At 39.7% G+C, this 51,209-nt stretch overlaps 4 protein-coding genes across 5 annotated transcripts in view; 2 read left to right on the plus strand and 2 right to left on the minus strand.

The window, feature by feature from the left end:
• Positions 1–5,144, plus strand: part of col28a1b (collagen, type XXVIII, alpha 1b) — a gene marked incomplete at its 5' end in the record, with an annotated part of 15,654 nt that extends 10,510 nt beyond the window's left edge. Inside the window, 15 exons of the mRNA XM_080039640.1 lie at positions 12–80; positions 178–246; positions 332–400; positions 513–581; positions 1,158–1,226; positions 1,319–1,387; positions 1,638–1,706; positions 1,816–1,896; positions 2,021–2,056; positions 2,281–2,317; positions 2,422–2,720; positions 3,151–3,406; positions 3,699–3,883; positions 4,486–4,741; positions 4,829–5,144. Of these exons, the coding sequence (XP_079895766.1) occupies positions 12–80; positions 178–246; positions 332–400; positions 513–581; positions 1,158–1,226; positions 1,319–1,387; positions 1,638–1,706; positions 1,816–1,896; positions 2,021–2,056; positions 2,281–2,317; positions 2,422–2,720; positions 3,151–3,406; positions 3,699–3,883; positions 4,486–4,741; positions 4,829–5,001 (1,806 nt within the window). The 3' untranslated portion in view covers positions 5,002–5,144. The remainder of the gene's footprint in view (positions 1–11; positions 81–177; positions 247–331; positions 401–512; positions 582–1,157; positions 1,227–1,318; positions 1,388–1,637; positions 1,707–1,815; positions 1,897–2,020; positions 2,057–2,280; positions 2,318–2,421; positions 2,721–3,150; positions 3,407–3,698; positions 3,884–4,485; positions 4,742–4,828) is intronic.
• Positions 5,145–6,015: 871 nt separating this feature from the next.
• Positions 6,016–14,447, minus strand: LOC307259080 (uncharacterized protein). The gene is made up of 12 exons (XM_080038814.1): positions 13,883–14,447; positions 12,882–13,024; positions 11,880–12,058; positions 11,269–11,429; positions 10,585–10,725; positions 10,295–10,416; positions 9,948–10,116; positions 9,518–9,663; positions 8,103–8,239; positions 7,829–7,955; positions 7,217–7,350; positions 6,016–6,195 (listed from the first exon to the last, which is right to left on the minus strand). The coding sequence occupies exons 1-12, from the start codon at positions 14,314–14,316 to the stop codon at positions 6,073–6,075; spliced, it is 2,016 nt and encodes a 671-aa protein (XP_079894940.1). The 5' UTR covers positions 14,317–14,447; the 3' UTR covers positions 6,016–6,072.
• Positions 14,448–17,285: 2,838 nt separating this feature from the next.
• On the minus strand, positions 17,286–32,616 carry septin7b (septin 7b). Of its 2 annotated transcripts, XM_080040275.1 has the most exons (13): positions 32,520–32,616; positions 29,858–29,964; positions 28,051–28,151; positions 27,523–27,657; positions 22,982–23,099; positions 22,390–22,482; positions 22,174–22,270; positions 21,944–21,995; positions 21,678–21,806; positions 20,879–20,899; positions 19,579–19,714; positions 19,004–19,146; positions 17,286–18,451 (listed from the first exon to the last, which is right to left on the minus strand). In XM_080040275.1, exons 1-13 carry the CDS (start codon positions 32,527–32,529, stop codon positions 18,412–18,414), a joined length of 1,182 nt encoding a protein of 393 aa, XP_079896401.1. In that variant the 5' UTR covers positions 32,530–32,616; the 3' UTR covers positions 17,286–18,411. The 2 variants fall into 2 exon arrangements, with proteins under 2 accessions (XP_079896401.1, XP_079896402.1); XM_080040276.1 differs by lacking the exon at positions 20,879–20,899.
• A 3,785-nt stretch (positions 32,617–36,401) lies between these two features.
• On the plus strand, positions 36,402–49,006 carry nek10 (NIMA-related kinase 10; the record flags this gene model as incomplete). The annotated part of the gene is given in 34 exon segments (XM_080039641.1): positions 36,402–36,415; positions 37,121–37,175; positions 37,296–37,304; positions 37,306–37,448; positions 37,878–37,973; positions 38,058–38,142; positions 38,240–38,281; positions 38,399–38,477; positions 38,573–38,640; positions 38,979–39,058; positions 39,139–39,225; positions 39,701–39,925; positions 41,055–41,194; positions 41,943–42,004; positions 42,144–42,215; positions 42,307–42,371; positions 42,532–42,634; positions 43,134–43,262; positions 43,602–43,739; positions 43,857–43,902; positions 43,985–44,106; positions 44,281–44,383; positions 44,472–44,547; positions 44,799–44,928; positions 45,019–45,089; positions 46,238–46,436; positions 46,601–46,682; positions 46,793–46,867; positions 47,631–47,731; positions 47,915–48,025; positions 48,127–48,235; positions 48,389–48,432; positions 48,619–48,674; positions 48,880–49,006. Coding segments are annotated over 34 exon segments (3,054 nt in total). The 3' UTR covers positions 48,917–49,006.
• Positions 49,007–51,209: the final 2,203 nt, after the last annotated feature.

Raw genomic sequence — 51,209 nt, forward strand, 5'->3', positions numbered from 1 at the left:
TTCTCTTCCAGGGGGAACCAGGGACTATAGGGCCGCCAGGTGTAACTGGACCCGTGGGGAGGGGAATGCAAGGGGACAAGGTGAATCCAAACATCTGCCGTTCTGTCCACAGCAGAAAGGTTTGTTCATTGACCTACTTACTTACGTCACGTGTTGTTGTTTTTTTAATGTTATTAGGGAGAAGCCGGTCCAACAGGTGCATCTGGAGCTGTAGGAGAGCCGGGGAGGGGTTTAGCTGGTCCCAAGGTGAGTCCAGATCAGGTTTTTACTTTTCACTGAGCCTTTAAACCATTAAGAGTCCAGACAGCAGTGACATGTTTTGGTTTTGTAGGGTGACAGAGGCTCACCAGGACCTGCTGGGAGGCCTGGACTGAAGGGGGAAGGTTACCAGGGCCCTCCAGTGAGTATCAACCAACTTTACAGTCTATTTTATCACCTCCCACTTCATTAGAACCAAACTTGGTTCCTCCTACACTAAATATATTTATATATTTTTTTCCCCTGTGTCTTAGGGACTCACGGGGCCTCCTGGTCTAATGGGAGAGACCGGAGCAGATGGCGTCGGATTACCTGGACCAAAGGTAAATGTTGAGGCAGGAAATAAAAAAACAAAACAAGGACAGTGTCATCAACATAAATAACAGTATTCTCCATCTTTGTTGTGGAACTTACCACTTTGCTTCTCCAGAGTTTTTATTCTTAAAATGGTTACTGTTCTTTAGTTTTTCCCTGGGTTTATGGAGATCTTGTTGTTTTACAGTATATATATCCAACATGTTATGATCTGATTTGAAGAGGAATAATAAAAAGGAAAATTCTTAGTTTTACCCTGACATTTCTCTAAAACATCCATTTTCTTTGGAGATAAAGAAACACTAATACATGATAGATATGATAATGGATGATACAAAAAATCCTTGAAATTCATGAAATGGAAAATGCTTTTTTATGAAACTTCCAGCACTACCTGAAAAAAAACATTATTCTTCACTGTACTGTTTCTTAGGATATTTGTGTGTCTTCTTCATCCATTTGTAACTGGCAAGATGTTTTGAGAGCCTGATACTTTCTGCCCTTTTTTTTAAAGATATTGTTACAGTGAATATTGATGGAGATAATACAGATGTTTTCTAACTCACAAGTTGTTTCCTGTTCAGGGAGACCGAGGTTTGCCTGGACCAACTGGACCCGCTGGGCTGCCAGGGATCGGACTCACTGGTCCTAAGGTAATCGCTTGGATGGGATTTTTTTTGAAAGTCTAATTTTATTGAATGCCTTTTTATGTTGGTATCTAGAGAGAGTTTTCTGTGTCCTGCAGGGTTCACTCGGCCGAATTGGACCAACTGGTGCACAGGGGTTACCTGGAGAGGGAATACAAGGACAGAAGGTAATATACTGTAGTTCTTGAGGAACAAACTTGAAGAGATAAGATAAAATATAATATTATAATACTTTTTGATCTCCAGATCTCTTACAGCAGCCCACAGACAGAAATATGTACAAATAGATGGGTGAAAAAAGTATATAAAATGTGTAATAAAAATAAAGTCTTCAAACGCAACTTTCTCGTTTAGCTGTAGGAAGCTAAGTCTCAGGCTGTAAAAGTCAGACTATGGATCTGTGCTCTGTGTTTCCAGGGGGAACCTGGGTTTCAGGGGATCTCCGGCCCCAGAGGTCCACCAGGACAAGGTCTGCAAGGGGACAAGGTAACCATATAAGATACAGCTGTGTGCATATCTACATGGGGAGAGATAGGATACCCCTTTCTTTGCATTTCAGGCAGTTTGTTAAAATGCTGTATTGTTCCTTTCGCAGGGGGATCGAGGGTTCAGAGGTGAAAAGGGCTTAAGGGGAGACAGAGGAAAAGCTGGAGAGATCGGACCCACTGGACCATTGGTACTGGATTTTATTTTGTTTTTTATGTTTTAAAGTACAAAAGATGAACCTTGAACCTAGTTGTGAGAGTTACTCTATGAAATCTGACAACAGATCATAACTGAGAATCTCTTTCACATCACAGGGCAAAGGTGGACAAAAGGGAGAGCCTGGACTTACAGTAGGTTTTCACTCATACTGTGCAGCCAACACAATATCATAACTTATAAAATGCATTTACTTTATAAGGATCTGTAGGAACCCTGAGAAGAGAAACCTACCATATTGTCAAAATGGAGAAACTAATACAACATAGTTTATAAGTCACAACTTTAACCTTTTATTTCTACTTTAGAGTAAGTCTTACAAATCAGGTTTAAAATTATTTCACTTTCTGTCTTTCAGAGGGAAGAAATCATCAAAATAGTGCGATCCATATGCAGTAAGTAATCATAAAGCCACTATCTCAAAAAATAAATAAAAAAAGGAAGATTTTGAATTTGTAAATTGATGGTATACAACTCATCTCTGTCTCTGTCCCTTGAGGTTGTGGAGTGTCCTGCCGTCAAACGCCCCTGGAGCTGGTGTTTGTGATTGACAGCTCCGAGAGCGTCGGCCCCGACAACTTCAACGTGATCAAAGACTTTGTGAACGCGCTGATCGACCGCGCCTCCGTCTCCAGGGAAACCACGCGGGTGGGCGTGGTGCTGTACAGCCACATCAACACGGTGGTGGTTAACTTAAGACAGGAGGCCTCACGAGATGACATCAAGTCTGCTGTGAGGTCTATGGTTTACATGGGAGAGGGCACGTTCACGGGCAGCGCCATCCATCAGGCCAACAAGGTGTGTAAGCAACGGATTATGTATTAACGATCATGTAGTAACATTCTGAAATGTAATACAGTTTCACTTCATTGTGTAATAATAATCTGCCACATTTTGAGATAAAAAACCTGAATTAATTTGTAATACATTTCAATGCATTTTGCAATTAACTATTAGGCCTACGTTATGCAATAGTTATTACAAAATTTGAATGAAAATGTAGCCTAATATTCTGCATTATGTAACCTATTCCTAATATTTTCTTACAAAATGCGTTGAAATGTAGGCTATTACATAATGTGTTCAGGCTGTTTATGACAAAATGCGGCAGATTATCACATAATGCACAGGGTGTTTTGACATAATGAAATGAAAATGTATTACATTTCGACATTTCATTAGGCTGCATTATGCGTCGTTACATGATCTGTTGCTGTGTTGCTACAAGGTGTTTGAGTCTGCTCGCCCAGGTGTGAGGAAGGTGGCCATCATCATCACGGACGGACAGGCGGACAAGAGGGACGTGGTGAGCCTGCAGAGCGCCGTGTCAGAGGCTCAGAGGAGCAACATCGAGATGTTTGTGATCGGAGTGGTGAACGAGAGCGACGCGCTGTACCAAGAGTTCAAGAAGGAGCTCAACCTCATGGCCTCAGACCCCGACAGCGAACACGTTTACCTGATAGAGGACTTCAAAACACTGCCAGGTGAGCCCCATGGTCACATGACTATGCTATAGTGCATAGTTTTTCATATAAATTGTCGGTTACATTCAAGCCATCACCAAATGAGTTGACAGTGGCATAAAGTTGATTACGCCTATCAGCTCCACAAAACTCTCTGTATTTAGAGGTTTTGTTCACTCAAAGTACAAAACGCATTATCAGATTTAACAATCAAGAGCAGTAGCCTATATACCTGCTCTAAAAAGTATATGCTGTATTATATAGTATTATATAGTATACTATATTTACTGTTATGGTCTTCTGGTCTTTGCAGCTCTGGAGAGGGAACTGCTGAGTCGTATCTGTGAGGACGGAGACAGTCATCTGTTCAGCTCCGTCCCGAGCTCTGGACTTCCTCCAGGAATCCCTGACGTCTCCAGTAACGTCAGAGAGCCTCCTTATAGGACGGACACAGACACGCCCACATTCACAGGAGACTACAGGAGGGTTCAGACTGTGGTGAGGAAAACAAATCATTAACAGCATTTTTCTTCAATAAAATAACATATTTGGAAAACTTTTTTGTATTTTAAAAGAGGCTACGAGGAACTCTAAAATGTTTATGAAACAGTCAAATTTTTAATCTGATGATTATAAATGACCTGTAACAAAAAATGAGACCATCTTTGCTTCACCATCATCATATCACCATTATTAATCTGACAGTCACATATAAATACATTACCTCAGCGCGATGCATCCTGCAGTCTCGCTTTAACTCGCTTCCAAAACAAGTGCAATCACTGCCAGCTCGCACTAGCAAAGATCTTTAGAACAGCAGGGGCTGGTGTCGTAAAAACACCACCGCTTTTTTCCAAGGGGGGCGCTAGAAACAACAAAAACTGAAAGTTCCTTGCAGTCACTTTAAATTCAGTACCCCTACTAAAATGGTGTGTGTTAGTTTAGGGAGCAGAAATATAATAAAGTAATCTAGGTTTACTTACTTGCTTTCTTAGCTAGACCAAGCCAGATCAGGTGTTTTAACATGACCTGTGTTTGCCTATGTCTGGATAAATACTGTATATGTATAATGGATTAAATGATTCTCTGCTCTGTCACAGCCTGGCCCTCCAGGCTCAGCCCCCGACAGAGAACCAGTCACTCCACACAGACCAAAGACAGAAGACTCCACAGACAGTCAGAGGTTTCCGCTCTTCGACCGAGAGCCCTTCAGACCTGTACCAGACCTTCTCTCTAAACTCAACATGGTGATGACGGGGGGCTTAGGGCCGGTGGGACCCACACTGAGAGCCCCGTCTGAGGGGAAGACACCTTCACCCTCAGCCCCTACTTCTCCAATGCTGCCTCCTGACACAGGTACGTATCAAGTACTATTTGTTCAAACTAATGACATTTGTCTTTTGTGCCAAAGTTTGACACTTTGTTTTTCCTCGTTGCCTCCAGCAGAGCGCTGCGGCCACGTCTTAGATCCCGGTCCTTGTCGTGACTACGTGGTGAAGTGGTACTACGACCCAGCAGCTAACTCCTGCGCTCAGTTCTGGTTCGGAGGTTGCCAAGGAAACAGAAACCAGTTTGAGACGGAAAACAGCTGCAAAGAAACGTGCGTCAAGGTCTAATGAGCATGCAACTGCATTCACGAACGTTACAACGTTTTGGAAAAAAGCTCCTTAAACATTTTTGCTGTGACCTCACTTCACACATGACGTTTCCATGAAGTCCACTTTAGCTTCAGCGCCTTAGTATTTTACTTGTAGCTACTGTAAAATGGATTTGGAAAGTAGGCTACACAGCAAATGTTATACCAGAGGCACCATTCAAATAGCCTTAAAAAAGGCTAAAATATAGTTAACAATTGTTTAATTGTTCGGTGGGATGAAATTCTGAATACAAGTAAATGTGTTCATGTTTTTTTTCGTGTTTGGATTTGTCCTTCAATTGTGAGAATCAACCAATCCAAGTCTATGATGTAACAACTTTATAACCACTAACCTTTCTATTCACAACTGTTTTGTATGATGTATTTTTCTACTAAATGTCATAAAAAAAATGTGTTCATGTTTTTTTAATATTGTAAAAAGTCATTAAAGAAAACCAGTTAACTTATGACTCCATGCATGAGGTTGAATGGCCATATTATTAATGATGTGTTTTAACACAAATAAAGACAAGTGTTTTGGTTGCATCTGGCCTTGTTTTTAAAGGATAAAATACCTTTCAATAAAGGAAAAAGCTGGTATTTTAGTTTGGAATGGCACATTAAACTTCCACATCTATAGCTGTCCTTTTGTAACTTATTTCAGCTGTATTCATGTATAAAATTCCAGATCTTCGGTTGAAGAACATGGAAATGACTCACTGAGAAACACTTATTTCACCCTAAAAGGTTCAAGTTGATTACGTGTAATTTGCTCTCAGAACACTGGATCTTAAGTGTTTTGAGAGGTTCTTCAGCTACAGTATATAAGGCTTCTTCACAGAAACATTTTGCGAAGAATGCAAATGGCCGCTCGAGCTGGTTGTGCAAGGAAGGTGATATTTTGCGTCAGGGCTGCCATTGTCGGCGTTATATCAGCTACAAACAGCACTGTTAACCTTGAGAATTAGATGAAGTCAAAAGGAATGGAAACAGTAGAAATTAGCAATAAGAAAAATAAAAAAATTTAATAAGCTTTGGCTTGTTAGTGCATTCAGTATAAGACGAGGAAAGAGGACATTATGATGTAGCCGGGATCTTTGGATGGATTTGGGTCCTGACCGGCGAACAGGCCGAAGTAGACCACTGTGTTGGACTCAGAGCCGCTCGTGTCCAGCTGAAAAAGGAAAGAAACACAAAGGGACCAAAATACTGGATTAAGAAAAGGCAGTTAATAAAAGCACATTACTAGGTTTTTGGTCATGATGTTGATCATGCATTTCCTACGAAATAATGCATTTGTATCGCAGATGTTTTGTTTACGTTACGATCATGCTTTGTAAAGAATCCATATTTTTCTTGTCTGGTGTATTGAATTTACTAACTTTATTTAAACCACACTAAAAGAGACACAGACTACCAGCTGTTTTCATCACAATTGTCTCATTTTCTTTCAATTAAAAATACTAAACATTATTAAAAATCCACTTCTACACATGACAACATTACATTTTAAAATGCTTGCAGCTATTCTACCTCACACATGCTAAAGTATATTTTCATCATTCAAATATTTGTAGGTCTAATTTTTTGTATCTGTCATAAACTGATAGAGTAAATCTGGCCAGGTTTTCTTAAATCTCCACAGATTCCCCAGGTAGAATGAAGTTTTCAAACCACTGAGATATAGATTTTGCGTACTGTGGCATTTCTGTCAATATGTTAAACATGTTGCCGTGTGTATTTTAACAGTTCAATCCTGGAGGAAATCTGATCTCAGGTCTGTGCTGCACATGAGAACACGAGATGGAGTTTACATGATTAGATCAAGAGCCTTTATCGTCGATAACTCACTTCAGAATAATGAAGCACTCCTTATTTCTAATGATGCTTTACTTCGGTACGACCTTGATTTAATTGCAGTGGTTCCAGTTAATCTACCAGAGAAAGAGAGGCTTACTGGGCTTCAGACATATCCTTAGTAACCCTGAATGTGTGTGTGTGTGGTTAATAAAAGTGTATTTGCACAGAATGTCCAAAGAAAATATTTTCATGGACCACTTTTTTCTAGAGTTTGGCCATTTTTGAGTTTAATTCGAAATTACGATATTGATTGATAAAAAACAGCTACTGTAATCAAAATAAAAAATGTGTTAGAACCATAAGCCAATAAAGATAGATTGCTAAAGAAGAAGTACCTGTTGTGTGATATCGATCCTCCAGGGGTTGACCTGCAGTCCGTCACACCAGCCTCCTCGTCCGTACAGCCACGTGCCGTGTTCATTTGGCACCGCGCCCTCTTTCACACGCAGGGTGCAGCCCAGAGGGGATCCTGATGGTTCATTAAACATGAATATGAAAATATGAAATTCAGTGAAGAAATAAATGTTGTTTTAGTGGCTCAATCTCCAGTCTCCATGCCAATGTATTTATAATATGTCAAAAACTTCAGCCATTTAACAATCATAAATTTAGCTTTTAAAATGTAAGGATTTCTCTCGCATTGACTGATCATGTAAGACACTGACATTGCGACATTTGGCTATTGGTGGGACAAAAATATCATCAAGAGTTGACTGACGCAAATACATTTTACTGAGACATCTAATGATTAAATTCAATGTTACACACTTAAGAGGGCAAAATTCACCTTTACTGTATCTGAAGTCAGTGGACGTGATCCTTCACATTAAAATTGCACATGGATGAATGCCTTTTAAAAGGACTCAGCCAATTGGAAATATCAACATCTATTATTGTGTCAATTTCCTACAGTAAATATTCCCTAAAAATGTAGACTCTTTCCTGACCTGCATCATCGAACTTGAGTGTGTTGTTGAAGACGGCGTTGAACAGGAAGTGGTGGGAGGTGACGCAGAACTCTGCACAGTGGTTTTCATCGTCACCGTGGCCTGTGATGACAGCATACAATTCCACCTGCAGAGACACACACACACACACACACATACACACACGCACACGCACACACACGCACACACACGCACACACACGCACACACACTGCTTAGACCCTCCACAGACAGACAAGACACTCGGTGAACCTTTCAGCGATCAGATCAGTTACCTTTCTAGTCGACGGCGGGATGGCGAATTTCATTGGCCGATATCTCTTGTTGTAGTTTTTGTCGAAGGTTCCCCCGCTGTACAGAGGCATTAGTCTGAAGGGGTGCAGCTTCTCCTCAACGTCTTCTGTGAAGTTATCTGTAAGCAAAGGTACAGTTTATTTAAAGGTGCACTGTGTAACTTTGGGTGTGTCAGAAAAAGTGAACATTTTCTATGGTATATTCTCATAACTGAATAGACAACCTCTCCTCACAGGAAAATTGGATCCCTAGAACACTGCTTGAAGTTAAAACGCTACGTGAAACGTTTCTGTTTCACTGTCGCTGTTTACAGCAGCAGGGCCCACAGTTTAGTTACGTTTGGTTGCAGGTGATTTTTAATTAATTTCTCATAATGGTTGAATTATTCATTACTAAGAATTACATGTCAAATTTGTTTTGTAAACTAACGTCAGGCTCTGGAGATGAAACTGCATAGTGCACCTTTAAAAAGAGCAAGAGAAGATGTTTCAAGAGTGAATAAAAGAAAGGGCAAAATACATGAAATCTAACTATTGAGTAGAATGTATCTGTCTCTCTCCAACCACTCATATGATCTACTTCAGTCTTTGTGGGTGTGATGCAGAGCACCCTAGGGAGTCCTCAGCATCACACCCACCAGTACAGAGTGTGAAGTTGTTTTGGATCAGCGGCTCCCTATGAAAACTGCAAAAACTTGGTCCAGCCAGATGGACTTTAGTGCAAGACTATCCATACTGTTACAATTAAGTTCAAATGTTTACCCTATTCACCTGTAGTGTTTAAGATGACATCATTATGATATCCTTGGAAAGGGAAGTAGCCTCCATGAGCTGTGTCTCTCAGCCTACTGCTTACTGTGTTGATAAGTGAGCCAAATCAGTTGGTCGAAATAACCAATATCCCACTGTTTTCAGGGCACAGCTTACAGTTTTAAAACAGCATATTCTTATGTCGCCGCAACCTGCTCTGTACACCCACAAACACCATGACAGGTTTCACAATATTCCAGCTGCAAACTGAATGTAACTTCAATTTGATTGATTGTTTAAAGGGGTAGTCAGCGATTCTGGAGGATGCTTGTTGTCAAAATCACTTGTTGTCAAAGTCAGTCGCTATATCCTCACGATCCGCTACCTGTCCGTATTGTGTGTGATCTGAAAAGAAATTCCAGTGTTAATACACAGCCTAGGCTCTGTAAACAGGCAATTTGCTAGCTATGTGGCCCCTTTGTTTACATGCCAGTTTACAGAGCCTAGGCTGTATAACACGATTGATTGTCTTAAAGCACACACAATACGGAGAGGTAGCGGATTGTGAGGAGATATTCACTGATTTCAACAAAAAAGTGATTTTGACAACATTCATTCTCCAGAATCTCTGACTGCACCTGTATTACCTGTCTGGTTGCTGACGCTGAACCTGAGGTTGAGGGAGGCGATCCAGGGCATGGCCCAGGCCGGATGCTTCATGGTGAAGGTGCATCTGCTGCTGTCCAGCAGGGGCAGCAGAGGGGTCACCTCCGTCAGCCAGCGGCCTGTCCCCCTGCAAGAACAACACACAGTCAGGAAATGACTCAATACTAGATTCACAAACTGTTTCTTTCCAAATCTAATTATTTCACTCAACAAACAAAAATAACTCCTAGTGCGATTGGCATTCATTTTCAATCTCCACGTTATGATGTAGCAGGGTATCTGCAAAATAAAATGTCTTCAAAAGCTTTGACTCTGCCTGGAATAAGAGGCTGAGTGATATATAAGAAATTCATCTTTGTATTTAATAAGAATACTGCGAGAGTGTTTGAGTGTTGTACATCAGCCTTTGACCTGCGGAAGGCGGTGATCCATCGTCCCAGCTCTGTGTTACAGTACGGTCCACTAGGATCACAGCAGACGAACAGCTGCACCGTGTGATCCCAGTGAGCACAGGAAGAGTCTCTAGGGCCGGGACACGACAGAGACACATCCAGCTCCATCATGTCGTAGTGCCACAAGTCTGAAGAGAGGCAGAATGGATGAATGTTTAGTTTTTATTGTATTTTAAGATACACATTTACAAAGTCTACAAAACAACAATTTACACCTTTTGAAAAAAAAATGTTTAAATAATTTTTTTTTTCGTGTCAGCCATACTTCCTCTGCTCATCACACACACACACAGTCGATGAAGTTACCTATCGGCAGGTCGACAGTGGCCACCGCTCCTTTCTCCCCATGCATCAGGACTTTGTCTAAGACAGGAACAACCTTTGCAGGACTTTGAAGTTTGGTCTGAAGACCTGCATAGAAATCAAACCTGGAAACCGAAGTCACAGGTACAAAAAAAAATAACAAAATTTAAGTACAGTAGTTTTGACATATACAATACGTCTAAATTTCAAATTGTGAAGGAATAACCGGTGCAAAATATTATTATGAAATATGATTTTGAAGTATCGATCATGTTATAATTAATTGTTCTCACCACTGTGCCTGCCAGTTGATGAAGCTGAAGGAGGGGTAAAGGAACCAGCCCATCTCAGCCAGCGCCCCCTGCTGGTCTATGCTGAAGAAGTAGTTTGGGGACGGGGTGACCTGGAAGGTCACAAACACCGGCACTCCAAACCTACAGTATCAATTCAAAAGCGTCACATTGTAATGACAAAGGAAACGGGAAATACATCAAATGCTATCATCAGTACAGACATTTTAATCATTGAAAGAGATTTTCATGAGTGTTCGTTAATTGACCAAAACAACACTTTTTAAATGATATTCTCTGTTAATGTGAAATGAAAAACAAACGTAGACCTGGACAGCTTCTTGGAACTAGTTTTTGTAAAACTAAAATGGTGCTCTTTGGTAGAAACACACAAGGCATGAACAGTAACTTCATAAACAAGGCTGGAATTCCGAAACCCATAAAGAAGTGTTTTTAATCTTATTCTAGTACAAGCTGCCAGTTTTTATCTTTCATGGCTAGGATTCGAAAAAGAAGAAGACTTGATTTTAAATCTAAATGGCTATAGTCCCTGGTTAAATAAAGGTAAGTGAGTAAGATTAAAAATCAGAGAGGAAGCAAACAAACTTCCGAGACTAATCCCTTTAACCTTTATCTACGTTCGAGGATGATAAGAATGAAATACAGGAAGCTAAGATCAGATCTTACTGCAGCGCCTGAGCGACTGAAAACTCCACATGCACCATGGAAGCCGGGATGCCTAACGTTGTGTTGCACTCGTCACCAACACAGTTCATATCCTGGACGGGGTTACCATAGAGAGCGTAGACCAGCACTCCGGACGCGTTGGATTTAGCCATGGTCATTACCTGGAAGGAAGAACAATTTAATTACATTTGACGTCGGATGAAAGTCTATACTGCCGGTTTGCTTCAAAACAAAAGGGACATAAGGAATCATACAGTATGTCAACGTGCTACAACAGGAGAAAAGCCTATTCTGATTAACAGTGTAGTCTAGTAAATTAATGATTTCCCTACATCCAAACCCCCAAATATATTTAATTAACTGATATAAAAACTGTGAAAGGAGAGAAATGTTGGTATTTTTGTTTGATAAATAAGTTTAATGATTACTCCATTATCAAAAATTGGTGTTCCTTTGGAGTGTTCAAAAAATTTGCAAAAAGTGCTGACTAATAGGTCCGATAGTTCTTTTATAGGGCTGAAAGGGACCAAGTGTAAAAACAAAACACCCTTAATGTGGAGGGTTATCGTTCGGCTTTAGAAGTAATTATGTGAGTGCTGTTGTTAACAGACCTTGGTGTAGAAGGAGCAGTTTCCGGCCTCTGACACCCAGGCCACAGCACCATCCACCGCGGGGGACGGATCACACCCGTCGCCCCCGTCAACCAGCTGGAGAGACTTGGGACCCCAACGCGTAGACAGCCAATCATATCGGGCGTCAAGTCTTTTTATAACTATGGGCATGTTCCATCCTGAGGGGAGAGAAACAGTTATAAAAAATCTCACTTTCTATGTCTTTTGTGGTGTTTGATTTGTTTCCATAACAAGGATTTTGCTGTGAAAGCTTACACCTGGGAGAGAGAAACAATGACCCTGGAACACCAACACACCTCATATGGTGTTAAATACAATATTGGAAAGGAACATCACTTAAGAGGATACTCCTGCACAATTCTTGCTGATAAGTTTTCATTTCATTTTCATTTAACTTTTATTTATCCTCGAGAGACCAATTGAGGGGTGACCCTCATTTTCAATGACGTCGAGTTCAAACAAATTCCAAGGAAAAACAACAATGCATACACAATATTCAATGCAAATACATCAAATACACAACAACAGGTGAAGAGAAGAAAAAAAACAAAAAACAAAAAAACTATTGAAACATTTACATAGTGGTGAAGAGTGGCAGCAATTAAAATGAAATGAAATGGGTGAAAGTACAATAGAGCCTAATTAAAAACAGTTACAGGTAGAGTTTGGCAGATTTAAGATAGTTTGTTTAAATTGATTAAAGGATATGAAGGTATTTAGTTTAATTTGTTGCTGCAAGCTGTTCCAGGAGTCGGGGGCACTGAAGCTAAAAGCTGTCTTTCCCAGCTCAGACCGGGCTTGTGGGACATAAAGCATGAGCATGTCATAGCAATGTTGGAATTAATTGAGAAGTCTGGACTTTTCTTTATTACTGAAATTACATTTTTGTTGAGAGAATACAGTACAAACAATGGGTACCATTGGGTACCAGTACCAACGACAACAGTATCCATTGAGTATGGGACAGATGATGACTCTTACCCTTGGAGGTGAAGACGGCCTGGGTGAGGACACAGCTGCGGGACATGCAGCCCCAGTAGTAGAGCACCGTGGGTAACCAGTTTCCCAGAGCAAAGACCGGCATAGGGGAGAAATGCAGTCTGGACAGGACATCCTCCTTCTTACTGCAAAAACACAGACACATAAGCAAAGAATACATATTTAGCATCATGTTATGAATAATTTAGACTTACAAATGGTCAGTAAGCAAGTAAAGACTAAAAAAAATTATGTAAAAAGTAGATAATGAATGTACTGCTACCTGCATTTTAATTTTAAATACCCCTATAATTACAAAATACTGTATACTGAAAGGTTGAATTGGGAAATGTCAGGAACTGTATGTTATTGTATGACATTGATCTTGATCACCACAATACAACGCTGAAGCTATACATACTTTATATAAGAAAAGGAGACGGTCATGAGGAAAACTGTTTTCGTCACGTTGAACACTGATACATGGGATTTTTTATTAACATGAGACATAAAAGTCTCCACTTCCTGTTTTTAAGCATTTTTCTGTGTTTGGAAAAGGATACGCAACGGGTTATGTGGCCTCCAATCCAGTAATTGACTTGCATCCAACAAGACAGCCTCTCTTTTCTTAACTTGATTAAAAACATTTTTTTTCTTCCTGCATCTGTGTGCATCTGACATTCATTTGGGAGTCCTGTTAATTTCAGTCTGTTAGCCACATTTTTTATATGTTGTTAATTGTCTTTAAAAGAGACTGTAGGCCTAACCAAAATCTGTTCTGTAACATCTAGATTTTCGTTTTTTTAAAGGGATGCAAATGAACACATAATCCGTTGGAAATGGCCCAATTAGCATATTTATTTTAAAAAAAAATAATAAGGATATAAACTTATAGTTCTTGGAAATTGCTGTTGGCTGTTGCTACTGTCCTACTTTGCCTTAATAACATATGGACTCTCTGGACTACACTTTGCACCAAAAGCAGTGCCCCCTCCCCGGGTCACCTGTGCAGGGCGGCCCGGTGCATCTGCTCCCTCATCCACAGCGCGTCAGTGATGGAGGAATCATCCATAGACAGGAACAAGACCTCGGTGCTATCAGGCAGCTCCTGCACCAGGCTGGTGAGGGATGCCTCCGAGCTCCACAGACACTCCAGGAACGCAGACTTATTGGTGAAGGCGTGGATGATGATCGGCCCCCGCACATCACCGGGTCGGTACCTGAACTCCCCATCCAGAGTCTTGACCGTGAACGCGGCCGCTTGGTCTCCAGGCTCCGGGCCCATAGGCGAGGGGTCTTTACTGGACCTCAGACTGACCGCGTTGTGTTGGGACTCACAGTTCGATTCATCTAAAAGTAGTTTCGGTTTCGCTATTGCTTCAACAACAACAAGATGAAGGAACCAAAACACCCAGAAATTTGAAGGCAATAACGCCATGTTCCCGTTGATGGTGAGTGTCTGTGAACTCACCAGCCACCGCCAGGTCCGAGCATGAGTTTAGCTGGATGTCAAAGGTGTTAAAGTGCATTTAAACCCCCCTCAGAGGGGCGTCTGGTCTGTCTTCTTTAATCTCCGTAACAACAGATGTCAATGCACGTTGGACTCGGGGGGCGGGGCGTCCACGGAAGCCCTGTGGGGAACGAAAGGTTTCAAAAACGAGATTTCTATTGGCTCGCTGCATTGATCCGGATTATTCAAATAAACAACAGTGACCTTGAATAACAGCCAGTAAATATAGTGTGTTGAAATCACTATTATAAAAATATATATGACAATATCTGATTCAACGCAGAGAAAAAAAAGTTGCAGAACAGACAAAGGAAGAAGGCTATTGGCTCCAATACATAAATTAAACTGGAATACTGTATCATAGCCTACATGCAGCATTTACAACAAGCACGTGGTTTAAAATGTGAAATGCATTTTGTTATAATCCAATAGTTCAATGCTACATGATACTAACATTACTCAAATAAAAGGCTAAAAGGGGAATAAGAGTTCTTCTTCCATCACTGAATGAACGTACCTTGGATTATAGATTGCTCCAACTACACACCTCAAATCCCAATCTGTTCATTTGAATACATGAATACATCCGAGAGTGTTTCTCCTACTTGTCACTTAATTCTGAAAATATTCTTACGGCCAAGACTTTTTATATACTATCTATGACTTAAACTCATGATTTGGAAAGTTGACTGACTTTACGCATCGTGTCCTCCCAGTGACCTTTCAAAGTATTTCAGAACTGTAGTGTATTTTGTTATGACACATTCTAAGATTACTGTAGTGTATTATGTTACTATACATTTTATATTAAGGTCTACTGCTACAGAGGAGACAAAGACAGTTAGCCTCATCTGGCAGGGGGCAAAGTCAGGGATGTCAGCTGCTTGAGTGAGGAAACCCTCATGGCTGACCTGTAGATCATTCAAATTTCACACAAAGGTGACTGTCTCTTGAGTTAATCAAAGACAGTCTGGCTAAGAGTTAACAGTAGTTTATTGACCCTGGCCATCATCATCATCATCATCATCATCAGCATTGTCTTAAAAGTTGCTGAATCAGACTTCTTGGCCAACGTGACATATCGACTCTAGGTGATGACTAAACTCAGGATGTCCTCTGGGGGCCAGAGGTTGCCCTCTGACCATTAGGGTGGAGCTGGTTAGGGTTAAAAGCAGCCACAATTCTGGAAAAATCAGGTCTTTTAGTATACAGGAACTTTTCATAGCTTTTGGTTTTATGCATGTACCTCTATTAGTTTTTTGGCTACAAACACTTTAACTTTGTATTGGCTTCGTTTTGACTGCAGGATGAGTTTTGTTGTAAATAAAAGAATTGTTCCTGAAGACCTCCTCATCTGCCTCAAACTGCGTCTTCTTTCATCAACCCACTACCAACGCCGTTTTTCTGAGTAAAGGCCGGAAAATATACTGCAGAACACATAGAGTACAGTATTGTATTAGCATGGGCCAAATGCATGAATCACAGACTTCTCATAACATATATCAAAATGACTCACAGAATAATAGCAAGAGACGGCCGACAGCGTCAACTCCAGCTGTGCGTAAAATTCCCTGGAGAGCTGTTTGAGCTCTGCGGCGCGCAATGGCGCATCATCAGGGAAGACGTGTGTGTGTGTGTGTGTGTGTGCGTGTGTGCGTGCGTGTGTGTGTGTGTGTGTGTGTGTGTGTGTGTGTGTGTGTGTGTGTGTGTCAGCATTTAAACTAATCCAGTAACGAGGTGGAGGCTATTGTACCTGCATGAAAATATTGATCTTAAGCTGTAAAGGATTCAAGCTTTCATATTTCCAGGCGTTTGGGTGAAATTACGCACAGTTTGGTTTGGAAAGATGGAGCTCGATAAACTACTCGTTATGCTGCTTCTGACTAATGTTTTCTGTCAAGAAATGGACCCTGACAACAGGAGAGAAGGCGTCGGGGAGGTAATATTTACCAAACTGTGAATTTAATATAGGAATTTTCCTTTAATGAAGATATTCAGACATATTTCAATACCAGCGTTTCCCAAAAGATTTTGGGGATGACACAAATCTTAACTTAAACAGAAACAACTGAAGTTCTAATGATTGTCTTTTAAGGTTAAACGTTTCCGGTAATATTACTGAATTGTAGATAGAAATTATGTAAAAATATTTCTTTCTTTGCATTATGTGTCTGACACAAGAAGAAATGGCCAAACTCTGAAGGAATTCAAGAATTATTATTGAGAATGACCAGAAAACCAGAAACATACAAATATCTTGGACTCAAGGGGAAGAAAAATTCCGGTAGGTCGATTTCACATTTCGTTTCACACTCATTTAAAATGTATACTATCTTTAAGAGTGTTTTGCTCTGATCTGATATTTCCTTTCTACAAACAGCAAAAACGAAGACGCCACGTAAACGTAAGTATTTTTTGTTTTGCATGCTTTCAACATCAACGAGTCGAGTGACACTGTTGCATATTAAGGTTGTTTTTCATTCCCAGTGAACAAATCCCATACCTTTGTGGGTCTGATGGGTAAAAGGAGCTTTGAGGATCGAGGTATGATTCTTCCAATACTGTTAAATTCACTGAAGGACAATGTCAATGGAAAATCTGCCTCGTAACGGCCGATTCCATCCCTGCAGGAGCCATTTGAACTGCACAGAGAACGCATGCATGTTTCAAAAAAACGATTTTGTTTAGTCAGTCTAATAAAAAAAGTCTAACTCAGAGTTGTCGACTGTCGAGTTTTTCACTCTGTCAATGCTGAAGACCTTTAGGCAAACAGTGCCATCTGGTGGTGAAAATTGTGGCTTTTTAAAACGCATCACTAAAAGAAATATAAAGGATTATAAAAAAAATAAAAATAAAAAGTGTCCACACCAGTTTACATAATAAGCCCATCTCATTCCTCTATGTCATCACAGGTTTATTAAGTGACTTTGTACAATACAAATGAAAAATAAAATTAAAAATACAGAGATGGAGTACATAGCCAAAGCAAATTGCGGTGTTGACACTTCATTTCCCACTGATCCGTTTCCACAAGAGTGAGTGAAATATTGTTTTGTTTTTGTTGTTGTTGTTTTTCTCAAAGCGTGTCCAGAAAAATCACTTTAAAATGTGAAAGTGTGTTTCCTTTCTTCCCCTAACAGTGGACGCCGCGCTCAAGTCTTTCAAAGACGATTTTTTCTAAACATACAAAAAAGAAGTTATGATGACCTCGGCTGGCTCGGTATATATATATAAAAATAAACTAAAAGTGAAATATAACACTTATGACATTATAAATGGTGGTCCAGGCCAGGGCTAGTGGAAATAGCTAAAGACAGAGGAGAAAAGAAAGCGTTACATTTTTAGAAAAAAAGATTCTTTAGCCATTTTCTTTGTATCTATAAAAAAAAGGCCCAAGGTGCATTTTTATTGTTTTTCTTGATTATACGTTTTATATGTTTGACACCATTTTTTCTTTGACTGTTGCACTGATAGGAGAAGTATTAAAAGGTTTACCATGTACACCCTAAACAAAAAGGATTAGTCAATAATGCCTTGTCCTCTTCTTACTTTAATACACGACAGAAGATCCGGTTAATGTTCATAAAATGTTACTTTTTATCTTTCCTGTAAACAAATAAAATGCACCAGAATGATTGTACAACAGTCAAGACATGTCTCGTGGGTCTTTTTTTTTGTATGTTTTTTTTGTCTGCAGTGCTCTCCATACAAATGTTCACGTCAGTCTTTTAAAAGCAACCTTGGGAGGAATAACAAAAGAGAAAGAGAGAGAGCAGCAAGTAAGGAGGGCTGGGGGGCAGTATTCAGTTATAACACAATAATAATAATAACATCAATAATAATAATAATTAAAAATAACAGGGGGTTGGCCCTGCTAAAAGAGGGTTATGTATGTGTTATACATGATGAGAGAGAGAGGGGGTGATGTCAGTGCCACACACTGGTGTCCTGACCGGCAACGTTGGCGAACAATAATAACTCGAGTTGGGGGGGGGGGGGGGGGGTGGTCCTGCCGACTGTCCTTTAAAATATTTTGCCTTTCTTTTTGTTTTTCTCCAGAGTTCTGCAGAAGAGAAAAGACACACACAAAGAAAAATCAGTTATTTTATTTTAACCTTTTTTTTTTTTTTCACTTTTAGTGGTGAACACACATCAGTATGTTAGTTATGTCTGTAGGCAACAGGTTATTAAAAATAGGAATCAAGGATTTTGACAGCAGGTAACTTGAGTTATAAATTCAAGGCACAATGTTATGACTCAATAAATAACTAAAAGTATGTCCCAATTGTATACATACTGCATGCAAACTATGTATTTTCTATGGGCAGCTGCAGTATGTAGTGTATTAAAAATAAATAGTTATTGATTAGGAGCACAGGGACAGTCCAGTGCAATTTTTTAAAAATTCAACAAATCCTTCTGCAGATCAGTCAGGTGGCCACAAGATGGCACTATTCCATTACTGTCCACCTTTTACCCTCCACTGAAACTCACGGTGTAGGTCAACCCCATAGTGCATGAGTGTGTGCTTCATGATTCTAGGAGCTTGAATGCTTGTGTTGGTGCAGACAGTCGGCTGAGTGATGGACAGTGTGACAGTGAGAGTGGTTGGTACCTGGACGCCTCCATTTTCTGCTGCTCCAGGCGCTGCTGGGACTCCCAGTTGGCTCTCTCGTCTTCAAACACGCGTCTCTTCTCCTCCAGCTCCTTGTGCTGGGCCTCCAGGTTCTTCTTCATCTGCTCATGACGCCGCTGAAGCTACAGACAGACAGACAGACAGACAGACAGACAGACAATATTAAATATTTTCAAAGATTCATATTTTAAAGGTTTATTTCTTTTTAGTTTTGACTGCATATTTCATTTAATTAGCATCGTCAGAAAAGCGGATAAGGAGTGAGTTATCACTGAAACATACAACCATAAAATGCCCCAAAATTTGGAAATCAAACAAGGAAATCATTCAAGAAAGATGTCAGTTTCCCCATCATCAGTGTGTTTGTGTGAGTGAGTGAGTGAGTGAGTGAGTGAGTGAGTGAGTGAGTGAGTGAGTGAGTGAGTGAGTGAGTGAGTGAGTGAGTGAGTGAGTGAGTGAGTGAGTGAGTGAGTGAGTGAGTGAGTGAGTGAGTGAGTGAGTGAGTGAGAGTTAGACAGACAGAGAGAGTGAGAGTGTGTGTGTGTGTGTTTTACCTCTGCTTCTGAGTCTTTGAGCTTCTGCACTTTTTCCTTGACTTTCATGTCAAACACCTGCTCCATTTCCATCTCCATCTTTTTCATCTTGGTCACATGCTCTCGCCGTTCCTCCTCCATCTGGGCCAGAGGACTCCTACACACACACACACACACACACACACACACAGACGAAAACACACACACACACACAAAAAGATATTTAGAGCAGCACTACCGAGCGTCACCAGCAACGGCCTGATACATTGTGTATTGTACAGTATTGTCGCCCATTATAAGAGTTGTCACAATAACAAGGATTTCATGACAGTGTTACAACAGTTTGGCTGGTAAAAACTGGTTTAACAAATGTACTTTTCTGCAAACAGCATTATATATCATTTTTAAAAGGTGTTTCCATGCCGATTTGAAACAGAAAAAAAAAGATAATTCGTAAGTTGTACGATTTTCTGTGATAATGTTTATAGAACGACATCAAACTGTAACTCTGTACAAATCTGGCTGTATTGTGACAACATTGGGCCTCGTTCACCAGAGGAATACAACAACATGTCGGGATTCAAGGAGGGAAAGTTAGAGGAAAGACGGGATCCAACAGGAAACCAAACCCTGAGAATTCTCTGGGAGCAAGAGGAAGAAGAACGCAATATCTGATGCAAGGAAAGGCACCTGTAGCACTGACTGTTAGTGCAGGTGGTGGGTTACATGTTAGTCAAGCTCATCAGGAGGTTTGGCTGCAGTGTAAGTCTACAGAGACAAGTCATGATACATGTGGAGGGGTTATTGTGATTTCGAAGAATGTATATTCAGGAATGACGACAGCATTCGCAGCAGTCTAATAAAATGACATAACGTGCAAAAAAATATAGAATATTTTATATATTTTGAACCCCTCCATATGTCTCATGTACAGGTCTCTGTTAATAACCCAAGCAAAGCCAAGAGTAGCAGCAGCGGATGGAGGCAGCAATGAATGAATACACCAGTGGGACGAATGACAGGATTTGTTGTTGGGGGAAAAAAATTATTAATGCATCACATTCATAGCTGTCAAACTATATTCATAAGTTTGGAAGTTTTGCAATTCACGGTTTCTGTCCTGCTGTTCCTGGAAATATCTACTGACAGGGGGGAAGTAGGGAGGGAGGGAGAGGGTAGGGGGGGGCAGACCTAAATCGACAGGGAGGAAATAAATACCCAAAATGCAGCAAACGGGAGAGAGAGAGTAGGAAAGGGTGCAGAGAAGAGCGAACGTCATAAATAAGGGTCTAAAAAATAGGTGAAAAAAATGACCACTTACATTCCTTCAACAGGGTCAAGTCTAAAAACCAAAAAAACACATACAACCAAAAACACACACACACACACATTCACACAAAAGCACGTACACAAAAACACACGCACACACACACACACACACACACACACGCACACAGCATGCAATAATGAGCTCATGCACTACTGTAGAATAAAACTATAAGACCTGTTCTGTGATTTTTCACTGCAAACGGGGGGAAAAAACTAAGCTTGGAAAAAATATAACAAACAATGTGGGCTTTGTGTGCTGAGTGTAAAGTACATTTAGCGTAAACTTTGTCAAATGTTTAGCTGTGTGTTAGCGTTAGCAGTGTGAGGCCTCTATTCAGCTGTAGAGCCAGAGCTTGAGCCGAGTGAGTATTAGCCATTTATTTGTGTCTACACGAATGAGGAAGCAGCGTGGTGCTTTGAATGAAAACTTGTGGCATGATTTGTATGCAAAGTGGTTAGAGGCCAGTGGCCACGACTAAAAGCACAAATCATTTTAGAGTTTGTCAAACATGGAAAACAGAGAATAAAATGAACAATGATTGAGATCCCCCCCAAACTTCAAACTTTTCCATTTACCTGGAACCTAAATACATGAGGATAGAAGCAAAACAAGTTGACAACAACTCAGCTATCTGCAAATACCTTCTACCAAACGCCAGTCATGTTGCTTTATGAGTTAATTAACCCCTTAACCCTAAGACCCTTTAAGCCCTGTTTAAATGCCATGTACAGTAGGACGGAATTGAATAACTGTTCTACAAACATCTTGTGTATTTGGTTCTGGGACTTACTTGGTGCACTGTTGCCCTTTAACCCTGTTGTTGTCCACTCCGTTGTAGGTGACGGCTGCCAGTTTCCCACTGCGGTAGTTTTCATAGTGGACGTTGTTTGTCACGTCCTTCAAGTCCTGCATGTGAGTTCTGATGGACAAAGACAAGGAATTCAAATCATTTAAAACACTCTCTGAGTAAACTGCTCTTATAGCTACAACACTGTCTACAATCTAGATTGCTATGCAACAATATAAGTCCCAGATCCCCTCAGTTTTGTTCAGCACCTGATGAGCATATCCCTGAGGATGGTGAAGTCGCAGTGGTCACTGTTTTCAACTAGAAGGAAAAAAACATGAAGTCAGTTATCAAAGCAAAAAAAAGATGTAACCTCAGACATCGTACTGTTCGTATACGGTGCCTAAATTCATTTGGATGCACCATTTCTTTCCATTTGTTTAACTGAGTTCCAGCATCAAAAATTATTTCACTGTGAACAAGCTCAACATTCACGTACCTTCTGCAACCCCCCAGGGGTATTGTCTCCCTCTGACCCGCTTGCTGTTCACCTCGATGATGGTGTTGCTTCCTACTACAGCCAAAGGCAACTTGTCCTGGCAAGAAGAGAAAGAAAATAACAGAAAAAACGATATTTAGTATTTTTTAACAAAAGTGTTTGAATCTGGTGTATCAAACTAGAAGGCATATTTAAAATGTCATGTACATGCAGTACCTTTATCTTCTTCACCAGCCTGTTCTCTTCTTCGTCATCCGTCTCGGGGAACTCGTAGATCTTGATTTTGTGCTCTTGGATTTCCCGCATGATCTGGAAGGAAAAGAGAGGATCTGTGAGTGATTTCATGCAAAACTAAATGGAAGTGGCTACAAAACCGAGCAGGTACCACCTTAGTGTAATGTGGAGTTTAACTTAGATTTATAGATTTATCTAATACCAAATCCTTGTAAAAGGCTGCAGTACATAATGTTTTCTATTGATACAGTGTAATATGAATCTGGCTGACAAACTCAAAATGGTACATTCTTTGTGGTCACACATGCTCTCCATACCCTGCTGTTGAGAAATGTTGATGTTTTATTTTTTCGGTCTTTGTTGTATTTATATGCATATTCAATTGACAGAAAACCTTCCAAACAGTACAGTACTTAGTTGCTCAAATAGCTGCAACATCAAAGAGGGTCTACTTTGTTTGGCCTTGCTGCGTGATGCACATTTTCTACAACATACCAATGACCACAGTAAAAAGGAAGAAAGGCCCTCCCGGATAGCTTTTCTTCAGTAGTACGGAGTCGTGGAAACCACTGACCTGTTTCTTGAACTGTTGGCATTCCTCGGGGGTGAGGGTGTCTGCTTTGGCGATCAGCGGGATGACATTGACTTTCTCATGCAATCGCTTCATGAACTCAATGTCCAAGGGCTTCAGTCTGCAAGGAGAGGAAGATTTTTTACACGGAGTTCAATACGTTGTGTCACTTTGTACATTGTATTGATCATTTCAAATGCAAAATAATCTATCAAGCTGTTGGAGAATGTATTGCTTGGTCATTACAGCAGGAAATGGGATATTTTGGGGCCTGACTAGCTTTTTGGTTTTGCCTTTGATCACGGCTTGCTCGGTTAGCGCTTCATTAAACAAAACAAGGACAAGTGAAGCCGAACCAAATATAGAAAAAGCATCCGTGACCGATGTTTGTATGTCTAACAAGAAAGACCTTGTACTCGTGAGAGAGCGTTTATATTCTTGGCCCTTTTACGGCTGAATAAACAACGTTTGGCATCATTGAGTTATAGCTTTCACTTTGTATTTGTACATACAATATAATTAACTGTTTATTGATGATTTGAGAGCATTGTGGAAGAGTTGGAGTCGATCCGCCCTGAAGCCGAAGAGTGGGATGCATTTTGTTGTCACGACGCCAAGAGACATGTAGGTCAACTCAAAGCACAATGCTGCACAGATGTTCTGAAGAAAACCCAAACGCAACAGCTGACAACAACTGTTATTGACCGACAGAAGAGCAATTTAAATCTATTTACTGGTTCTATCCGTCCCATTAAAAAAAACTGTAAAGTGCGTTTTCATTGATTGCTTTCTTTGTAACTCAAAAGAAGAAAAAGTCAAGAGTTTTAACTGCTTTGACCCTACGCGAACTGACCATGAGAAAGAGCTTAGCCCAAAAACATCCCAGTCAGCATCCATCATCAGCCTACGCTAAACATGTCCCTTACTTAAGAGGGATCAAATATCTACCCAAAACAAGCACATTTCCCAAACTGTGCTATACAAATAGGGTAAAATAGTTTGTGAGCGAAAAAGACTGAAATATCATATACAATCATAATTTATATATTTGTTAAATTATTTATACAACAATGACTTCCTTAATTAATTGTTTGGTCGATTTAATGGCAGAAAGGAGTGAAAAAAGCCTGTCATCACAATGTGAAAATTGCAGAATACAATTTTTTTTTTAAAAGGTTCAAATTCTAAATGATCTGTAGCAGAGGTCGAAGATCTTACATCAGTCAATTCCTTATCAGTGGCACTGATCGATTGCTGCTCAGTGTTTCCCCTAGAATTTTTTTTAGGCCCGGTGGTAAGAGCTGATAAAGAGTATGCGTGCCGCGTGCGTACCAAATTTCTAGAAGAAATTGACCAAAACGAACCCCATTTGGGATGAGCCTCTTTTGACAGCCTGTTAAAAATGAGGGCATAGGGTTATGCTTTCACATTCAGTACGTTTGTACATGTGGTGTTTCTCACAGGATTTTTAGATCCTGCTGGGTGAGAATGGACATTCTAGGGGGGTCTGGGGGCATCCCCCTGCAGAAGAAAACCTTATCCTTTTTAAAGTTAAATGCATCAATCTGGTGCACTTTGAGAGGCGAAATCTGATTAATTCTGTGCTCTGTAAACAACATATGCCCTGCCTATAACTATTTTCTGTAATAATTTGGAGACACAAGCCACGTAAACTATTGAAGAAAAACACATGGATTTCAATAAAAAAACAATAAACACTAAGATCTAATATAGACAGGTCCTGTTTAGACTCATTTCTGGAATAATCTGAATCACCTCACCTTGAAGCTAGCCTATTGAAAAATGTTCTTTATTTTTTTTTAATGCAAATAGCCTTGTTGAAAATAAATGAATTAACATAGGCTACACATCATGATTAGCCTATCAACATGTGTGCTACATAAGGCAAATTCCCTATTCCGACCATTATATTTCATCTAGCCTATTTCTCAATTTAAAACATACAAATAAAGTAGCATTGAAAATACAAAAACATAAAGCTTGTAGGCCTACAATAGCCTGCTGTTTTCAAGATAACTTGACAGTTAAAACAATAAATAAATTAATATGTCCCTTGAAAATAAATGAATGCTTTTCTGAGAATGTCAAAGGCAGTAGCAGTGTGGCACTTCGGTAAACTTACTGAAACGAGTGCATGCCGTTTTTTTCAGCGCTGTCTCAGCTGTTGATACAGATTGGTTGTGTTGCCACGGCGACGTACCGATTTTAACTTTCTAAACTTTGCGCAGCACTTTTTCCTGTTCAACGTCCCTGTTACTGAGTCCTTAGTATCTCCATAGAGCAGGCGCTGGTTTTATTTTCGCCACTAGTTCAACGTTTGCTTGCTAGTCATGCTCCTGCTCATTGTCTTCCGTGTTTTAACAAGTGCGCACCCGCACCGAATACACACGCGCATCGCGCCGCGCGCAGACACACATACACACACGCAGACACACAGATCAGCTGATGGGATGATCAGACGAGAGGTTGTAAAGACAGGCGCACACGAGGGGTAGACCGACAGTGCCGCGCAGACGCTCGCATATTATTATTACGGAATCAATGAAAAATTGATAATCATTTTTTTTTTTTTATTATTATTTTTTTTTAAAGTTAGGCTGCTGTTGGCCTGGCGGGGGGTCCCGTTGGCCTGGCGGCCCCGCCAGGCCTGTACAATGGTAGGGGAAACACTGCTGCTACCTTGTTTTTTGTTTGTTTTTCAAAGTCTTTCCTATGATCATTTAATCAACCGACGTGGGTGTCACCGTCCTCAAAGCTTTCAGAAAAACTAAGGCGTCAGAGAGTCAATGTCCAGATTGTCTTTCAGTGTTGGAGGTCATTTTGCTTCAGTGAGGGCAGTCAGCTGGCGTTATGAGGGGATGCTGTGTGTGTGTGTGTGTGTGTGTGTGTGTGTGTGTGTGTGTGTGTGTGTGTGTGTGTGTGTGTGTGTGTGTGTTATAAAGCATATGCTGCCCATCCTCAAGGCTAGCGCCCTTCTTGTGTGGATACAGAGGACGAGCTTGTGCAAACACAATGTCTCACAGAGGACGGAGTAGAACGCGAGGAGAGAGCAGAGGACAGAGGCTTCTTCGTTGTTCACAGTAAGTCACGTCACGGTCAACAGCTTGAAGGGCATGTGAGCACACGGCCACTTGCATTTACACAGACTGGGTAGGTCACCACAACAGACACTAGCCTCCACTACACTGGCAAACACATGGAAGAGTATTAGCATGTTTTTTTTTAAAGTTATGCATGTAGAGAATACACCTCGACAAATGCATCGTTTGTGTTTAAATACAGTTGTTCTTATGAGTTATTGATACCGGAGGTTCAAATCTGTCAGAATTTTTCCAGCTATACTACAGTCTTTACAGGTCAAGTTGATACACAATGTTGTATGTGGTCTTTATTCCATCATATTCCATATAAGGGCATACTGAGAAAAAACAACCTCCTCTTGTAATTTGTTCCCCCCTGTTTGGTGGCCCTAATACTCTTTCATACAAACAGCATAAGCTCCTTTAGTATTTTTTTAAGACTAGGGGGCAAGCTTTTTTATTATCAGCCTTTCAAAAAAATCCTCCATGCAATTAAATTAGTTTTTGGCCAAATACCATTGTGTTTGTGAGTGCAGGAAATATTCTCTGCTGGTTCTCTATTCGAATACTCCCACACTTCTTCACTCTTTGACTCAATTGTGCACTAGACACGTACTACGCTCCTTTAAAAAGAAAGACAAGATCAGCACATCTGAGCTGTCAGCTGGCTAGGATCTGGCGGCTGCTGAATAATATACAGTACAATTTAAATTCCACACAGTCAGGTCTTTATGAGACATTTGGTGATCACTATCATCAACATCATCATCTGAATAGCTTCGGTCCCCCCATTTTTTTCTTTTACAAGCTTCAAATGTTAACCCTTATTTTGCAAGAAGACCTTACTCATAGTCTCACAGGAGCATTTATTGTATAGCAATGGCCCAAGGGGGAGAGCAGTGTAGTAGGACATAGAGTAAGACAAAACAAATCAGGAAGGAGCATGACTAGCATCACCACAGCTTCCAGCTGACGGCCAAAATACTTTTTTTTTTCCTTATCTATTACTATAATTGATGTATTTGTATGTATTTTTTTCACATTTTGTTTTTCCTTTAAGGCTTCTTATCAAAAGGTTGTGTTAGAAGGTATCTCTTGCAGGAAGCGTTTTATGGTGCTGTTGTTTTTTCCAATGACTGCACAGGGATCTGCAGCACCACGCATCACCACTTCCAGTCACAAACCTGCGTCTCTGACCTTTGGAACTCTCGCTTCCCTCCTCACAATATATTTTACTCATTTCCTCTCACTGTCTGCCTTTCCTCTTCAAAACCACTATCTCTCTGCAGTCCCCATTCTTTGTACTGAACCAGGAAGTGACAATCCAAGAGCTGGTCTCTCATTGGTTCTGCCCAAAACTAACAATATGGGTGGTGTAGGATGCTCTGGAACAACAGGGTCCACAAAACAGAACAGAAATAGGGCATTAGTTTGCAGACTCACCCGTGTCCCGACGGGGCGATGAAATACAGGCAGCAGTGGATTCGGCTGTCGGGCATCTGTCGTCTGTTCACCCGGGATTCTGAGTTCAGGTAATCCTCGAACTTGCTGTCTATGTGGTCGATGATCGGCTGCCAGCTGCACAACACAGATTAAAAAAACAAATCAAATCAAAAATCAACTTTATTTATAGAGCACATTTAAAAACAATCAAAGCTGGAAAAGGTGCTTAACATTTAAACATTGTGAGTAATAAAACAATCCACAAGCTAGAGAGATCGTAAAGCCTGAGTGGTAGGACATAAGTGAGGAAGAAGAACAGACGTATACAGCTAAAAGCATTAAAAGAAAAATATGGTCCAAGGAGTTGGCAGAATTAAACTGGGGCCTAAAAGTTCAAAGAGTAAAAGAATAACAAACAATTCCCCACGCAGACCCAGAATTGTTCCCTGAATTAAGGATAGCAGAGAGGGGCTTTGAGCGTTCAAAATGAAGACATATGATTTGTGGTGAACTGTGGTGATCCCTTACCAGTTGCTGTTGTCGACAGCATCTCCGAACCCTGGGGTGTCGACTATAGTGAGCAACAGCTGGACGCCGCCCTCCTTTATTAAAACTTTGGCCTGCTCCACCTGACACAGGAGGAAGAATGAAGGGCACGTCAATGTGTGGAACAAAACATTTTAATTATGGAGGTGCAACGATTGACCGAGCGGTCGATAGATCGGCGCAAAGAGGCTTCTGAATTTAATTTAGTCAGTTACAAAAACCATCAACAAAATGGAAGCAGGAGTGTGAAATCAGTATCATAGTGAGCTATGCATAGCATGACAGATCACATATTTCACATGGAAAACACTTAAACCCAGCAGCATGTCGCAACACGCCGTGTCACACTGTGCTATTAGCCAACTATGTTGACAAACCACAAGCGTCTGCAGATAGTGCTGATGATGCTGTCAGTCAGGAGCCAGACAGGTAAAGTGCAGCACTCCAGGCCCTCAGTCAACGTACAGGACGGGGTTGTGTAATTATGGCAGATGGCTTTTATGGCTGCAGCTGACAGCGAGACTGACTCCTCTAACCTTTGTGAGAACCTGCTCATCTCAAAGCGTCACTCAAACCCAGACGCAGAGAGTGCAGTCAAAATGACTTCATTACAAATCAAGTCGGCCGTTAACAGAACTGTATGTTATTCAAAAATGTTGTCTATATGAAATATGTCTAATGTTAGTTGGTTTTGCACTGTTGGACGGTAGAAAAGGTATTTTGTTTTTTTCATGTATGGAAGTACACAAAAAAAAATACTAAAAATAAACTAACCTACAATCTTTGTCCACCAGTTCGCCTGACATATGGTCAGAAAAGCAAAAATTATTATTTCCATTTAACAAAAGGAGACCACGATTATTAACGTTTTTGGGCACTGTAACACTGTAATACACAATGTCTTATATAAGCAGTGCATTCACGTGTGGTTTCATTCAAATATGTTATGTAAATAATCTTCCAGTTGCTGCTGTAACCGTTAACCAACAAGCCAAGACGTTTAATGTTACTTTATTTAGCTTAAAATACTTGAATACAGTTCATTTCCAGCTGAAAAAACACAAATTACCAACTAAACATTTCATATGCCACTAACACAGATGTGCTATGAGACGCCGCAGACTATGTATTGGTGGTTTCTGTGGTCACATTTAAATAGAATGTCAAAATGATGGTTTAGAAAGCTGCCAAAGCCATTAATGGGTTACAAAATCTGAACAGCCGAAGCATAACAGCATTTCAATGTTGTTTATTTAACTGTGTGATTTTTCAGCTCTGATATTTGATATATATAATTTAAACAAAGGCAATTCCACCTCTGTTTCGGCATTGAACGTTTACGGCAGCACACGCTAAAGCTGCGGTTGTGTGTGGAATAGTTCGACATTTTGTATTTTTAGCTTTTTACCTCACTCTCCGGCTCAAGAAAAGTTGACAGAGATCTTACATTTAACTCATTTTGATAAAGAAAAAAGGGGCAAAGGTTGCTCATACAGGTTAGCTCAAACACTGGTAGTCAAGGGGGGCCAGTCAGAAGATGAACTATACAACATCAGTAAAGGCTCCTATGGGCTTGTTGGGACTTGTTTATTAAACATGTTATGCTGCGCTCTATATTTTTTTTACGATATGTAATTTTAGAATCAAATACATACTGGAAGGAAACCAGGAAGTGCCCATGAAGTCTCTCTTATCCGACACTGCGGTGGAGTTAGTTTGAATTGTGACTAACCTCACCACTAACACCCCAGCTCAAATATTACCGGTAAATGCATTTGTCAAAACCTACCTGTACAGTCTTTTTGATTCGATGAGAAGGTCCCGGATACTCTGCTGAATACAGGTCTGTTAGGAATAGCGAGTTGATCAACGTGGATTTGCCCAACCCCGACTCGCCTGAAAGCACAAGACAAAGACATCAGAATTTCAGGAATTCTGTTAACTATATTCTTCATGTAATACTAGAAAGAATTGGCCAGATTGTAAAGCATGGCGTCACTTGGAATGACATATTGAAAAAACCTTATCACAAAAACCCAAGCTCCTCGTCATTTATCCACACAAAGTTCCCTGTTGACATCCTACAGACAACCAAAGGAAAGGGCATGCGCCTTTTAAAAAGGATGAGACTGACATTTGCCCAAGACATTAATCCATTTGTGTTAGCAGTTTAAAGGCTAAGGACACAACACAGACAATGGCTCTTGTTATGTGCAGCTGACTGGCGTTGGGGCTTCTCAAGCGCTTTGGTTTGCCATTGTGTGCCCAGTTTCCAAGCTCCCAATGAAAAGGATCATTAGTGGAAAACGACCACTGACACTGGCTGCCTTGGCTGATGGCCACGAGTCAATATTTAACAAGCTGCCATTTACACCAGAGCTACAGTCAGAGGGTAATGTCTGTGGAGCGAGTATTGGAGCCTGTGTTTGTCCAACATTGTATGTGGGCAGTGTAACTATGTGCCATGGGTAAGAGCCGGGAGCAGCAAATAACCTAATAACAGCCATCAACATGATACAATCTCTCAACAAATAGCTTTTTTGTCCATGATGTAATAAGTTATTACATTGGTATTTGAAAAAGGCAATAGTACAGGGTAAGTATAACAGAATTGTTATGCTAACATCAAATAAATCAGAAATGACATAAATAAAGTATACTAGTCATTATTTGCTCTAATAATGTAGGCTAATAATTTATTAGATTATGGGCAAAAAGTTCTTGCATTGTTAGTTCAGAGCTGTTATGATGTTATGGGAAAGTTTTTTCATTATCGTCTTTTATTACATTAAAAAGTGAAAGATTAGTATGTTATCAGCCATTCTAACATTAGTGGTTGTACTGCTACGTCGCTTTTTGAATGTACTGCATTATGAAGACATGATGAGCCTGTGAAATGATCTGCTCTGAATGTGTGAAGTGAACATGTTGCTGGGTCACGTGTTGGACAGACGTTCCAGTCCCATCTCTCTCCTTCCCTTCCTCTATCTATCTTTCTTCCTCCTTTCCTCTCTCTCTCTCTCTCTCTCTATCACACAAACCACACGGTGACGCACTGCGTTGCACGGCGGGGACATGTGGGCTCACAGCTCGTCGCAGCCCAAAAAAATCTGAATATTGTGTGTTTGCGTGTGCGTGTGCGTTTGTGTGTGTGTGTGTGTGTGTGTGTGTGTGTGTGTGTGTGTGTGTGTGTGTGTGTGTGCATGCGTATGTCCGTGCAAGAGGGTGATACCACTAGAACAATGGCAAGCATTTAACTATCAACAAGCCCAAATGACCTCCTTTATTTTTCCCTGTTGTTTGATGAAATGCCAGTTGTAGCTTTTCGTAAATTATTCCCAAGATGAAGCTATTTGTCTCAAACACAGTTTAGCCTTCACAGGACCCAAAGGAACACTTGGTCATTATCCAGCAGCTTTTAAAGATGACGCTGCAGAGAACAGGAGTAGGCAACATCTGAGTCCCAAGCCTGTGTTCCAAATCACATCCTATTTCTTTTTACTATTCTACCTACTACAGCTGACCATATAAAGTATGTATAGTTAGCGTGCAGTAGGCAAACAATTAGGACATCATTTTATGATAACATCAGGCCTTTAACTTGCTTTTTGCTTATATATCCTTCGCATCACTTGTTTTTTACTCAGCGGCTCTGTCGATGTGACTTCCACTGTGCAATGGATTGTGGGTCAGACATGCCAAAAAAAAAGCATGCTGATTTGATTTCCACACTAAAAGATACGACCGGATGTAGTAGGGCATCCAAGTATTCTTTAGCATGCTGCATCTGACCACATGTATTGGAACATCCTAAATCTTTTTCTACCATACTAAACAGCAGGGAAGTATGGGTATTGGAACGCAACCTTTGTTATAAAGATGTCCTATACAAGTATCTAATAAAAGCGAAAATTTATCAGCAGCACTTAAAGCTAAAAGCCCGTAGGAACAAAGTGTCGTGAACGCAGCGGGCAGATATGCTATTCTTAGGAGGCGCGCTGGGTACAAATTCTGCCGTTCCCACCACAGGAAATGGTTTTGACCCGAGGAAGCATTTTCCCTCCAAACAGTTACTGATCAGCCGAGGAGGATCTTGGCCCAGTGTCAAAGACCACATCCAAGAATGTCTGCATTTCTGATCTGCTGAGTGCAGCTCCAGATCCCAAATGTTTTCTTCACTGGGACACAGAGTCAAGGGCCTGACACCAAAGATTAATTCAAATAACAGCAGTGCAACAGTCCCCTCCTTGCTGACTCAGCAATTAACACTACAAAGCTGGGGCCATGGCCCTTCTGTATAAATATGGCTACACACACGCTCACACACACAATCTGTCTCTCGCTCTCGAAAAACAAACCACAGTGAAGGACTTTAAAATGTCAACCGCAACAAATACAATGAAATGATTCATATAAAATAGAGGACTGACTGAGCAGCGTGTGTTTCTTACCAACAACCATCAGCGTGAACTCAAAGCCTCTCTTCACAGACTTCCTGTACACTTGGTTGGGGAGGCTGGCAAAGCCGACATATCCTTCCAGATTCTTTTGCTGCTGTAAGACAGAAAAACACACATCAAAACCATGAAAAAATATATGAACTTGCACCCCCGCTTTAGCTGCAAAGATTAGAAGAAGCATTTCCCACACTGCCAAAAAAACTGAAATACACTTCTAAATCTCCTAACAACCTCAACCCTTGTGTTCCCACTTGAAGAAGATTTAATCGTAGACTCAGCGTTGGACCGTTTCTAATACTTACATCACAAGACAGATCCCACTAATACTGAGTGAAATGTTCAAATCCCAGATAGCAACATTCGGGACGGTGTTGTGCATGTCATGTCATAATTTTGAAGGACATAGTTTGTACACAGCAATCTTGAGTAAAATTTCCAAATTACACTATTGAATGCTGCTGGTCTATATGCAACAGTTGAACAAAAATAATAATAATACTGTCCAGGAATTTAAAGCATTTAAAAGATAATTATTGTACTCACAGCTGATTTGTGGACATCAATGAAAGGAGGTCCCAGGGTGCAGGAGGGAAGGCCGGCGTTTCCAGGGTCAGAAAGCAGCAAGGGAGAGAGAGCACAAAAACAAAAAAAAAGCAACAGAGAATCAATCTCAGCTCAGGCCATCTGACAAACAACAAACCATTCTGTCTACTCTCCAGAATCCCTTTCCCAAGCTGAGGAGAAGCAAAGCCTTCGGCAGAATGCTTCACAATCTGTTGTGCCAGAACAACAGAACACAGAAGATTTGGCCAGTGTGTGTGGTACATATTCCACTCCACTTGCTCCTTTAATGTCACTAGCACCATAAAGCAACAAGGCCCATTCAAAGTAGTTGCAGCATTTTGTTTTTTTCGCCTGTGGCTATGAGAGGATTTCTCGTGGCACACAAAAACAACCTCCACATTTCTTCTGTGTGACGTTATGACATCATGAAATGCTGATTTGCCAACAGGATGTGCTGTTTAAGGTCAGCAGCATCCTACAGCGCCAGTTTGTGTGAATCATTTTACGTTGGATTTTGCACAAAGGTTACATTGCAAACTACCACAGTCTCTTTTTTTTTAAGATAAAAAAATGTATTTAAAAATCTGAGGTAAAAATGTAATGTCTGTCATTTTAAAGTGACAGCTGCCTGTTTCCTTTCCGGCAGTGTCTGACAGACAGGTGTTCTAAAGGAAGTGGTGGGAAGTTACAGTTGACTTGTGCAGATTTTTTTTAAACATAGCATAGTCTGAGGTTAAAGATTCTGACTACGAGATTAAGCCAATGATCTTGAAAAAAAGTCAAAACATGAACTGTGATGTAGCAGATCCACTTTAATCCAGATTAGAAGGCTGCGTAACCTCCTATTACCTCGACGTGGCCAGTGTCAACCATCCCGCTGGTTGGGCTTTCACTGCCTATTAACCTAGATGCTGCTGCAACCGATGCAGTTCAATCAAACTATTGATCACACTAGGCTAATGCAACTCATCCAATTTACATTGAGTCACACACGTAGCGGTTCTCTTACCAATCAATCAAAATGTATTTTTATAGCACTTGACTTTTCAAACAAATCGCTTTTACAATTGATTGCAATCAAGGAAAAAGGAAAAAATGGATGTGGAGACCAATGCACGCGCTAAGCAATAAAGTACAAGTAGTTCAAATTATAACAGATAAGAAGCAGTCAATAAAATAACAAAAACAACAAGATACTAAATAAAATCTAGACTAAAGAGATGTATCTTTAAAAGTATCACTTATGTATGTTTACGGATTTTTATTTTATGGTCTCTTCTATATGCTTTCTTTCTGTCATGCTCTAATGCCTTTCTATTTAGTTTATCTTTGAAATGGCTTTCTTTAGAACGAGAAGTTCGACTCTATTTCAACTTATTTCTACTATTTACTATTATTATTATTTTGTGTTTTCTATTACATCTTATTTGACTATCATGTTGGGCTTTGTTGTCATAGTTATCCTCGATTAATTATAGCAGTCTTTCCCGGTTTCTATGTATTCCTATTCTAGTGTGAAGGAATTTGAGTTGCATTCCTTGTATGAAAGGTGCAATACAAATACATTTTACTATTAGTATGAATGCATCCAACCATGTATGTACCATCTCGAGCACACAAACGACAAAAACTGGTCGTGTAAAGAAAGCAATTACATATGATCTTCATGGAGAAAACTCATCATTGAGCATAAAGTGGGACTATCACATCTTATCTCATGTAAATAAAAATCGAAAGATCAAAAACACAAAGGCACCACAGCTCACATACAGTATCGTTACATGTTCGTTTCCCCTAAATTCACACAAGTTAGCATTCGTGATTGTATTAATCCAACATACGGCATCAATGTAGCTGGTCAAGTCAAATTAGTAGTATTAAAAGACAAACTGAATCTGTCACTCCAACATGAGTGTTAAAGTGGTGTATTAGGTTAGTCCACTGAAATACTTTACAAGGTAAAGACAGGAAACGACACTCCCGTTAGGTTATACCAAGGCTACCACTTAGCTAGCTAGCTTAGCAACCCATCCAATTGGGCGTTGGTTGCTCAGACAACTGCAGAAGCTAAAATACCGAATTGTTCAAATACTGAATACAATCCAACGCAAACCACCACAGTTTGGAGATCATAACAAGGGGTTTACTGAATAAGTTGTGACAGTATCCGAGTGCTGCGGTCTCACCCATAACGTTGACGCTCCCTGCCGCCTCAAAACCGATCATTCACGAGCCGACATTCCTCCTTCTCACTACATTTGCTGGAGTTGCGCACGACGAGGCACGCAGAACCGCTCGAGCTCAAAGTATCTACGTCGAAAGACTGGCGTAAACGTTACGTGAATCACAAAGGGAGGAACAACTCCAATCTCGCGATAACCCAGAATTCTTTTCACTACCACTATGTTCTCGCGATAACTAACAGTTAGCAGGACTGTTTTCTTTTTTTTTTTAAAGTGGAACAATTTTCTTTTTGAGCATGCTAAACTAATTACACTTCCCACTGGAGGACCGTTACAGACATATAATTTTTTTTTAAATAAAATATAAAATAAATAATAAAAAATGCCTACAATAATTTTTTTGAGCATTTTATGCCATGTTTATTTATTTATGTATTTGTTTTTTATAACACCTCCCACTCAGTATGTAGAGTACCAAAACTTACATATTAAAAAAATAAAGAAAAGACAAAAAAAAAGTAATTAATTAATTAATTGTATTAAATACACCAAATATAAAAAATAAAATTATTTCATTTGATTTCATTTGACAGGGAGGAAACGTAGACTGAGATAACAAGGACACAAATTGTAAATAAAAAAAAGAAAAACAATATACATTTTAAAATAAATATTAATTTATGTCCCTTTTATCTTTTAAGAATGCTTACATGTATCCACATTTTATTTTTGTCCAAGTCCATAACCCCTCATGTGTTGCCATTACACATTATTAATGGAAGTTAATAAACAATGTGTGTGTGTGTGTGTGTGTGTGTGTGTGTGTGTGTGTGTGTGTGTGTGTGTGTGTGTGTGTGTGTGTGTGTGTGTGTGTGTGTGCCAAGTTGCTCAACGACTGCGTCAAAAATACTCGAACAGCGTCTACTGTTTCCATGCCAACCAACACTTCCTATGTTGCTTACCTGGATTGGTTAAAAACTGAGTATTGTTTTGTCCTATTTGCCAATGTAGAGCGTCTGCTGTTTCAAGAATAACAAAGTAGGCTATGTCACCTATGTCCCCCGCTGAGGATATTTCATGAAGCACAATTCGTATTTAGCGGTCATAATCAGCTGTGTAGTTCGCGATGCTGGTGGAAGGGTGAGATACCTTTTAAACTAGCAACTTCCTTTAGCCAAACACAAGTAGACTCGCTGAACCTATTATCAAAAAATATAGCTTTGTTTCTTCTCTAGGACGTTTTTTTATGGCCGGGTTATGCAAAACTAATGGCAATTTACGACAGTTAACATCTGTTTGCATCTGTTGATAACTTTTTGATGTTTACAACCATAACTTATTTAGGCTTCATCTGTTGTCTACATACTGCGAAGCCTATAGGCAAGGCTATTTACGTTTTACAGTATTGTATTTAATGTAGGCTATAGGAGGCCCATTACATTTTCATACTTTATCACTAGATTAAAAAAAAAAAATCTTTCTTCTCTAGCCTATATATTTTTTTATGTTGCATTATTGAAACTCAAAAATGCAATTGCAAAAAAGACTGCTCTGGTAACCTATGGTAAATAAAAAATCCTGAATCAATCTTGTCTGAATGTCTGAAGTTAAACCACAGGTCACTCATGGAAACAAAGTGGGACGCTGAAAATGTCCAATCCAGTTAAAAAAGCAAGACAACTGCAATTTCCCCTGAAATCCAGAGGAACCCAGAACAAGTACGCTGGACCATCTCCTCCTCACAGTTATTCACTAGTCTGTTTAATCATTTGAAACCAATTTGAAATGCTTTGCCAACAACAAGTCTCCCGATAAGACAGTTGTTTTGTTTTTTTCTATTTTTAGGGCATCTCATGATCTCCGGAGGCTTCAGACCCTTCTCACCAAAAGCAGGCAAGAGGTGAATAACAACAGCACATGACTCCACACTGACACAGCATGTCTAGACATTCCTTTGATAAGAACACAACCCAGCTCACATTTCTTCAGATGTGTGTGTGTGTATATGTTGTTAAATGAGACTTGCTGTGTTGCAGGTGGCAGTGCTGACTCAGAGTAAAGCGCGTGGCAGTGGAGCCAGCAAATCCAATGGCCCGCAGCCTCCTAGAGACAACAGCAGACACAGGAGTGAGAGCGACATCACCAGTGAAGCCTCTGAACTGGAGAAATTCAGGTCTTCAATCATAAATCTGTCGTTTTGTATTTTACTCACAACATCTGAAACTTTAGGTTTTTGAGACCACACAAGACACGGTGAATAAGCTGCTTGAGGATCCTGTCACACTCAATCAGAATCAGAATCAGAATCAGAAAGGATTTTATTGCCAAGAAGGGTTTTACACCAACAAGGAATTTGTCTTGGTGAATAAGGTGCATACATTAAGACAATAAACAATGAACGAACAGTGACTATCATATATACAATATAACACAATAACTATCATATATACAATATAACACAATAGTGTTATATTGTATATATAGTCTTACAATAGATTTATGAAGGTTAATAAGCTGTGTTTATTATACTATATATACATAAGAACCAAATACAGTCTGTAAGATCATGGACATAATTATGATATAGATGTTTATGTTTCAGCATCACATACAGAGAGCAGCGATGTTTCAGCAGCCACCCTCTACACACGCTGTTCGCTGACATCTTTGTGTCTTTGGTCAAGAACCGACTCTGCATGTAAATTACCTTTGAAATATTGTAGCATTTCTTCTATTGTCTCACACAAGGCTTCGTTACTGACAATATTAACTGCTTCTATAGTGAATGGATCGACCATGCATCGCCTGAGTCGGCCCTAAGAGTTCTGATATGCCTTCGATTATTGATCAGGGATCCACACCATCAGGTACAATTTCAAAAAATGATTCCATTATAAGTCTATTATGGTTTTGTGAAAACTTCCACTGTAAAAATGTCTCTCTTTTTAAACTGTTGTCTTTTAGAAAATCCTCCATCAGCTCCAAGGCATCAATTTGCTTGCCAGGGTAAATGTTCCCTGAGTTTTTTTCTCACATGCCTTAACCACACTTGCTGTGTTCTGTGATTTATCAACATAAGAGGTTTATCATGTCATCTTCATTGCTTTTCTACGTCTCTTTCAGCACATGGAGTCTGTCACTTCCATGTACATATCTTGTGGTGAGCAGGCGTTTGCCGTGCAGAAACTGGTCACAATGACATGTGAGTCAATCTGAAGGCAATATCCGGACACTGATAATAATACGATTCCTGTCTGTGCGTCCTCGTCATCACTGTCTTTGCTGATTGCTCTGCAGACATCTTTCAGAAGCTGTCTGCCGTGGAAAATCAAAGGGTCTGGGTCATCGAGAGCGGCGCTCACAAGGTGACTGATATGGGCTGATAAGGTTATCTCTTATAAACAGTCGGTTATCTGTGATTATGTGCTGTTTGTTTTCAAATTATCTTCATGCCTGAGCCATAACAGGAAGGCATTGCTGTCTATATTTACTGATGTAATTATATTGTATTATGTATATGATATGTAGGCTATTAATGAACTATTTTTACACTCTCTGTGTGAGGGATAATGTATGAAAATATCAAGTTGTGCTTTTCTTTTCTGATTGTCACCATTTTCAGTTTATAAACAGAAATTCTTCTGCATATATTGTCATTTGAGGAAAAAGATTAGCATTTTCTAATCAAGTCAACCATTTCTAGACGCTGGTGAAGCTCCTCTCCACAACAGATAGCAGTGTGCTGCTGGGAGCCCTGCTGGCACTCACCACTCTGGCTGAAAGGTACGCAAACACTTCATTTAATGCGTTTAATACATTCCCAATTTAATATTTTGCAAGGCATTTTTTTTCTTCTTCTGCAGCCCAGAATGCAAGGAGGAGATTGGCGAGCTACTAATAGTGGAGAAGCTACTTGTAATACTACAGGAATACGACCTGCTGTCAAAGAGGTGAGACATCTCTTCTATGTGGATGTTTTTGTCACTGTCAGATAAAATGTTGTGTCTAAGTTTTGGAGAACTTCATTTGTTTGAGCTGATAAGATAAGAAAAAAAAATCCATTTGCAAGTCAGGTTGGTGTATATTGGCTCATTTCATCTCTTGTCATCTTATCTGAAAGAAAACATCGATTTTTTTGAAGATTAACACCGAACCCTTTGCACCCAGAAAAATAAATTCAGAAAGAAAATGATAGGATTTACAGCAAGAAACAGCAGGTGCATTGGGTAAGTTTGAGTTGATACCTTACAGGTCGATAATGGCCGTTAAAGATGGTTGTATAGGAGAAATATATAGATGCAAACAGATAAGGTTTGGTAAAATAAACACCTAAATGTAATTTTTTTTACCATTTATTTATACCAGTATGAAAGAAGACATGTTATTGAAGCAAAATAGACAAAAACAAGCTTATGTTTCCTCCAGAATGAGTGCGGAGCTGCTTCGGCTGCTGTCCCCAGTGTGCTGTGTGAGGGAGCAGGTTCGGGAGGTGGAGGGTCTGCCTGTGCTGCTCAGCCTGTTGTACGGGACACACCTCAAGCTGCTCTGGAGCGTAGCCTGGATCCTGGTACAACTCTGCCAGGACCCAGACACCAGGACAGAGATACGCAGCTGGGGTGGGGTGCAGCAGCTGCTACGCCTGCTAGACAGGTTGGTGGCAATGAGTGATTGAAGAATTTGCAACAATATAACAATTGGGGGTGGGGGGGGATTAAAAGTAATTTTCTAATTAAATGTTTAACTTTCATAAAGTTAGGGAACTCACAAGAGAAAGAATTTAAAAAATAATAATCTCAACAGGATTGTGAGATTCAGCGATATTTTTTTCTCCTAAAACAATTCTTCTAAATCTAAGCTACTGCACCAATTTGTCCACGTTGGAGTGAATTGTGGATTTCAAATGGTCACTTCACCAAATTAGATTGAGCTTTTCCATAAAATGATGGTACTGATTGATTAAAAGCAAACCAACAGATAGAAGACACCTCAGGCCAATACTGTGGTGTTCTTTTATTGCATCCTGCTTTTTGAAACCAGCCTAGAGGGTCTGGACTTGGAATGATTATGAATTTTTTTGCTCATAACTCTTCCTCCCCTCCGTCAGAAAGATATGTTGACTTTTAGTCTCTAGAATAGCCCAAGCGCCAAAAACAATGGAACCTACTTTTCCCATCATGCAACTTGATAGCGTCTTTCATTAGACCCTGAAATGATCAGGACTATCTCAACTGATGTGACAGAAAGCCTGCACTGGGGAATAGAACTTGAAATACATTTCCGTTTCGCAGGCAGAAAAAGAAGAAAATGTGCTGTTGGTTGCATTATAGTAATCGTAGGATCAAGCGGTTTTGGAGCTTGACTCATATAAAAGTAATTTTATCTCAGCAGCTGCAGCGACACTTAAAACCTAATTATTTCTTCAATCTGTCTCATGTGAGTCAGATCCCTCACTTTATGGGAGTTCAACATTCCTAAAGAATCTTAGAGTATTTAGGAAGTAAAAGAGTTTCAGATTTATACTGCCTCATTCCATAAAGTTTACAATGATATATCTGCAGGATTTTGTGACTACAAGATGATGTTTTCTTGCCTTCAATAAGCTTTGAGGCGTTGTTCTTTTCAAACACAATCTACCCCAGTTTTACCACCCTATATGGACTATTTACACTATTTACTATAGAGGTTGCAACTAAATACATTTCCATTATAAAGTTAAATTTTCAGGGAAAACCAAATGAGAGAGACTTGCATTGGCATTATTTAGTATGTGGTTTTTCAGCGACAGGCAATACATCTGTGACCGTTTGTGCATCGAGACACTTTCCAGCGCCAACGCAGCCGGGCGCATCCAGAGAGAGACCGTCAAAGAGGAGCTCAGCCCACAAGAGGAGGGCGACAACACTATGGCCCTGCAGTCAGGTCAGGGACTAAGGGACATATCTCATACTGAACATCAAATATTACATTTTCTTTAGGGTTTCTTAAGTTGAGAGTAAGATATCAACTGCTGCTAATAATGTAAGATATAGATGTGTGAGTGTGTGTGTGTGTGTTTTATTTCTTTATTTAACCTTTATTTAACCAGGAAAAAACCTATTGAGATTAAAAATCTCTTTTTCAAAGGTGACCTGCACAATGAACCACAGTTACAGACAAACAGTTACAGACAAACACACAGTGTGTGTGTGTGTGTGTGTGTGTGTGTGTGTGTGTGTGTGTGTGTGTGTGTGTGTGTGTGCTTGCATGTGTGTGCATATACAGTATTTATCTATAAGTGTGTTCAGTACAGTATATTTCATACTGACTTGTGTTTTCCACTGCACTGTAACTTCTGCCCCTAGAGGAGTCTTATCACAGATTGCTGAGAATGTAAACAGTTTTTTCCTGAAGGGAAAAAATACACCATCAAGAATGACTTCATCTGGAATTTTGGGTGAAAGCGTCATAAATTGTTGTTTACTATGAAATATAATTAATTTGGTTCAAAAGACAAAAAAAAAAGGTTTTCACAGATGTTCAAGAACATTACAGGAATACAGTGTGTTCTGTCTTTTTTCTTGCCGTGTTTTTTTAGTGAGTTGTCAGTGTTCACAGCCTGAGAATGTGAGATTGCATCATTGAGTTTCTAAATTAAATCATGTCTTCTACTGTATAATCCCTATTCCAGCCTGCTGTACTGTCCTGACTGAGCTCAGTCTAGATGACACCTCTGCTCAACACATTGTGCAGGTAAGGAAAGGCTTTAACATTAACAGCAGGACAGTTAAGATGATGAGAACGACTAAAGTGTGTTGTCCTTTATATCTAATTACTGTATGTCCAACACTTAAAAGAATTGCAACAATTCATGTTGATGTTATTTTTGCAGGAAAATGGCATCTATATAATCTCAAAGTTGATTTTACCACAAAACCCCGGACCAAAGGTCACATCTTTACAGGTAAACTGTTTTATGTATGCATTGAATTACATTAAAATGTAAATTAAGATGTAAAAAGTAACTATTTTTAATTTTGTTTGCATGCTGGCAGTGCTATGCATTTCGGACACTGCGGTTTCTCTTCAGCGTGGAAAGAAACAGACATCTGTTTAAGAGGTGAAGTTACAACATTGTTTACTTTAAGAATGAAAAAATATAACTTTATGTCCATGTCACGCATAAACCATTCAAATTTGGCTGCTTTTGGATATCTGCTTTGAAAGAAATCTCTATAAATGTTCTCTAATGCCGTCACATAATCTTTTATCCATTTCAGACTCTTTCCCACAGAGCTCTTTGAGTTGTTTATTGATGTTGGACATTATGTTCGGGACCTCGCGGCCTACGAGGGACTGCAAACCAAAGTCTCCCTCTACACTGTAAGAGAGCAGCTTCCAAATGGATCCATCTGTTTATTCAGCCCGTTTAAGGCAGCAAAGTATATTAAATAAAATATGACTGTGTTTTTAAATGCTGTAAGACATTATAGATTGATAGGGAGGATTCTTTAACTTGCAAATGGAGAGCCGTGGAGAAACATGGAGAGGCATCTTTCAGTTGTCATATGCCCCTCATATTTGGAACAAACTCCCAGAAAACTTGAATTCCGCTGCATCTCTGACATCCCTTAAAAAAAGAATACCTTTCTGTTTGCCTTCTAACCTGTAACTTCTTTCTGTTTTCCTTCAAATGGAATTTCTTTACATTTTTAATGATTGTTATGTCTTTTTTTGCTTTTGGTTTTTATTATCTCTTAAATGCTATCTCAAAATGTTCATATATCCTATTTCCACGTCCCTGTAAAGCACTTTCAATTGCCTCGTGTCTGAATTGTGCTTTAAAAATACATTTGCATTTATTAAAATGATTGTAATGCAGGACGAAGAACTGGATGATCTGAGAGAGAGCCTGGAGGCTGTGGACCAGAACCGGCCTCCGCTCAAAGTAATCAACGGTTACTCCATACTGGACCATCTGGGCACCGGGGCCTTCGGGAGCGTCTTTAAGGTACAAGGCATCTGCAATCTGAAGTGGCGGTTTGGGTCTGCAACATTGTGAGCTCATGAATGAAAGAATGTATGTATGAAGGCTTTATTTAGAACATATACATACATGTCCTAGGTTTTTTTTAACTGGGTCATGCTTGGGCATTACTTATTAGTGAATTTTAGATTTAAAAAATAGCTTATCTGTTTTTCGACATTATGAATTATCCTTGTAGCCCTTTGTTGCAATATTGATTGATAGTGATGATGGCACATTTATACTGCCACCAACCACCAAACAGTCATTTAAATATGCTTTACATCAAGTGTTGTCGGTTCCAATAAATATGCTCATTAACAGGTCAGAAAGCAGTGTGGGCAGAACCTCCTGGCTTTGAAGGAGGTGAACCTTCACAACCCGGTGTTTGGCAAAGACAAGAAGTCCAGAGACAGCAACGTGGAGAAAATCATCTCCGAGCTCACAATCGTCAAAGAACAGGTTTTTAAAGTTTCAATTTCAATCTCCGAAACTCAATTTAACAACCTGCTGTATGAACAATGGCGGCCATATTTTGTGTTGTTGACGTGTCCCTTGGTTGTCGCTCCTCTTCTCTAGATGACACACCCAAACATTGTTAAATATTACAAGACGTTTTTGGAAGGTGAGGACCCTTTCTATCTCACAGCTATTGTAAGGAAGAAATACATCTACATTTCAAAGCCTAAATAAGTTGTTCTTTTTAGGCGACAGATTGTACATTGTGATGGAGCTGATTGAGGGCGTGCCATTGGCCGAACAGTTCAACTCTCTGAAGGAGAAGCAGCAGCAGTTCACTGAAGACAGAGTCTGGAATATTTTCATACAGGTTACAAATCTTTAACAAATAAATCTCCACTTGCTTTAAGTACTGGTATTATAGGAAATCAAATGCAGTTAATCTAGTTTGTTCACTGTTAATACACATGCAAACATCTCATTCGCTGTAAAGTCCTTTACTTGCTTTCATATTAATTGATATATCTCCTGTGTCTTCCCTCAGATGTGTCTGGCATTGCGGTACCTTCACAAAGAAAAGAGAATCGTCCACCGCGACCTCACACCAAACAACATCATGCTCGGGGAGAAGGACAAAGTCACCATCAGTGAGGGGCAATTTCAACCTTGTTTTTCCCCACTCTCCCTCTAATGTCTCATTATAGAGTTGATCATGTGTCTTTATTTAACTTGAAGCTGACTTTGGCCTGGCGAAGCAGAAACAGGAGAACAGCAAGCTGACGTCAGTGGTCGGCACCATTCTCTACTCTTGGTGAGAAAATTTATTCTGAGCATCCTACTGCTTTGGGGTTAAAAAATAATTACTTTAAGAATCACTGTTCATTAAAGAGTTGGTTAAAATGAGGTTTTGGGCGGGTATAGGGTTAGGCACTTGGGAAGGCATTGTTCAGTGCATTTCCTCATAATTTGAGACCTACAAACATTTGTGTGTGTGTGTGTGTGTGTGTGTGCGTGTGTGTGTGTGTGTGTGTGTGTGTGTGTGTGTGTGTGTGTGTGTTTTAGTCCAGAGGTGGTGAAGAACGAGCCGTACGGAGAGAAAGCCGACGTCTGGGCGTTGGGCTGTATCCTCTACCAGATGTCCGCTTTACAGCCTCCGTTCTACAGCACGAACATGCTGTCACTGGCAAGCAAGGTGACATGAACACACACACACACACACACACACACACACAGGACCAAAAAATGTTTTGTCTCGTCGTTAAATATGATGTTTGCCTCTCAGATTGTGGAGGCCGACTATGAGCCGATTGAAGAAGGAGCTTTCTCAGAGAGAGTCACAGATATGATCAGATGGTGAGACTTTTATTTTGAAATATACATGTAAAATGGGTGTCTCTAAAAATACATTTAAATGTCCATTAGTTCATTGCTTGTCTTGAATCCTATACTGAACTTTAATTACATTATCATCTACAGTAGGGGAGAACGGGGTAATTTGTCACATGGGTTGGATGTCACATTCGTTATATCTCGCCACCAGAGCGCGCTAGCTCTGAAATGTTGATATAAAAAAGGTCCAGAATTGGGATCAGAGGTCACATACATAGACTTCCTTGGAGTTAGACTGCTGCATTTCAGGTGAGAGGATGTTTTGTGTTTTTCATGTCAAATTCCAAATATTTTGCTTCTCAGTATTTTTCTTCTAGGCTTTTACACAATGGGTTTATAACAAAACACTTGTTACCCTCAGAAAGTGTGAAGGGTAAACTATAGTTTAGATTGTGGTTAGCAAGCTAATTAGTTGTCAGATGGTTGTTGGCCTTGATGCTAGCAAGAAATTCAAGTTGGGGTTGGTCGTCAAATTTTTTGGGGGGTTGGTTGTCACATGTTATCTCAAGGCTGCAGCCAGAAAAGGAACCCAATAACGAAAGAAATTGTCAAGCTGTATCCTCACTGACACCCCAGAGAAGGAAATAATAGAGCAGGAAAAGGCAGCTAGCAAGCAAAAGAAAAAAGGGCAACAAAATCAAAACAACCCAGTGCATCCCAAACTAGACCAGCTGCCAAGGCTACAGAACGTTATGTAGGCCTATTTGTCAACTTGACAATGCAATTAAACATTCAAATTTGGTCCTGCCTCCTTGCCTTCTTTTTAAGATTTTTCCCATTAAGATAACATTGTGACAAACAACCCCATAGTGTGTGACAACCGACCCCTTGATGGGGTTGGTTGTCACAATGTGTCAGAGTGTCTTTGATGGTAAATTACTTCTTCATTACAATAAGTTGGAAAAAAAGAGAGACACACATTTCTAGCCAACACCTTAAGCTTCAATTTAATGTAGGAATGGCTATTGACAGATGTTTTGGTGATGAGCAATTCTCACTAGAGTAAAAAGTGTGCCTACTTACCCCGTTCTCCCCTATGTCTTTTATTTTTGTGATTTTATTGTTATAGAGTAAAAGTAATTTCATCTTCATACAGTGCTCTGTTCTGTCAGGTGTTTGAGTGCAGACGCAGACCAGCGTCCGGACATCGTGGCCGTGAGCTCCAGGATCTCCGACCTCATGATGCGACTGATGGACGGACTCTACACTTCCCACAATGCACTGGAGAGGAGAGCAGAGAGAGACAGGAAACGAGCGCAGAAGTACTTCCTGGAAAGGAACGAAGGCAGGACAAACTCAAACCTGTCTGAGGTAATTTCGAAAGTTAAAAGTACATCCTTGAGGGCTATTTGTTTTAGATTTATTGTTGTAAGAAAAAAACAACTAAGAACCATTTTTGTTATTGTACGTTAAAGTTGTAAATGTTTTTTTTTTTAAGCGTGCAGGGTTCAAAATAACTTGAACACTTTTTGCAGGAAAGATCCTTATTGATAACTGAAACTCCAACTCCACGCTCTTCTACAGCCTGCAGCTCAAACCACAGTGAGGTCAATCAAGGTCAGGATTTAACACGGATCGGGCCAGATTTTAAAATCAAAACAGTTAAATGTTTTAAATATGTAAATAGTCACTTGTGTGTCTGTGTCTGTGTGTGTGTGTGTGTTTAGATGATGCCTCGGATGGTGATGTTGAACCGTTTGAGACCAAAATGGACTCAGCTGCTTTCAGAGGAAAACACTCCGGTCAGTTATTAATAAGCTCTGAGGAAATCTGAGGATGGAAAGCATTTTCTTTCAATTGGTAATATCTCATACCAATTGTGTTGATTTCCCATTGTAAACCAGTGGAGGCACAAGGGATTTGAACCTTCAGTTTTTGAAGCCAGATGTTGCTACTTTTCTTTTGTCAACGATCATTGATTTATTTCATACTTTTACTTTTTTTGTTCTCATCGAAGGCTTTACGTCCAGTGCCTGTGTTACACCGGACCAACACTTTTCTGGGTAAGTGAAACCAATCATATTACTTACTTCTGTCTGGTCTGTGTAAATTATTTTTATTGGGCACACTATCATCAATAAGTAAAGCTAGAAAAAAATATATATAGGCTATATAAAACCTCATTGATGATGCGCAAACAGTAGTTAGACACAAACAGTTTATTCATATCTGACGGTATTTATTGACCTACATTTGAATTTTTTCCTCTCTGCCCAGTGGGGATTATGCTGCTGCAAAGATTAAAGCAAGACCAGGTACATTTTCACCCTGGAGGGAATTTCTTGACTCGGTTTGGAAATTATAACATAAAACAATAACTTAATTGAATATTTGTAGACAAGGGTGCCTTCTGAAAGTTCTAAAAGTCTGTTATAAAACGAGTTTGTTCTTTGTATTTAGCCTAATCGCTGTGTGTGTGTGTGCGTGCGTGCGAGCGCACACGTGTGTGTGTGTGTGTGTGTGTGTGTGTGTGTGTTTGTGTGTGTGGTTTTGCTCTTTCCTCAGTGTCTGCAGGGATCTGTGTCTCTCAGAAGAAGGTCCGACAGATTGATGATCCAATTCAGAGGCTCCTCGTGCAGCTGCACAAAATCATTTACATCACTCAAGTACAGTAACACAAGAATTGCTATATGATCCTCTAAAATTTCAGTTCAAAGATACTAATACAGCTCATCAGTCCAAGTCTAATGGTTCTGGTTTTTATAAACTAGAACTGAATCATAAGTTAAGTTATGAAGGAGTTATGTAATATTCTTTTACCTTTAATCGTCTTGTTGTTTCCCCTCCAGCTTCCTCCGGCTCCGCATCACAACATCAAACGTCGGCTGATTGAAAGGTTTAAAAAGTCTCTGTTCCACTGTGGGAGCGATCCATACCAACTGAAGGTGGAGCTTAGCAAGGTCTGTATATGGTCACATCTTAAAAGTCAATTTGCTTTGAGTTTTGGAACAAGATTATAAAATGGCTGCTAAGAAAAATGAGCTTCTCCTTTTCCGTGTAGCTCCTCCAGGCGTCTCCAGAGCTGATGGAGTTAGGCTCGACCAGTGCAGACTGGTGGCCTCTGGTTCATCACCACTTCACAGGAGAAACCCATGCTGCTGATAGCACAGGTACCACAAGTTACCACTAGCACAACCTCTGAGTGCAGTAAAGGCACTGAACACAAAACCAAAATAAATTATTGGTGCTTTTTTTGTTTTTGGTATTTGTGATTCCCAAGTTGCCCAGTGTGAATTCAACATATGTGTTTTTACATCTTACAGGTGATGGGAATCTCAAAGATGGCGTCACCTATCAGCAGATGCAGGTCAGTTTTTCTGAGAATGTTTTCAGTTTTTACCAGAAGTTCATAATTAAAGGGAAAGAGAGTTAGGTTAAAGAGATCGATATCAATCTCATCGCTATATGTTTAATTGAAATGTTCCTGCTCATGTTGGACGTCTGTCTTACCTTGGTGAAGATTCTTTATTTGTACGAATTGTTTTTTTTTCAGGGAATCATAGAGGAGCTGCTGCAGGAGAACAGCTACTATGAAGCAACACACAGCAGGTGACCAGGACATTTGGACATCTTACTATTTGGTCAAACTCATTCATTCAAAAGCCTCTATTTTTCCTCAGATGAGTCATGATTGTCTCTCTAGTTTTCATAGTAAAGCCCTTAAGTGTTTTCTTCCAATGGCAACAATCTGAATTCAATCGAAAAAATGACCGGCAGATTAATATAATCTTTTATGTTTTGTGATCAATTTCAGATTCGCAGAGAGAAGAAATGACCGAGGAAACAAGTGACCAGTATCCAAATCCATCCTCCGACCGGAGAAGTTATTTTATTGTAATATTTACACAAAAATACATATGCTTTATGTAACACTTCAAATAGTTTTAACCATAATCTTTATATTTTTTATACAAAATGTATAATATACTGTATAAGAACATACTATAGAAAAATGCTGAGTAAATACTTTAACATGTTTGTCCTTAAACTCTTGACAACCAAGCTGATATGTAGAACTGGGGAAAGTTTGGCTTTTTTTTTTTTATTATTGAAAGAGTTGTAGATTTTTTTTTTTTCAGTTGATCTATTTATTGATGCATGGTTTCTTTCTGCTACACAACAAAAAAAAAACTCCTTGGTTCTCAGGCATTGATTAGTTGTATATAATATGTTTGACTGTGTGAATATCCAAAGATAATTTAATGTATATACACTGTACTATATGTCTCTATGCTTGTAATGGAGGCTGAAGCTGATTTTATATATTTATTTCTGTCAATTTCTGTGAGTGAAGATTTAAACTGGCCCGTAACCCAGTAAGATCAGCCGCTCTGCGTTTGTGAAGTTTTCAGTTTTGTTTGTTCAGGTTTGTTTGAGTTCAGAACTTTAAATTCTCAGGAATGGACTGTGCGGTTTTTGAATGTTTTAATTCCTTCACAGCAGCACGAGTTTCAAAGAGCTGATAAGAAACACAACCTTCGCCTTAATCCAACGTCGGATCTCAAACACATCACAATGTCTTACTGCAGCTTTGACAGACAGTGAAAACCAGGTCAAACGGTTAGAATATTTATGTCCTTGAATTATATCAACATGCCCTCTGAAATACTGTTATCATTTTCAATATAATGAATACCTGAAATCTGCTTTTTCTATGTAATTCACTGCACATTCTCATAGTCATTTCGGGGCAGCTGAAGTGAGGCTTTCTTATGCACTTTGATCCGAAAAGGGATTTGTCTGTATAATCTGTTTATGAGGAATATATATATTTTAAAACGGCAGATCAAATAAACACTATTTTATGCAACAATGTCCTCGGTGTCAAGTTAATACGAAGTTTAAATATATTGTCCTTCTTTGCTGTATGTGAGGAAAGTCCACCTTGAAGTTAAAGTGAGTTAGCTGGATGAAAGTGATGGCAGTATCCCTCACCCTTAACCAGACCATTTACTTAAAAGTACAACAATATAAAAATACTCGATTACAAGTTCAAAAGCCTACTAAAGTTACAACAGAATGTATTAATATATTATCTAAGTAGTCATTCCTCATCATTTGCAGAGTGTATTCCTCATCTCCATCAAGGTCTTGGACATGTTGCCACATTATGGCACATTCATTTGCATTGTGCACATAAATAATTAAGACTCCACATGTGTGTAAGGAGTAAAAATGTAATTTAACGCTGCACAGCACCTGTAATGTTAACTGAGAGACACTACGAGCGCATACATTTCATACCTTAAGTACGTCACCATCAAAACAGCATTGAATGGAACTTCTGGATTGACAGATTCTGTCAATCTGGCTTTGTGTTTAAAACTCAGTGGATGCCATTCTGACTATAAACAGTGCTGCCGTGCAATTCCTCCCGGAAACCACAGGGGGCAGTACGAGCCCTGCTTTTGACGAAAGGGAGCTAGCGACCTCATACAACCTGACACAGCTCCAAGACATGAAACATGAACCGCTGTTTGAACTCTCAGTAATATAATAGAGAAAATGATATGAAATTTGGCACATCCATCTGTTACATTTAAAAAAAAAATGTTAGGCACAAATGCCATTTGGGTTTTTTAATGTACTTTCTTACAGTAATTTATTTCATTTACATTAATTTTACATATTCATTAGGTACACCTTATGTATACACTTTTTTTTGGCACTATGTCTTTGCACTATCTGTGTTTATTAAGGTCTCAGATGGCTCTCTTGCCTTGTGTTTTTCTTATACATGTTCTTCTTCTATACAACATTGTTGAAGGGGAGCCTGTGAAATACAAATACATTATCAATCACAATGTCTGATTTACTTTTCGGTTTTATTATTATTATCATTATTAGTATTATTTCTACAGTACATAGTAGAATGTTTATTTTTTTGTAGAAAACATTTATACAGAACTCATCGACAAAAAAAAAACATAGTTTCAGTATCAATACTGAAGGTTGAACATTTCGAACAATATCCAGACTGACCAATTACTGCAAGTATGCCATCTGGGATTATAATGTATATAATATGTGTGAAAGAATAAAGTGTATTAGCTTACTTACAGTGTACAAACTCTTTATATTTCA

Source organism: Ammodytes marinus (assembly GCF_949987685.1).
Source record: "Ammodytes marinus genome assembly, chromosome: 13".
Taxonomy (NCBI): Eukaryota; Metazoa; Chordata; class Actinopteri; order Uranoscopiformes; family Ammodytidae; genus Ammodytes; species Ammodytes marinus.

Excerpts from the sequence above, each read along its gene's own strand:
- septin7b (XM_080040275.1), bottom strand. Across the intron at positions 22,483-22,981 it reads GCCAACAGTTCAAGAAACAG|ATCATGCGGGAAATCCAAGA; the intron begins GTCAGTGGTTTC and ends TTTTCCTTCCAG. Across the intron at positions 21,996-22,173 it reads CCCCTGGGGGGTTGCAGAAG|TTGAAAACAGTGACCACTGC; the intron begins GTACGTGAATGT and ends TTTTCCTTCTAG.
- LOC307259080 (XM_080038814.1), bottom strand. The coding sequence starts at position 14,316 with ATGGCGTTATTGCCTTCAAATTTCTGGGTGTTTTGGTTCCTTCATCTT. Across the intron at positions 10,726-11,268 it reads TCAGTCGCTCAGGCGCTGCA|GTTTGGAGTGCCGGTGTTTG; the intron begins GTAAGATCTGAT and ends TTGATACTGTAG. Across the intron at positions 9,664-9,947 it reads TGGATCACCGCCTTCCGCAG|GGGGACAGGCCGCTGGCTGA; the intron begins GTCAAAGGCTGA and ends TTGTTCTTGCAG.